We start from the raw sequence: 72,089 nt of genomic DNA on the forward strand, positions 1-72,089 counted from the left end.
GTACACAAAATTACCTAGTGATGGAACCTTCACATGTCCAAACACGTCACTGTGCACACGTACTAATATCTTTTTAGCCCTCTTACCACCAATGGGGAAACTCACCCGATTCTGCTTCCCATATACACAATTTTTACATAAATAAAAATCCAGAGAGTTATTACTCATACCTTCTACCATACCTTTACCATGAAGTATTCGAAGGCCCTTCTCTCCAATATGTCCAAGACTTTGATGCCACAACATGGTCTTCTCTCCAGAGACCACTAGATTTTCTGCTCCACTTTCAGGAACCACAGAGCTGTTGCACCTATCAACAACAGTGCTATCTTGCATCTTGTATAGAGTTACAATCCGAACTCCCCACATCAATACCAGTGCTCCCCGAACCATCTTGCAGGTATCCTTCTCGAACACTGTTTTTACACCTGGATCATCCAACTTGCTTACAGAAATCAGATTTCTAGCTAATGCAGGAATATGCAGAACACCCGAAAGTGTTCTGACCCTTCCACCTTGCAACTTCAACTTTACTTTTCGACGACCAATGATTCTAGCATTCCTGTCATCCCCTAAGAAGACATCACCACCATCATATTTCTCATACTCGCCGAACCACTCTCTATGGGGAGTTAAGTGAAAGGATGCACATGAGTCAATCAACCATGCCTCATGATCTACATGTGTACTTGAAGAAGCCAAGTACGCATCCCCACCTTCATCTGAGGTGGTTTTCGCCTCTGCAAAAGGAGCATCATCAGATCCCTTTCCTTTGTCAGGAGCTTTAGATTTATAGTCCCTTTTGTAGTTCCCTTCCTTTCCGCATTTCCAGCAAACCACCTTTACAGGTTTTCCTGGAAATTTAGATCTCCCTCTGCATTTAGATATCCCACTCGATGACTTATTTTTGTTTCTGTTCTGAGACTGTCCTTGTACAGAAATAGCATCACCATTATGGCTCTCCATATTTTTCCGTCTCATCTCCTCCATCAGCAAGGATGAGACTGTCTCATCAAACTGCAAGGCAATGGAATTGCTACCTATTGCACTAATCAGACTATCCCACAAATCTGGTAGAGAACACAACAAACTGATGCAATTATCTTCATCATAAATTTTAATATCAACAGATAATAACTGGCTTACCACATTATTAAATTCATTCATATGTTCTGTCACCGAGTCTCCATCTTTCATCCTTAGGTTATAAAACTTTTTCCGTAAGAATAATTTATTCACCAGAGACTTAGATTGGTACAAAGTCCCTAACTTGTCCCACAAAACCTTCATCATAGCTTCCCCCGATACATTGAACAATACTAAATCCGAGACACACAATCGTATTGTGCTCTTAGCCTTCCGATCCAACTTCTTCCATTCTTCATTGGACACTCCCGTTGGTTTAGTACCCGGATCTACTACGATCCACTGATATTTATTCACCAACAGATCCTCCATCTTGAGTTTCCACAACTCAAAACTCTGACCATTAAATCTATCGATCTCTACCTTTCCACTGCTCACCATCTTGTTTTACCACTAGAATTGATCTCGCAGATCTCCCACTGAACAGGGTCTACCACAGGCACGAGTGAAACCCCTCAGCAAAAAAGGCATCCCCTTGAAGCCAAAACAACTCTAACACCAAATGTAGGTTTAACCCTGTACAAAAATTACCTGCATACGAATTCTAAAACACAAAACATAAACAATGCGAGAGCATAACACATAAAACACATATACATAGAGATTTTTCCCTGGATCTCAAAACCAGGACTACCAACTTGATTTTTCATTATATTCCTTTCATTGTTACATACATGCCGAAGCATCCAATACCATGGTCTGAAAACCATCGCGTCCACGAAAACCATCGCGTCCAAAACCATGTGCAAAAAATCATGCACAAAACCATAGGTAGGTCCACCCAACCTAATATAGGGTCCAAAAACAAAATTTTCCGGGGTGCTACCCAGACCCCATAGAGTGGGGTTACCTACACCCCTCAAACCCTATGTGACTCCCCCACTATGCAATCGGCGCAACGAAGGGGGGGCTCTTCCCCCCCTCTAACCCCCCAGTTCACTACGTGAGCTAGTCGTGGAAAGAAAATAACACAACCCAACAAGAGTTAAAATCCCATTTCTCCCAGCCTTCCACCACATTCTCATCCTAATTCATCCACTTCCCTACATCCCTCCATAATATAGCAAGAAACTGAACTACATTTTTCCTCCTTCTTGCATTGCTACCTTAATTTCTACAAGAGGAACATGAAATGCTACAGGAGCGACATGAAATGCTATAAGAGGGTGATTCAATTCGAAGAAGGAGAAAAAAGGTCATGTTTTCCTTGGGAAATGTTGGGATAGGCCCACCAAAATTCCTTCATCACTCATCCACCCCATTCAACCAAATTCCTCCTCTCAATTCCAATTTTTCCATATATAAGAAAAAAACACACAGCAAAAGGACTCTGCCTTCATGCTTTTCACCACCTTCACCACCCTCTGATGATTATAATGCTATCCCTAGAACTACTATGATTTTTCATAATCCCTAAATGCAATATGATGTCTTGAGGGGGAACTAAGTGACTAGTACAGGAAGGATTTCGACCATGTAGCAGATTACATAGTTCCATCAAGATATTAAACCATTTTTTTTTTCATAGCTCCAAAGTAGAAGATCCAACCACCCAGAGGAATTGTGAGGCCATTATTGAAGCTTATAAAGGGCACAAAATCATTGAAGAGAATATGTAAGTTCATCTATCAACTCCAACAACAACAGATCAAACACGGGAAGGAGGCTTGCATGGAAGAAATATTTCACCAGTCGACTACATCATCATGTTGTGAAGACATGTGCATAAGTGAACAAGGAAAGGTAGCACCTCTAGGGGTTACTTAATCAATCATTAGCTTAGCAGCATCCTTCATGCATCTACAACAGTTTGACATCACAAGTAGGCTTAGGTATCACACCCCTCAACTCTTCCCTATGCACATAATGGTAAACAATGTGTTTAAAGACCAAGAATGGAGTTTTTATGGGATGGAGGTGGCCAGTAAACTTGGCCACGTTATATTAGTAAACTATAGTTCACTCAGCCACCCATGAAATGTGGAAAATTCAAATTAAGTGGGGTGATTATTACAAGGAGTGGGGGAAATGGTTGAAAAAGTAAATTCGTGCAAGATCCAAGTTACCAAAGTGCTCCGAGCCATTACCACATAAGGGAATACAAGTAAGAGGCTTGATTCCACTTACACAATTTCTCATTTCTAGAAAATAGTTGGAGATACCCACCAAGGTATTAAAGGACGAGTTATATTCTATTAGAGTTTGCGTAGGGTGCCACCGATCTGCTACAAGATGAGTTTGTAGGTGGTACAGGAGGATATGAATTGTTACAGGAGCACCTAAAATAAGCTACATGGATGAATTAAGGGGAGAACAAGAGTCAAAACCACACAGAGTTTTCCTCAAACCCCCATGCACATGAGAGATTCATCTTGGAAAGGGTAAGCGGCCTACTCGCTGTCTAATTTCCATGCACTTGCATGAAGAATTATGCTCAAATCGGGTACCGTGGAACAACCATTGTGCAATAATTTCCTTTGAAAAATTATCATATAAGAAGGCAAGATATGGATACATAAAAGTTGTTTCATTCTCCTCCTTTGTCAAAAAGAAAACTAGCCACTATATTTTCACCTAAGAGTACTCCGAGGAAAATATTGAAAATACAGCTAAGATGACTTAGAGAAGGAGTAGTAGGAAAAATGGGAGGAGGTTTCAATAGAAGAGAATCCATAGACACCAAAAGAATGCATCAGCATCCCCCTATTATGGAAATTTTTATGATACATTAGTGGATGGGATTCTTTGAGCAATTAAAGGGATATGATGATAAGATAACTCAAGAATTTGTCGTGGCCCTCAATTCTCAGGGAGAAAATAGTGCCACTATTGTTGTTAAAGGACTTGCAATCCATTTGAGCACAAAAATTATAAGCAGTGTAAACACCATACCCTTAAGAGTTCGATGGAGCAAGGAGGAAAAATAAATATGTGTTACATCCGAGAAAAAATTCTTCCTCCGTATAGAGAAGCCTGTGGAAGACAAAAATGGAGTACGAAGAGAGAGCCTCCCTTACCCTGGGGATGAAGTGGCCTATCACATCCTAAAGTACATATTCTGTGAGGGTAGGTTGAACATTGTGTATTCTTATCAATTTAGGCTTCTCTATAAGCTAAGGTTCTAGACAGAGCTTCCGATTTCAAACAGAATCAATGTCCCACATTTCTTATTACAATCCATCATTGAAATGATGCAGAAAGTGAGGGAAAGGAAGCACCAACAGATTTTCCATCATGGCCTCATCAAGCTAATTTTCATGGATGCCTTGAGCACCTAGGTAACCCTGTGTTGTATATTGACTTTGTAGACATGGAAAAGGAGGTTTTCATTAAAACATAAGCCCTCACCTCAACACATCAAGAAGAAACACCAACCTCTAGTATTGGGGGTAGGGAAGAGAAAGAATAAGAGGAGACAGAATAAATAAAGGAAAGAGAGGGAGAGAAACAAATAGCATAGGAAGAGAACCCCTCCAAACCTCAAGGGATAGAAATACAGGGGAAACAAATAAGCCTCTCACCAAGAAACATTGAGAAAGAGGTGGTTTCCACATTGGCCACACTTGGCACACAAGTCAAGCCCAAAAGGAGGCAGCCAAGGAAAATCCCCTTGTACTTTAAAACAAGGTAGAGAACTAGGATAAGGAAAGGGAAGCCTCAGCCTTCTTTCAAAAGTCCCAATCACCATTGATGAATCAACCAAGGAAAAGGGAATAAGTGGGACCTAGTGATGGGATGATTGAAGAAGTTACCTCTCCCAAGGCCAAGAATAGATAACATGTGGGAGGCCCACCACTAGGTATGTCACATCTAATAGGCTCAAAGCACAAGCTACCTTGGTACAAGAAAAAACAAAGGAACTATAGGAGAAAATAGATGAGTTATAGGAGAAACATGGACTCTTACAGGAGAAACAAGGGCTACTAGAGGAGCAATAGGTGATGCTACAGGAAGATGAAACCACATCAAAAGGAAATGAAGTAGGTCTCCAAGAACTTCAAGAGCTTGATCCAAAACCTAATCTCGAATCTTATTACAAATTTGTTGAAGGAGGTAGGATTATACCTGAGAAATTTGCTATACCACTCTTCTTTCAATTGGAAATGGAAAGTGGCAAGCCTCATAGGTGGATGCAATTGTAAAATCTAATAGTGTGGAATATGTTGGCCTCATGGAGGAGAAATTTATTGAAATGAGACAAGAATTGAACAATTTAAGGCTAAGGGAGCCAGTCATGGGGTAGAAATTATACACAGAAAATAGAAGGCTAAGAGAGCAGCTGCAAGAAAAACAAGTACAACTTGCCACTATGGAAAGTTTATCCATGGAGTCCATATAATTTAGGAAACTATCCAAATAATATTCCATATTCCTCAAGGAGCAGTGGCTACAATTCTAGATAAATAAATTAGCACATTATGGCTCTTTACCTTTCCAAGACTACAGGAAGTTCATTAACTTTTGCAAAAGGGAAAGTATTGAGGATAGAGCCAAACTCGTTGAGTTTTACATGCAAAATATGATCCTCACAGACATGAACTTTTGGAACCCCAACCCAAGATTGGGGAACATGAAACTAATCGCATTAGCCTCTTGGTTGACCCATAAGGAAACAAGAGTTGAAAAACTAAAGAGGCTGATGAAAAAATAAGAGAGGGAGCCCTTATAAATCAAAGTAAAATTAGTGAACCCCAAGGTTGTCATCAATAACCACAGCCTCATCTCCATTGATCCTGAATTGGCACCTCGATATATGGCAACCCAAGAACAAACTTTTCTCCATTTTGAGGACACCTTTAGGATGTTTCAGACATAAATTTTGCAGGATTACAAAAGAATATGGCAAGCCCTATTGCACAATTCTTACAAAAGAAGATGGCAAGCCCTATTGCACAATTTGCAAATTAGAGAGTATAACTCTTCCAAAAGACTAAGGAATGCCTTGGAGAGAACCCTACTATACAAAAGAATTATGCAAAGGTTTAAGATCAAGTGCATAGGAGTCAAACTCAGTCCTACCTTACAGTTGGGCCTAAAAGGAGAGAAGAAACAAGGTAGAAGAATGAAAGGAATAGATAGTCATAGAAGAAAATTCAAGTTTCTATCCACATGAAGGTAGTCCATTTGAGATGCCTTGTGATGTCAGAGAGGCCATCAGGGACATGAATAAATTCACATCAGTGACTTAGTTTCTTAGAGGGTGAGAAACACCTTTAGCAATGGGGTGATGGTGGGTCCCATCAATAGGTATATTTTGAGTCCCATTGTTCTATCCTCTAGCCCTTAAAAATCTCCTTTTCTCACATTAATTTGCAGTTTTTAATCATAATATGATTATTAGGAATACTAAAGGGTGCTTGTCATATGTCATGGCCTAATGTGATTAATATGCAGGAAAACTAAGAATTTTTAGAGATATTTACTATGCAGGCTGATTGGAGACATGTGCAGAGAATATAGGGGGACATTTCCACTGCATTAACTCCCCAACTCATCTTGATATCAAATATTCCTCACCAAAAACCCAAATTCTCTAGAAGCTAAGGAACTAAAGTGTATATGAACATCCAAGGGAACTAGATCCACCAATGTCAATATTTTGGAGGGAATCACTCCTCTTTTCAAGGGAGCTTCCCTCAACTACTTTTCATATAAATAAGCAAGCCTAAAGGCTCATTAGGATTCAAATTTTTGTTGGAGATAGGAGTAGCTACTGAGAGCCTCATGCTTGATAATGTCATTTTCATCTTTCATATGATGTTTGTGACTCTTCTTTTTTGTTAATGAGAAGTTCGTTGTTGGCATGCATCTGAGTTAGTTATGGACGGCTGAAAGCATCGGGATTGGGCCTAGCCTAGAGGCTTTAGCCCGTCTCTTGTATTCTTTCCTTGTTTTGGTTTAATTCATTGCAATTCATTTCTTGTTTAAGTAGGCATTACATCACAAAACTTGTAGTTGCGGGTTTTCCTATCACCTCTCTTGTGGGAAGAGTGGTTGGAACATCTACAACAACAACGCGAAAACGTTTGTTTATTATTTCTTGGAAATTGTTAAGTGTTGGATTGTAATCATTTTGCATGCTTGGTTTCTGCAACTTATAAGTTAGTAGCATTGATTTGGAAATTAGATTTATGTCATAGGGTAGAGTTTATTTTAATAAAATTCAACCCATCCTTTCCATGTTAATTTATTTTGTTGTAATATTTATCATTTGATGCATGTGATTGATTAGTCTGCAGGGATTGTTGTTGACTTTTAGGGGTGGGCACAATATTCCACATCCACCTAGACGATCCCATCCCTCTCTTGGGCACTTCAAATTTCTTCCAGACTCTGCCACCGAGATCACTCTTCGAAGGCAAATGAAGGACATTGTGGGCATACACGTTGGTGCAAGATAGGCCTTTGAGGGGCAAAAATCTTGGCTAAGGTGCTCCCACACCCTTCATTCACCTTCATTCACCATCATCCACCTTCCTTCACCTTCAACATACCATTCTTGTCCTAAAAGTCTCTCAGATCCCCTCCTATAGAAAAACAAGGCCTCCTATAGCAAAATAGGGCTTCCTGTAGCATTTCTTACTTCAACCAGATTTGATACATACTTTGACCCTTGCACTTTGAATTTGAATAATGACCACCAAGATAAAAAGTATAATTAGACTTAGCATTTTTTTATATAGTTGTTTTGAAGATTGAATTCCTCATATTTAAGCAAGTTGCAAATAGATAAATGATTCATGCAAGTAGGATATTGATTTGATTAAGTGTGCAAATAGATTAGCATGGTTTACTTCTAAGCTAGAATAACCTCTCGCTTTTATGCAATTTCAATTAGAATTCATTTAATGAATGACATTTTCATTTCTATAGTTAGAATCATGTTCATCTCCTTCAGATCATGATATGCTTTCATAAGAAATTCTCCTTGTAGTTAGTTGAAGGAGTGGTCTCTGAATACCTTGATCTTTTCTAATGGCTAAGGGTGACATGAGTAGAACCTAACCTATTGTTCATATATCACAATCACCTCTAAGTTTGTATGAACCCCAGGTTGATAATTTAAGTTTAGAAGTCTTAGGAGTTGAAACATCCTCAGTGCAATACCAGGGCTCATGAAACTCATTGTTCATATTTACTTATAGGATGAGATTTGTTTGGGAAGAAGAGAACACAGACCATTGGGAAATGAGTTTGGTGGAAAAGGCTACTAACCACATGACACATAGACAATTCTTAACAGAGGCAAGGTAGGACACAAATTTTAGACAGATAACCATCAAGATGTGGAGACATAAAACATAAAATAAATATCATAACAAAGCAATAAGAATTCTGTTATAAATATTTAAGTAGAAAACATACTAAGGGTATTCAGATAACTTGAATCAGAGCATACATAAATAATTCTATTTCGTAATGCTTTATCCAAAATACTGAAGACTTAATGATCCAAAGATGTAGTATAAGGAGAAATTAAAAAACCATGAGAAAATATAGATAGGGAGTTATACATTCATGAATCTATGCAAATTGTATATGTAACACTGCATATAGCATATTGATAATAGAGCTAAACACACAATCTTTCTTCTTCAAAAATTTCCCAACCCTTCCTTCTTACAAAATCAGAATATTTATAGATTACTTACAAAACTATAACCAAGTTTTTAGAAAAATGTTAATTACAAAGTCTTAAAATAAATGACCAAATATCTAATTTAAACCAAATACATTACATCATTCCATCATAAAACAAAAAAAAATATTTTGTATCTGAAGATCATGTTGTTGCTGGAGTAATGGCTCAAGCTAAAGATCCCCAAGTCAAATTTGATGAGGTGACTCTCCAACTGAAAGTTGATTAGGTTTTTTTCTAAAAATAGAAAAAAATTATTCTGGCAAATTCCTAAAAAATAGGGTTCAAAGATCCATTCGATTCTTTCAAATCATGAAACCTGTGTAAAGATGAGAGATGTTTTTGTTAATGGGTTTGTTCTCAACAAAAATTTCTCTTGATTTTTAGAAATTTGTTTCCAATTGTTCGGAAACCACACCCAAATTTTCTGCCTTTTACACGGAAAAATATTGTAAAACAGAGTTTTTGGTGACATTTGATTTGTCAGCGCCACCATTTCAAAATTTCTGAACTAGGGCTGACAAATTAATTATCAACATTCCTCAATATTTTGTAAAAAGTTAAGACCAATGAACCCTTTACTCTAAAACTAGATTGTGACAACACCCCACAATGGTTTATAATGCCGCCCTCTGCATGATGGGTTTTCGACATATAAGTACTAGGATATATATACTTCATAGTTAAAATGTGGCTCCATAGTCTTAGTTTATTAGGCACTGCTATGTTCTCCCATTTAGGCCTTGACTCTGTTTCCGGTTTGAATTATGTACAATGTTACAGTACTGTGGTCATTTTGTAAACCCTCGTCAATTTCTTAAGGTTTCTTATCATAAAAAACGTATTAATTTGAACCTTCTTAATTAATTCTTTTGAAAGCGTTTCCACAGTTGTATTACGCTGAATTTGAATACTTACAGAATATTTTATTTAATATTGCAAGAAATGGTTTGCCATAAAGTTTATATCATTCACAAGTTACAACATGAAAGTGTTTATAGTATATGCTTGCTGTTTACAATACAATTGTAGTGGATTAATAGTGAAATGTTAACACTTCAATAGGTTTATTTCTTACTTGAGTTCTCTCATTTGTTAATGCAGTCGATACTTTCAAAGGCTTTACCTTCAGTAATAACTTTATTCTTTTTTTGGGGTTTTATTCCTTTATTTTAGAGATAATATTGCATTACATTGAGTTTCTACTTAGCACTGGAATTGCATAGATTACTTGTTGGCTCTGTATTATTCCCCATACTTTATCTATTCAAAAAGTTATAACTCTTCACATGGTAATTAGGTATAGTTATACTATAACTATTATAGTATGTCCTCATTATAACCAGGGACTGTTTTTGGGTTGTTATTCATTTAGCTTGGCCTAGAGACTAACCGATCCAAACACCTTTCAAATTTGCATTCACCCACTACTGTATTTTAATTTCTTAAGACTGTATGCGATGTATATTACCAGTCTAGAGATGAAGTCACACCATGTATCTATACATAGTAGTTTTAACAGTACTTTCAACATGAAATAAATTTCCATTCGAACAATGTAAACATAGTTCGTTCCATTACCAATGTCAAATTAAACAACAAAATATGAGTACGACCTATCACAGAAATATACATGAGATTTTACATCTACAAATAATGGTTTATCAGAATAATAGATTTAATCAATACTTATCTATTTCTATTACTAACCTGTAACAAACATACAAGGGAAGAAATTCTTCTCCCAACTAGCGATACCGGTATCTCTTCTATGCCTCCCTCAAGCCAGCTTCACATTCAGGTTAGATTATAACAAAGTTCTGCACAATTCCCTAAGACTATCTGATCCTAACTAGATGCAGTCTAGGATTCTTAGATGGAGCACGAGGCTCTAATTGAAATTCCACTAGCTCCACTAGCTCAAGAATTCTTCAAAGCAACGATGTCTTCTCAATTTTATTCGCAGTCTCCCCATTCTTTTTGAGAAATCTTCATTTCCCAAGAGGATTTTGGGCTGGTAATCACCTTACCCATAACAATTTTTAACCACCTAAAATTTGATCTCTCTTAGCATTGTTTCCCAATGTAAATTTGTAGTTGGCAAAATATAAAACATATATTTTAAATAAGTTAAGTAAAAAAATATATACATACATATTCAACCATCAAATGGCCTACAAGCCAAAAGTTCCTTTTTTCTAACAGTAATTAAATATTTACAGGTTTTTATGAGGGGATATTACATTTTCCATCTATATGGAAGACGTTGTAAGTTGTCCACATTCACAATAGAAGAACGAAAATGAATAGAAAACCTTTTCCCTCAGTTTATGCACCTTTCCTTAGTTATTCACTCATGTCTGGATGACAGGGTGGAAGGGAAGGCCGCCATGTTATAATGAGTTAGTGTTATACTGAATGATAGAGAGCAACAAATAGGAAACATGAATTCCATGAGAAACATAAACAACTTCGAAAGAAGGCATGTGGAACCCCAAATGTGATGGTCCCATCATAAGTGTGCGACCATGGACTGCTTTTCTAAGAGGAAGTACACAATGCTTCCATTTATTTTCGAAGTCCACGACAGAGGTATTATATCCCTTGCATAAGGGAGATGGGTTACAAACTACATGTCATTTAATCTCTAGTAGGCTTCCTCTAAAAACAACGATTCTTCTTTGTAACGAAAGGAAGTTTTTTTCTTGATACCCTAGGTTCATCTGTAATAAGTTCGCCATGGCCACAAATATGTTTCACATAGTTTGGTTTTCATGCTTATAAGGTTTTTTGTTTTCAACCCTTTCATATGCCCCCCACTTCTACTACCTTATAATCACGTGCCCCTTAAAAGAATTCATTCAATTTTGTGTCCTCGTTTTCCTCAATAATAATTTTTTTTTCCTCTTATACCGTTAAAAAGGATTTCCTTCCACAATTTTAGTTGTTCACAAGCACTTTTCTGTTTATAAACTTTTATGTAATAAGACACCCAAAACATATCTATTGGTCTCTTTTACTTAGATTTGACACTACAAGCACACTAATTTGTTTAGAAATTGAGGTTTCTACTTGCAAAACCTCACGTTGAATTATTCGGGAATCAAAAGCTATATTAATAGCTTGATGTGCAATAGTAGTAGAATAAAAAGAAACACCATTTAATATTATGATATCTATAAACATAAGTTAAAATTTAAACTATTAAACTCATTCATAATAGCCTACATGCTTAAAAATTATTACACGGATGATTTTGTATAGTTTATAGAATTCTATTGTGAAATGAACTTATGGATTATTACACTTATTAAAAGACATTGACATTTAGCAGTAAAGAGAGTAGATACTAAGTCCTCACGATTAATTGTTTTCTTAATTATAGATTCTAAATTGTACGATTAAAAATAAAAGACGCTAACATTCTATTTTTCACCTCTAAATCAATAAAGGAACTTTCAAATGCTAACTTCCTAAACTATGTTTAAATTTAAGATTTATTATGCCACTTGTAATTAATACGTGTTGTTAAAGAAATTGTTTACTGTCATTTTCACGTGGATCACTATGTTTAGTGGATCATCTTTGTACAAATGTGATCACCACATAGTGGATAGATTTTAACAATATTATATATATTCTTAATAATATTAAGTTTTAACAAAATTACAGTTTATTATTTTTAGGTTTATAATAATATTATGTTTTTGTTTCAAAGTGGTATAATACTTTTATTTTTATATTGGTTTTAATTTTTATATTAAAATAATGTCTTATAATATTATTAATATTATTTATTATTAATATTAATTTAATTTATTTACGATAAAAAAATAAATTTACAAATGAATATATATTGTTATTTAATTTTAAGTTTGCAGTTAAGCGAGACACGAAATTAGTGTATGAGATCTCTTTATTTGTGGGACAAGGGACCCATATTTGAGCAATGATAAGTTTATGAAGGCATACATACTCTATCCCTAGTTTTGAACCTGTGACTTCCTAGGAAGAAACACATGCTCTTAACCATTAGGCATAATTTTGTTGTATTGTAAATACATTTTGTAATAACTTTAACATTTATATTTAAATAATAATTAATAACATTTTAAGGCTAAATATCGCTAATATTTATATTAATATTTTTATAACATTAATAACCATTCCATAACACTAATATTAATTATTAGTAATATTTTCAATTAAAAAAATTAATAAACTTAATATTAATATGAATAATATTATTAATAATAATATTAACTGTAATAATAATGTTTCATTGATATTTTATCACATTAACAATAATACATTAATTATAATACAAATATATTTTGAACCTAATAATAATTTTCTTTGTAACAATTCATTTTTGTATTAACATTGATGTTAATAATAATGTTAGTAATATTAATAGAATTAATATGAATGTGTAATAATAATAATAATAATAATCATAATAATAATGAGACAACAACATTCATATTAATATTAAAATTATATTGATAATAATGTTTTTCCAATATAATTTTTAATTAAGTCATAAAATATATATATATATATATATTTATTTTTTTTTTTTTTTTTTTTTGTGAAAAACCCCTTAGTTTCCATTTTATAATTCTATGCACCATCAAATCCAATATTAGACTATCGAAAATTATTCCATCATATCTCACTGCTTTAAGTGTCAACTAAATCTTGATTGGTGCAACCGTTGAACTATGAACATATTGGAAGTACCTTCGCACTTATTGGAGTTACACGTTATATTCTTCCGAAATCCATAGGAAATTTGAACCAACTGGAATGGATCGTGGTCCATGGCACTACGAGGTATAAAACCGTCATTGTTGAAAGAACCACCAAAAAAATTTGGTAACCTGGGGTCGTTTGATCAGATCCGTGGCTCAACAAGGTTTTCTGCCTTGTGATCGATCATCTTTAATGGTAATCTAATGATATTATTTTTGACATGGAGGGTGGGTATTGACGTAATGGAGTATGGGTATGCCGTTAATTAAGTTTATAAAAAGGGTCGAGGCACACAATAATTCCACATAAGTCGGTGAAGAGGAAGCTCAACACATTCACCTCGCTGTGCTTCGTGTCACCTTCTTGTGTTCCATGCCCACTGCCTCTCATCCTCCATTGATTCTCTTGTCTCTCCATTTTTTTCAGAGATTCATTGTATTATGCCCCCTTTTCATCATGGCGAGGTAACTTCTATCTACGCACACGTTATCTTCTCTGCTGACTAACATCTAAATTTCTCATGCTCAGCGTGCACTTCCATATTCTTTCTAGGAATTACCAAAAATTGAATTATTTTTTTGATAGAATCTTTGTTTGGTGAGATTAGGGTGGTAGCTCTAGGGTTTTGTACTGTACACGGCCATAGAAAAGTGAGCCTTAGATGTTGTTTGTTCTTTTTGTTCTGCAGCCAATATATGGAAGCAGCAACGGAAGCGATGAGATCAAGTGGTGTGGCGGCATGGGAGTTTCCAAAGGTTATCAAGGCAGGTAGAGGCAACGGAAATAACAAGTGACCGAGGTTCTGTATGAGGGATCTAACCATGGGGAACTCGATTCTGTGGGATCACTTCGATGAAACTGACACTGCAAAACTGGGGCATAAGCTCCTGTCCTCCAGAAAGTAGATGAATAGATATTAGAAGAATAGTTTAGTATTAACTTCAGGGATACCACTGTCAAAACAAAACGGGTGAAAGATGAGGCAAGGGACATCTTCTGAGATTTCTTGCAATGTTGTTCACCATTCATGCGACTATAAACAATTTCGAGATTAATTAAAATACATATTATATTTTCTTATCTGAAATTGTCCTCCACTACCTTGTGAGTGCTTCTTCGCCTCCAATGACGTAGATCCATCATACGGAAATTGCCCTGCTTTATTTAGAAACGAAAAGGGGAAAAAGTCAGATTTTAAGATGATGCTTTTAACCTATGAGGTCGGGATCTTTGAATTTGTGATACTTCTTTATTTGAGTTTAATTTTTTTAATTTAATAATTTTAATTAATTATTTAATAACTTTTTTAATATCTTTTAGAAATTAAAGTGGCTTAATTTTTTTATTTTATGATTTTATCCTTTACGTTAATAAATAGCTAAATAATGAGTTGGCTAATCATATTATAAAACAATTTATTTTTTCCCAACCATGTTTTATTTGAGGTTCTTGTGAAAATTCTATGATGGTATTTGTAAAGGTATTATTTGATTTTAAATAATTCTATGATTTAAAAAAAAAAACTCAAATAGCTCATTATTTTGACATATTGGATTCATACTCAATATTTAAACAAGAAAGGAACCAACAAGTAAAATTCTGCATCAAAAACTTGTTTGTAAACACTGTGGGTCAAAACGTTGTGGAAAAACATTCTTTTAACAAAGTTAGTTCAGATTGAATTCCATTGTCATCATCTCCAATCTTACGGCGATTTAATCTCCAACTTGTTTGTAGACACTGTGGGTCAAAACGTTGCGGAAAAACTTTCTTTTAACAAAGTTCGTTCAGATTGAATTCCATTGTCATCATCTCCAATCTTACGGCGATTTAATCTCCTTGAAACAGGAAATCAAAGATCTCATAACTTTCTTAGGACGTCAATTAACACTATAAGTTGTAAATACTTCGATGATACCTTCGCTCACTATTAATATACACTACCATATGCACCGAGAGGTGCAAAGGAACGAAGATAGGAGAAGTGAGGAATATGGAAGTAAGTAAAATCAACATTTAAGTAAAATGCCATCAAATAAATTTAATTTTCATTTCCAACTGCAATATTTAAAAAGTGTCAACCAATTGCTTGAAACTTAGATCCATCTCTTTTCACATTCTACATATGCTTGAAATCCATGAATGTGGTACAAACTTGAAATATCTTTATGAAAGAATACCCATGACTTCATGTAACCACCGAAGCCATAAATCCATTCCTTGGACCTAGATCAAACAATCTTCATCCAACAAAGCTTGAATAGGTCTCAAATATGCAAAGTATGGCATGCTCTTGCCTAAAAGACCTAAAAACTATATATAGCTGAAATATTACTAGGTTCATGGACTTTCAATATATGTGGTAAAGTTCAAAGCTTCGCATATAAGAAATTCAGAGATTTGATCCATAAGTAATTCTTGTATAGGGGATGGTTTCACATGAAAATAGTCCATATCATCTTCTTTTGGTGGAAATATTATAAGAAAAGGGTCTACCCTAAAAGATATCCTATGCAGCATAGGCAAAGCCATGTCTTTTAAGGAACTGGAAGCCATTGAAAGATAAGGATCTCATCAGTAGAAAATCTCAACAGTACAACCAAACCATAAAATACCCAACTCAAAGCTTAACATTGTATGCCTCAATACATCCAAGCATAAAATACTTAACTCAAAGCTTAACATTATATGCCTCTTAATGTGACACATGGGACTCAAAAACTTCCCAAAAGGAACTTCCATTTTAGGGTGTGCATCTTTTCAGATAGCATACCATACCATGTCAATCTGGAGCACAAGAGAATAAACCAAGTGTTTTGGGCAATCCATGGAATTGTATTGAATTTCAAGGTGAAAAGCAACACCAAAATTGTTTTAGAAGTTCTCCATGGAAAGTTTTCACGCAAAAACTAAATAAATAGCCTAAAAATCATTAATATTAACGACAAACTAAAAATTTCAATCCTAATGAAAACAATAAACATTTCCCCCTTATATTTTCTCAAATTCCCAATTAATTTTGTGCATTTTATAAAGATTAATGACATGTTCAAAGCCATTGATGATGAAAACACATTCCCAATTAATGGAACTTTCAAGCCCATGGGTAGTGAAACACATTCCATGAAAGATTTCTTTAGTAGCACAGACCAAAAAATACAACATTTTGAATATACTATCTAGATTATTTTTAAAAAAACACTTATAAACTAGATTATAAACTATCCATATGCCCTTTAAAATACCAGTTTTCAATAAGATCTAGAAACATCGAGTGTTAAATGTTTAAATACGTTAAACATTCGTACAATAACGACATTAACAATCTTGAAGAAACAAGCTATAAGAAGTTACCATTTTAAAGATGTTTCAACTTCCCACTTCATTGAAATGAAGAAACATAGTTATCGATCAAACAGAAAAATGACCTAGTACACATTTTTTTGAGGTAGCAAAAAATCACTTGAATTTGAAAAATGGTGATTTGAGAATACACCTTTTTTTAGCATATTTTTGGCAGTTTAAATTTTTTTGTATATCAAGTATGAACATTTTTTTTTTAAATGTTAGTGATTTCATGCTGATTTTGAAAAGTGTTGATGCAGCATCAACACATTTTTTTAGAAGACTTATTTTTGACACTTTAAATTTTTTTATATATCTTGTGAACATTTTTTTTTTGTTAGTGATTTTCATCTTGATTTTGAAAGGTTCTTCTAAGCATCAACCCTTTTTGTTTAGAGGGCCTTTTTTTACACTTTAAATTCTCTAATAAATTAAATGTAGATATTTTTTTTAAATGTTGGTGATTTTTATGTTGATAATAAAACATAAAAATAAAAATAAAAGTGCATAATAAAAAAAAATCAAATACAATATATATATATATATATAAAATTAAAAAGAAAATACAAAAAACCTATAAAATGTAAAAAAAAAAACAAAAAAAAAACAAAAAACAAACAAAATTAAGTTTTAAAAATAAAAAACTTGAATAAAAGATTAATGGAAAAGAACAAAAAAAATAAATTAAAAAAAATATCGAAAAATAAAAATAATGAAAATTTTTCATATATATATATATATATATATAATTTAAATAAAAACAAATTAAACTAAAAAAAATCTAAAACCCTTTTTTTGAGTTAAAAAACAAATAAAAAATAAAAAGCTCATTAGAAAAAAACATTACAATAATTACCAAAAAAAAAAAAAAAATTAAACTATTTAAATTAAATAATTTAAATCAACAAAATTAAAAATTAAATAAAATAAAAATTTAAGATTATATATATCTATCTATCTATATATATATATATAATAAAAAAAATCAAAACAATTTGAAAAATAAATTAGAGTTAGAAAAATATATATTTAAATTAAAAAAATATATATTTTTATTATATATATAAGATTTTAATTTTAATTTTTTTTTATAATTTAAAATTTATAATATATTTTTGATAATTTAAATATTTATAATTTTTTTAATTTAAATGATGTTTTCCATTTCTTTTCTATTATTTTATTATTTAAGTTTTTTTTTTTTTTTTAAGTTAATTTTCATTTTTTTTCTTTATTTTTTTTGTTTTTTTAATTATTTTTTATGGTTTTTTTCTTTTTGATATTTGAATTTTTTTTTTTCATGAATCGACCCCTTGCCACCCTTGGCTTGTTGGGCTTTGAGGTGAACGAGGAATTTTTTTTTTTAGTCTTTTTTATTTTTTTTTATGTTATATTTTGTTTTTGTAACCTCCTTTTTTCTTTAATTTTATATTGTATGGTTAATTTTTTTTTTTCATTTTATAGTTTCTTTTTAAGTCATTTCTATATATCTTTTATATTTGATTTCTTTTTCTCAATATTTGAATTTTTGTTTTCTTATGTATCTTTCATATATATTGTAGGGCCCATGTCATTGCTTGTCTAGCAACCCGATCCCATTATGTGTAATTTGATAGTTTATTTTTAATTTTTTGTTATAATGAATCAAATTTGCCCCACAATGTATTAATTTCATGATTGGTCATTAAGTTTTCATTACAATGGGTTCAACTCACCTACACTTCATGTCAATTTGATAGTTGATTTTTAATTTTTTTTTTGCAATGTATCAAGTTGTCTCAGGCTAAGATTTTAAAATCGCTATTTATTTAGCATTTTAAAAAAATTACTCTTAGTATAATAACTCTTTCATTTAGGTGTTCATTTTTAAATTTTTTTTAGTCATAATTTTTTTCCAAAATGTCATGCTTGAAATATTTTGAAAACTTAAGATTGTTTTATAGTCATAACCTTTGGTTTTAATTCCATGGTTGAAAATTTGTCAAGATTGTAATGTTTTTATAAGTCGTGATATATTATCTTTAATGCTATGGTTGAAAACAATTATAAGTATTTTTTCTTAGCACTATGCTTGAAAATTGTTGGAATTTTAAGGTTCTTCAAAGAAATGATATTTTAAATTTAGTGTCATGCTTAAAATGTTGACACATAATCATAGGGATTGGGTGAACAACTTTGAATAATGTAAAAAAATAATATAGAAAATGGAGAGTCATCGGGAGATGAAACTCAACAATCACTCTCTCATGTATATAATAATGAACAACCTAAATGAATAACACAATCTCATTTGAGGAGTTACCTCCTAGCCTGACATGGTATCAGAGCCAATTCTAATTTTAGCTTTCCTCCCTTTGTAACTCCCTCATGTTCTGCCTATTTTTGCAAAACTGTCACCTTCTTTGCATCCTGTACACTCGCGCTAGTGATTTCTCTATCTTATCCTTGCAAGATTATGTGCATTATTGAATTCACTAATCTAAATGTAGTGGGAGTGCTGAAGGGTTGATTTTCTACATTAAGGCATTTCTTTTCCTATTATGAAGACTAGACAAAGTTGTTACGTGGAATGGTCATGTGATGCCAGGAAGTGTTGCGACTATGTACTGGAAGGGTGGCGCAACTGGAAGTGTGGTGTTATGGCCAACACTGTGACTGCAACTGCATTTCAGTATATTATTCCCTAGAGCGTGGTGTTGGACTAAGTATGCTCTGAGTTTGGTAGAAGACCAAACCTCCATTATATCAATATTTGGAGACTGCTAGAAAATGTTGTATACTGCTGGTATGATATCAAAACGCTGCATATGCTGGTCTAATATCAAAACATTGTATACGTTGATATTTCAATATGAATATTTTGAAAGTCTGCATATAAATCCATATCATATATAAATCGTTATTCCTCAGCTCCACTCCCATAGTTTTGGTTGTCAGAGCATCGAAGACTCTTGGGGTATTTTCAAGCTGGTTACAAATTCATTGCTATAGTTCCGTAGACAAAAGTTCGAGGTATGGTGAATGTATATGGTGTGAGGGGCATTCAACACCTTTGAAAATGGTGGTAATATTAAAGTTCGTTGATATTTTTGAATGGTGATAATAGAATGAGAATTTTGGATGGTATTTTTATTGGATATATATTATATGGTTTATATGTTGAAACCATCATATAATATATTTGTGAGTGGAGAAATATATGCTACATTAAAAGTATTAATATAGTGAATCCTTTTCCACCTAAACAAAAGATATCCATAAAGGTTGTGTTTGTTTTGGAAATCAAAAGAAGATATTTTTTTTGGGAATGCATTCACTAATATCTATTGTTGCAGTAGTTCTATCTGGGAAAGAGAACTATATAGAATGGTCAAGGAAAATTAAACACACTCTCATTTTTAATGAGCTGTGGATAGGAGTGTGTGTTGGAGATGGAGACAAAGAACTAGAACAACCTACCTTAGCCAAGGAATTAACCATTTGGGAAAATAAGAACAGCAAGGCTTATGCATTGATTACAACATCAGTAAATGAAGGAACTCTATGACTCACACTCTGCATTTGAAGTTGTTCAACTCATGATTAAGTTGCTCAGCCTTGAATTACAAAATGATGATCGTCTTGCTCTTGCATCATAAGTAAAATATATTATGCATGATATTACCTTTGACTCCCATGTGAAAAAATTTGCGAAAAGAGAGAAATCTTTTGGGAAGAAGACAACTCCTCAATCTTCTAAACAGGCTGTGTGTCTTGCACATAGAGAGAAAAGTGTTGCTCAAGATTCTTTCGGAGGAAGAGGTGGTTAGGAAGAGGAAGAAGAAATTTCAAAGGCAAACAGGGTAGACACTCTCAAGGAGAAAAGTCAGATTTATATTGCATATGTTGCAAAAGAGATGGATCACATGATGCATCAACATGAAAGTTTCATTGGGACAGAATTGAGCAGGAAAGAAACCAACCGAAAGGTAAAATTAATGACAAACAGAAAGGTAAAGCACCTGAATCCACTCACTATTTTGTGGCACACTATAATATTGGAGTAAATGAAGACTTATTTAATGCTTCACTTGCTTCTTGGAAAAATGATTGGTTGCTTGATTCAGGAGCAACCTGCCACATGACTTTTAGAAGATATTTTTTTGAAGAATTTACTGACAATGTTGATGGAGCAGTATACATTCTAGACAAAGAAAAACTGAAGCCATTAGGTCTTGGCACAATCAGGCTTAAATTGCGTGGTCTTCCAAACTTTATTTTGCATCATGTTTTATACCTACCATAGCTAAGGAGAAACTTATTGTCCTTGGTCCACATCCACTAGCATGTACACTCCATTCACATGTTTGATGGCGAGGTTGATTGACACAATTAGAGGACTCAATCTTGATTCAGTCCCAACTCAATCAACTGAGAAGCCTGGACCATCTCAGAAAGGTCCCCCAAAGTGGCTCATAAAGACACTTGAAAGTGTTCATTCTAATCAAGTTGGAAAGACAGGAACTAGAAATTCAACCCAACAAAATGGAGGTGATGTAGATGACTCTGATTCACCTGTTGATATGGATGTTTCTTATGATTGTGAATTGAATTTGTCGACAAATTTTGGACCAAATTCCTTCAAAGAAGTTGCTTCTCATGATGAACGGAAAGAATTGCAAAAGGAGTATGATCCCTTTATAAAGAATGGCACTTGGAAGCTGGTTGATCCTTCGTTGGGAACCAAATCAATTGGCTGCAAGTGGGTCTACAAGAACAAGTATAAAGGTGATGGCTCACTTGACAAGCACAAAGTCAGGCTTGTGGCAAAAGGTTTTGCACAGAAGGAAGGGGTTGATTATGAGGAGGCTTTCCCCCCCACAGAAAAATGGGCTAGCATCTGGACACTCTTTTCCCTAGCAGCTCAGAATGGTTGGAAAGTCCATCAAATGGATGTAAAAACTGCTTTCTTGAATGGAGATCTAGAAGATAATGTTTTTATGTCCTAGCTTGAAGGATTTGTTGTGAAAGGACGTGAACATAAAGTATGCAAACTTGTGAAATCCTTGTATGGCCTGAAACAAGCACTGCAAGCCTGGTATGAAAAACTATTTGAGCATCTTCTGAAACTCAATTTCAAACATTATGATCTTGATGATGCAACTTTGTTTGTCAAGAAAGTTGGAAAAATAGTTGTATATGTTGTGGTATATGTAGTGATCTTTTTATGACAGGGAACAATGAGAGCTACATTGCATCCATCAAGAAGGAATTGAGGAAAGGTTTTGAAATGACTGATTTGGGCTATGTTCATTACTATCATGGTATTGAAGTAACTCAACGTCCGAAGTCCATATTCCTTTCTCAGAAGAAGTACATTGGAGATCTCTTGAACTGGTTTGGCATGGCTGAATGCAATCTTCTGAGTACTCCAATGGAACAAAACTTAAAGCTCACATCGAGGGAAGGAAAAGAATTTGATGATGCAACAAAGTATAAACAACTCGTAGGAAGTCTCAACTACCTAACTACTACTAGACCAGACATTTCGTTTACTATTGGAAGCCTCTCCAGGTTTATGCAAAAGCCTTGTAAGGGACATTGGTCTATTGCAAAAAGAGTTCTAAAGTACTTGAAGGGAACTCAAGACTTTGGACTCAAGTATACACAAGTGGGCGACTTCAGCTTGATTGGATACTCTGATTCAGACTTCGATGGAGACAAAGAAACTGGGGTATCTACTTTGGGTTATGCTATGAGTCTTGGATCAGGAGATGTCTCCTCGAGATCATGCAAACGATCACTTCCAGCAAATTCTACAATAGAGGCAGAATATGTGGCAGCAGCTGAGGCAACAAAAGAAATTTTGTAGCTCAAGAAAATTCTAGAAGATTTGTAGGTAAAACAAGTACATTCGACTTCCCTCATGATTGACAATACCTCGCCAATAAATTTGGCCAAGAACCCAAAGTTCCATGATCGAACGAAGAACATCAATACAAAATATCATCTGCTTCGACATCATGTTGAGGCCAAAACAATCCATCTTCACCATTGTTCCACTAATGAGCAGATTGCATACATCTTCACCAAAGTGCTTGGAAGAGAAAAGCTTGAAAGATTCAAAACAATGCTTGGACTCACCAACATCCCTTTAGATTAAGGGGGGGAATGTTGACACCTAATCATAGGGATTGGGTTAACAACTTCAAATAGTGTAAATAAATAATAGAGAAAATGGAGAGTCATCGGGAGATGAAACTCAATAGTCACTCCCTCATGTATATAATAATGAATAGCCTAAATGATTAACACAATTTCATTTGAGGAGTTACCTCCTCGCCTGACAGAATCATTGGAATTTTAAGACTTTTCAAAGACGTGATATTTTCTCTTTAATATCATGCATGGAAATCGTTGGAAATTTAAAAATTTTCAGAGTCATGATATTTTATTTTTAACGTCATTGTTAAAAAATATTGAAAATGTACCATGAATAAGAAAGACGTTATTTTGGAATCAACACTTTTCGATTTCAAGGTGTTTTTTGCACCAAACAAAATGGTTTTTATTGTTTTTTACTACTAATTTTTAAAAGTATTGAAAATTTACTCTGAAAAAAATGGTGATGCAGAACCAACACATTTTAGTTTTGGGTTGTTTTTTCATGTGTTTTTGGGATTTTTGGGCTCGATACTCATTTTGAGGTAATAGTTCATGTTTGATATGTTACTATGTTAAGAATGATTTTCAGGATTAGCCATCTCCCACCTTTAAAATAACATTTCATTGGCTTTTCAAACTATCCAAGTTATTTTGCTAGGTGTTTAAGGTTTTTTTGCCCTTGATGTTCAAACACAAAAAACATAAAAAGGAACATTTATAGGTCTCCGCAATACAAAAATATGCTTCAACGAAATAGTAGTATCAGGCATCTGCATGCACAAAGATTTGAGAAGGAAAATAATAACTACTGGTAATATTTGCGATATGGTCTCTTGACACTCTTGCTTTTCATAAGCTAGAAAACCCTTTTGCATTAAATCCTGCTACTCACCATCTTGTTTTCTAATGAAATGATTTTATGTTCCAAGAATTTTGAGGATGTGTGCAATTAATTGGTAATGGTTGAAAATAATATTAGATGAAAAGAGATGGAAATGAGTGAAAGCATGTAACAAACACTGATACCAAACCTAGTGACATGGAATGTCATGAGAGGAACACTTGTGGTTTTCATAGCATTGTCATGCTAACAACTAATTATGATATTTATGTGCCTCGAAAAGAAATATTTTTAAAATAACGAGTTTACATATTACATGGTGGATGACAAATCTATGAACAATACCATGAAGAACAACGTCATAATAGAGCTCAACGAGAAATAATATTAATAACTCAAAAGTTGTATTATATAAGATAGTCTTAGATGATTAGATATCGTACTTGAGAAACCTTCTTTTGACCTTGAGCCAGAACGCCACTAGAGGCACTACCTTGCCCTATCCTTAACAAATCGTGTGCTAGAGTTTTGACATTTTCTTCGTAGTTGTTCCTGATATTCTCCCTACCCTTCTTAGATGAAAATAACGAAAAACAATTTACAATGTCTTTTCAAAAGGGCTATAACTTTTAAAATATTAAAAACATTGAGAATCAATGGAAAACCTCAAACCTTTTAAGGTGAAAACCTCAGACCTTTAAAGGTAAAGCAATGCAATTTTTTGACTGCTCTCTTTGTGGGCTCAATACCAAGGATTTAACTAAATATGCATCAGTCAGCTTTAAAAGCTAAAACTATATTTCAACACTGAGAAATTGGGAAGACATATATGTTACTGAATTCCAATTTTATACTAGTACAACCATAATCAGAATAGTAAAATTCGAGAACGTCGTACTTAATTTCTTTGCAGACCTCTTACCAGCGAAACCATATGAACATGATGACAAATATAATGGTATTTACTATGTTAATTATTATGTATATAAACCCTACCATAATCTATTTGGTAACTTGTCAAATGAATTCATCTTATTTCACATCTTAAATATTGAGAAAGGAATCATAACAAAGATATTTACCTTCACATGTAAATATTTGTGTTGGCCCCGAGACGATGTTTGGATAGAAAGCATGCTTAGTCAAAGTGGGCAACAACATGCATGTGGCTTATCACTAGCATTGCTTCATGAGAAGCATCACTGCCTTCCGACAACTGCGTGTAATTCTCCTATAAACTTATAAAGGAAAAGTTGTCGGAAGGAGGAGGAATAGCCCCGAGCTCTCCTAAGCCTGGAGTGTGCTTGTTTCATCTTATGTAACCTCATTCGATTTCGAATTCGAGTTCAATGACCTTGAAGTTCGAGAAACATATATTATATATTTCACACTAACTGAATAAAAAAGAAGAAGAAGCTAAAACCACTTTTCTTTTGTGTTACATTATTTATTAAATCACTCCCTGTCATTAAAATCAAAGTAAGGAAAAAATTAAAAGAGAAGCTACATTATTTCCCAACCATTCCCTTTTTTTTGCACAATCTCTTTTTATATAGTTTTTCACTTAAAATTAAAATTAAAATTAATTATATGTAAAAGAGATGGGAAGCAAAGAAAAAGGTACAATTTTCTAATTAAAACAAAGATACTAAGATTTTCAAGTGAACTACAAAGTGATATCAAAATGTCATTAAATCAATTTAAGAAATTTTAAATATCAAAATGTCATTAAATCAATTTAAAAAATTTTAAATAAAATTATCATTGAAATAGGGTAAATACTTTATCAATACAAAATTAAAATCTCGGTGAATATTTTCATGATGTTACACTCATTAAAATCATGAATATATTCATTAAATAAATAAACATCATGGATAATGTTAAATGACAATGGCTAATTATATTTTATTGGCTTGTTTGAGCTAAGGGATGGAAATATTCCAAACAATGGTGTTGCAATGCATTTGTCCTAAGAAAGGGTGTTGCAATGCATTCAGCCTACTCAGGTAGGCATGGAAGATAGCTTTCTTACGAATGCAATGAGGACATTGAGACAGGTTTTGGACTCATCCAGAACAAGCATTGTACATGCCTTTTTTGTTCAATTTCTTTTTCGATCGAAGACCGCAAGGTTATACCTTCAGCCAAAACTCGTATTGGTGTGTCACACTGAAAATCATATTCGTTTTAGGCCAAAAAAACAATACCATATTGAAGAACTTTATAATAAAAAGCCTACCAGCTTAATAAACGTCTAACATTTGTGTATATGTTTTCCACAATAAATCATCATATTGACCATCAATCTTTTAGAATTCAATTTTGTATATTTTTAATTTTTCACGAAATTAAATTCCAAAAGATTGATAATCAACCTGAACCTCAACCAACAACGTGTAACTTCCAAATCTTATTAGTTAATCTAAACATTATTATTTATTATTTTATATTAAATGTTTATTTATTATTTTATATTAAAAAAACCTCTTGTTATTTTTCTGAAAATAATAATAATAAAACCTATTCTGAGATGGAATGGTTATCAACCTTAAAATTTAAAAAAAAAATGTTTCTATGTTCAAGTAAAACAACTCATCTTCTGCATAAGACTCCACATATTAAATGAAAATAATAATAATATTAATATTAATATCCACACTCATTCTTATATTAAATAAACAAAAAAAAAAAATATTAATATCCACATTCATTTTTTATCAAAGCTATCAAACCGTTTAATGATATTATTAATAATATATTTCCCACCTCATATACTAATAAAGGCTATATAGTAGCTAATACGTGTCGGTTAACTTAAATATGGTTTAATTAAACAAAAAAATTCATCAAAAAAATAAAACAACTAATAAAATGTTGTATTGTTGAATGGGATCACCAAAAATTAAAAAATATAATTAAATAATACTGTTTATATATATATATATGAAATTTATTACAATTTTTTCTAATATAATAATAAGTTATCTTAAATTGAAAATATGGAAAAAAACTAAAATTCATGAAAATAGGAATAAAATAAAATGAAAGAAAAAAAAGTTAAATAAAATGGAAATAAATCTAAAAAACAAAAAATTAGTAATTAATATATATGAAAATTACTAAAAAACCCCATAATAAAACTTCAACCAATCACTTTACAAATAAATAAATTTAAATAATAATAAAAAAATAACAAAAATTAAATTGCTATAGATAAATAGCAAATTTTTTGGATAAAAAACCTAATATATAAATAAATAAATAAAAACTTAAATAAATAACAAATATAATAATAATAAAAAAAATCATTCGATTAAGATGGCGACTTACGTGAACAGTAAAATTTAATGCTGGTGTCTTCGGGCCTAAATATAAAAACTCTTCATTCTTCAATTCTAATTTTGACGTGCACCCGGTGCCACTTAACATATTAGTCACGTGGGCATGATGCCACATAACTTATTTATCTGAACCTAACTTGGAAAAATATTAAAAATATGCAATTTTTTTTTTCGCATTGATGAAGGAAGGTGCTAGCTGTAACGAGTCCACCTTGAATTGCCAGATCACGAGAATATCTGACACGTGTTTGAAATTCATATGATCAGTCATACAGGAAAGCATATTCGTTTTAGGTTGACGAATTTACTATAGCGTTGTCAGGAAGAACCTTATAATAAAAAACCAATCGACTTAATTAATTATCCAGGCCATAAAAAAGTTGAGTTACCTTATAGTAATATCCTCGGCCACTTTATCTCAAAATATATTTACCTATTTTTACTTTTAATTTTTTTTTGATGTTATAGTATAATATGTAATTATTTATTCAATAAACATAAATTTGTGTCTTACCACAAATCACTAATAGATGATCACCACGAGGTCCATTGTCACACCCAACATATATATACATACATAAATAAATAAAAAATTAAATGATACAAACGGTAACTATGTTATAAACATAACGACCCCCCCTATAACCTTACTGCGCGTTAATTTATATGCTCCACGGTTATATGTTGATTATGGTTTTGGACCTATGTTGAATGTTATTCGTCCATCGGCTCTTTGACTTGACTGCACAATGACGTGTATTGAATTGGAAAACAAAAATGTTTTGGTCCGACCCGCAACCTCTACTGGCGTTGAGTTGTTAGCTGCATTTATATCCTTCGTCCGCATTTCGGCAGGTGGCATGGCTCACCTGCTTGGCCATGTGACACATCGGGTTCCGCCCTCTCGGCCTTCCCGCTCCGGCTTCCCGCGCTGCATCAACGGCGGTGATCTATTCTTCAGATCGGAGGGCTGGAGTAAGTTTAAGGGTTTTGGGTTTATACTTAAGCCCATGGGAACGAGCCTGGGGTTCATTTGTTTCAAGAGGGCCGCTCGACTCCTCTCTGGTTACTCAGGCACCGGTTCGATTCCACCAACGCCGCCCCTGAACTCTGTTGACAGCACTGAGGCCGTGGGTTCGCCCCATCGAAAGCTTGCACAGGTAAATCATTTCCCGCTTGCTTGTATGTTCTTCCGCCTTTCATCTCTGTTGTTCGCGCTCAGAGTTATGGATGCTTACTGTCTGAATGCTCATACTGATTATGGGTTTTCTTTTTGCTGTGGAAGTGTATGCAGATGGAGTTTGCTACGAGCCCCTTTACCGACGACGGAATGTTAGCACTGGCGCCTCGGCTCTCTCGGCACCTCCCAGGTAAGAGGTCGACCCTTATTACCGGGTGCGAGGGTTCTATGGCTCCTCCGACCATGATGTATCAATAACTTGTGAATATTACCGTCTATTTCCTAATGTTTGGTTTCTTCTCGTTACGAACCAGTTGAGGTATTTCCTGAGGGGATCCTCACGGCTTGTATGTATTTCTTATTCTTAGGGTTTACGTCCTCGACCTACTCTGTTGAGATATGAAATACGGGCAGATCTTCTGCGTTTAAGTCTCGTTCGGCTGTTGATTTGGTTCGGGCAGTCTTGCCTTCTTGGGATTTTGGGCTTTAATGCCTCTGTGTATATATATATATATATGTGCAGACTGTAGTTAGGCTGGCCGCTATGCCGAACTTGTTGGTTAACGTTATACAATCTGGACAAGTATACATATTTTGTTTTCGATTATATAAATATGTTTCCCAAAGTTTATATTTAAATAATAAATCCTGACGATGAACCACACTAGTTGGTTCGAAACGCGTCGACAAATGATCAATTATGTGATTTCGCCAAAAAAAATTTCTAAACAAAGTTTATATTATCAGAACTTCATTCTAATCTTTGCATTATGTGTTGTTATTTTACCCGAGCCCCTTCTGGGTCGGTTGCGTTTTGTTCATTAATGTTATTGTTCGTCCTCCGGATATGGTTAAGAGCTTTGTCCGTCCCTGTGACGGCATGGTTCTTTTCGAATTCACTTATATATGTTAACAGATTTGTTTAAATGATGTTATCGGCTCTGTTTAACTATGCCATAGAACATATTTGTTTTAATGATGTTACCGGCTCTGTTTAACTATGCCTTAGTTGATTCCCGACATGCAGTAGCGCAATGTTTCTTTTTCAGCTGTAGAGTTGGGTTATAACCAGTTTAGGAAGTTACTTTGGGGCATGCTCATGCACATTGTTGTTGTTGTGCGGTTACTCCGGAGGGTTTCCACGCAGCTGTGTTCACAGTCACGGTTGCATACCTTCCGAGATTGTAAAAACCTTAAAATGTTACTTATTGATGCTGTTTTCGGTTATCTGCGTTTGTTTTGTTTCCTCCGTTGGTTATAAGCTTGAGCAATACTCTTAACGGTGGAAGTTTGTATATGGTCTGACGTATGGTTTCACTATTTCTTTTGCAATCACAGTTTTTTTTAATTAATGTGTTGAACTCTGAGATTCGACAGTCACATGTTTTTCTATGATTCGATTAGCGTACTTCTATCGGAGTTCAATGGAAAGATTTTACAGTTTGGCATTCCTTGCACAGGAACTTGAAATGTCTCCGCCGCTTGTTCTCGGCATATTAATAGCTTGTTTACACACTACGGTGTTCTGGACTGCTTATCCTATTATGTGCTTTCTTTATTTTGGGGGCTACCCCTGTTGCTCTGGTTATTCCTTTATAATGTCTATCAAATAAATATTCTGTCATTTAAAGTAGGTCTATTCGCCTGATTTAACTATATTAAACAGCATGACAATAATGAAAGATATGGGTTACAAAGTCTATTTCTCAACTACTGTAAAACCCACTGTGTAGTCAACATTCACTATTGAATTAATTTCTCTGCAATATGAACTCGTACCTGGTTCGCCAATGTTGTAAATAGGCACTTCAGTAAGTTCACCTGCATTCCAAATTTGCTCTTACCACCCAACCTTGAGATCCATCTCTAAGACTGGATTCTCCCCCCGAGCTATCTTGCAGGCCTACAGCCCTCAACAAGATATATGCACCTTGTGCCTGGTTATCTGGTCCTTACCAGACTTAACTAGTTTCTTGTGTTTTTCTTTTTTTTCCTTTCTTGGAAAATCCTTCTGTCTGTCCCAACAGCACAGAATTCCCTCCCCACTCCCCAGGACTTTTCCCTGTTTGGGAGGGTGGTTTCAATCAGTTTTCCTAACTGATTTTCTTTCTTTAAAATCCTCCTTTAAGAGGCTGCCAGCATTCCAAGAAATATATTTAAATTTCTCAATAAAGTAATATATTAGAGTTTTGTTTTTTTTTTGTAAAATAAAGACAACAAACTACCACTCTATCTTTTACCATAGTAAAATTCCACATTTACATTTTCTGGGGTCATCACATCTCCCCCTCCTGTGATTGGACATCGTCCCGATGTCTGTTTCCCCTAAACAAGTTCGGGTAAGCTTCTTTAAGGAGTTCCTCATCCTCCCAAGTGGCCTCATCAGGCCCATAGTGCTGCCACTGCACTTTAGCTTGGGTAATAACCCGCTTCCGCAGCCGCACTTCTCTCCGGTCGAGGATGCTCAGTGGTTCGACCAGAACCTCGCCTTCCGGCTCGACCTGCAACCAACAACAATTCTAGTTACTTTTCTGTCTGAGGTCAAAGCTTAGCTAGAACAACCAGATTAATTCTTACCCGAACATCCTGCCATTTGATCACATGTTTAGGATCGTAGACGTATTTTTTTAGTATAGAAACGTGGAAAACATTGTGGATCTTAATATGACTTGGCAGGGCGAGTTGGTAAGCTACCGGCCCCACTCTTGCCAAGATTTGAAAAGGTCCAAAATAGCGAGGAGCAAGTTTGGCACACCCACTCCACTGCAAGGTACTCCTTCTGGCTTGAATTCTTACAAAAACATGGTCTCCGACCTGAAATTCTTTGAATCTTCTTTTCCGGTCTGCAAAACTTTTTTGTCTGTCCTGGGCAGCCTTTAAATTGGTACGCACCTTTTTCACCATGTCTTCCATTTCCTTGAGCATTTCTGGGCCAAATCTTAATCTATCCTCAGGTCCACCCCAGCTTGAGGGTGTGCGGCATTTCCGCCCATACAAGACCTCAAAGGGACTCAGCTGTGTTGACGTGTGATACCCATTATTATATGCGAATTCAACCAGGTGGAGATATTCCTCCCATTGAGTTGGTTTCAGCATTACACATGCTCTCAACATGTCCTCCACCACCTGGTTCACTCGTTCCGTTTGGCCATCGGTCTGGGGATGATAGGTTGTGCTGAAGTTCAGCTGTGTTCCCAGTTCAGCAAACAATGTTCTCCAAAAAGTTGATGTGAACTTTACATCACGATCAGATATTATTATCTTCGGAAGTCCATGCAGTTTGAACACATTTTGCATGAAAATATGAGCAATTTGTACAACCTTATACGTGGACTGCACAGGTATGAAGTGTGCTGCCTTACTCAGCTTATCTACCACTACCATAATGGAATCATTGTTTTTCTTTGTCCGAGGTAACCCGGTTATAAAATCCATGGAAATAGTTTCCCATTTCCATTCTGGAATGGGTAGGGGTTGTAGCAGCCCTGCTGGATGTAAATGCTCTGCCTTAATCTGTTGACACTCCAAGCACCGTGCCAGGTATTCAGCTACATTCTTTTTCATTCCTGGCCAATAGTATTCTTTTCGAAGTGCAGTGACCATTTTTTGGTATCATGGGTGCCCGGTATAGTGGCTGATGTGAAATTCATCCAGAATCAGATTTCTAAGACCATCTTTGTTAGGTACATACAGCCTCTTATTAAAGTACAGCATTCTGGCATCATCTAATTCATATCCCTGCTGTGTTTCCCTACTAGAAAGTTGTTGTACCTGCTGTTTAATTTGCTGATAATCAGTATCTTGATCAGCTGCTATTTTTATCTTTTCAAATAAGGTATTCTGCCATTTACTGACCGAAATTTTGCACAAGCACTACACCTTTCGACTCAACGCATCAGCTACATGGTTCTCCTTCCCTTTTAAGTGTTTAATTTCAAAATCGAAACCACTTAGAAAATCCACCCAACGGGCTTGCCTCGTATTTAAGGTGGGTTGGCTGAAATAGTTTGTTAGGCTATGATGGTCTGTTAACAACAAAAATTTCCTTCCCAAGAGGTAATGTCGCCACATCTTCAGTGCGTGTATAACGGCTGCCAACTCCAAGTCGTAGACAGAGTATTTCTGCTCATGTTCCTTTAGTTTTCTTGATTCATATGCAATTACTCTTCCTTCCTGCATCAATACTTCGCCCACACCCTCCTTACTTGCATCAGTACATACCACGTAATCCTTATTAGGATCAGCTATACTCAAAATGGGTGCGGTGGTGAGTAAATGTTTAAGCTGCTCAAAGCTCCACTGACACTCCGGGGTCCATTTGAATACCTTCCCTTTCTTTTGTAAGGAGGTGATAGGGTATGCTACCCTTGAAAAACCCTCCACGAACCTTCTATAATAGCCAGCTAGCCCCATAAAGGACCTAATATCTGCCACATCCTTTGGTATGGGCCATTCCATTATAGTCCTTATTTTTTCAGGGTCTACTGCAATCCCCTCCTTTGTGATTATATGGCCTAAGTATTGTATTTCTTCCTTGAAGAAATCACACTTACTAAACTTAGCATATAACTGATGTTCTCGCAGAGTTTGTAGTACCACTCTAAGATGTTCCTCATGCTCCTCCCTCGATCGGGAATAGATCAGAATATCATCAATAAATATCAACACAAATTTATCCAAGAACCTGTGAAACACACTGTTCATCAAACACATAAAGGTAGCAGGTGCATTGGTCAAACCAAAAGGTAGCACCACAAACTCGTAATGCCCATACCGTGTTCTGAAAGCTGTCTTAGCGATATCTTCCTCTTTGATTCTAATCTGGTGATAACCAGATCACAAATCGATCTTAGAGAACACCGTTGCCCCCTTCACTTGATCGAAAAGTTCATCAATCCGAGGCAAAGGATATTTATTTTTGATCGTGAGCTTATTCAGCTGACGATAGTCGATACACATCCGAAGAGTTCCATCTTTCTTTTTGACAAATAACACTGGGGCTCCCCATGGTGACACGCTAGGGCGAATGTAATTTTTGTCTAGCAGCTCTTGCAGTTGCATTTTTAATTCTGTTAATTCTGGTACGCTCATTCGGTAAGGTGCCCGCGACACTGGTGCTGCCCCCGGGGTCAATTCGATGGTAAAGTCTACATCTCTTTTAGGTGGCAACCCCGGTATCTCTTCTGGAAAAACATCTGCGAATTCTTGTACTACTGGAATATTGTCCAGCGTAGCTGTTTTATCCTTCTGATTTGCATAGCCCACCTGAATGGCATAAATCTGACATTTCTTTTTGATGCATTTAGCTAGCTGGGATGCTGTAATGGGTCGGATCTGCACGGGGTGCTTGATCCCTTGCAGTTCTTGCTGCTCCCCAAGGTCATCTTTATAGTAGATGGTTTTAGTCTTGCAGTTTACTAATGACCAGTGTTTCTCTAGCCAATCCATCCCAATCAGGATGTCATATGAACCCAACGGTAGTACATTCAGATCTACTACTATTGGCTGTCCTGCTACGGTTAAAGAGAAATTATTTATTTTTTCCAAGACCCATCTCTTGGCTCCCGTAGCTAATTGTACCAGCCATGGATTTCTGAATTTTTCAGATTGTAACTTACACTGTTCTACTATCTTTGGGCTAATATAACTTAAAGTAGCTCCTGGATCAATGAGAACAGCTATAGAAAGATTTGAAATTTTACCTTCAAATTCCACCATAGTCGGCTGGTATTCCGCTTGACGATCATCCAGGGCTGCGTTAATCCTTGGTACACTACGTGCCACATCCCCAACGGTCGATGCTTCGTGAATCTGGGATATCTGGTCCGTACCCTTCTGCTGTGGGCAGTTCTTGACATAGTGGGGTCCTCCACAGCCCCAGCATTGAACTAGAGGTCTGGCCATTCCTTCACCCTCCAACCTAACAAGGTGTTCGCTTACTCTGGTCTCACTTGTTGGCCTAGCCCGGGGTGCACCTCTTGCTATAGTTCTGCTGTTCAATCCTTTGCCAGCTCCCTTACCACCATTGCTGCGACTTCCTTTGCTATTTCCGACAATCCGACTACCCCTTCTTTCATTCCATCTTTTATTTGGAGCATCCCCCTTCTGTTTATTCTACTAGTAATAGATTCTAGCTTTGCGGATAGCTTCATCCATTGTCCTAGGATTGTCAAACTCGATCCTTTCTCTTATATATAGAGGTAAGCTACTCACAAACCTTTGCACCTTGGCTTTTTCCTCCTTAATATAAGGTACATAACGAAGCAGAGAAGTAAAACAGTTTATAAATTCGTCCATAGACTGCTGTCCCAGCCGTAAATCATGGAATTCTCTTGCTTTTTCATCGTAAAAGCGCTCGGTCAGATATCTCTCTTTGAAGTATTTCTGAAACTTCTCCCATGTGATGGTCCGTTCACTTACCCCCTTGACAATCTTGATTTCCTCCCACCACAGGGTTGCTTTACCTTGTAGCTGGAAAATAGCCAGTCGCGCCTTCAAGTTATGGTCATACTCGTACAACTGGAAATATTTGTTCATGTTAATTAACCATGCTTCAGCCACTTCTTCCTGTTCCCCATCGAAATGTGGGGGTTTAATTTTCCGAAATTCTCCCTGCAGCTCCATCCTCTGACGTTTTGAAGTTTGTTGTTCAAGTACATTATCAGAATGGTCCTCCTTACCCTCTGAATTTTTAGGTCCAGTTTGATAGTTTTGTTCTTCTGTCATCCTCTGCTGTTCCGCACTGGGATTAGCTAAGGGTGGGTTCTGCCTATCCGACAAACTCTTCAGAATTCTCTCTTGTTCCACCGTCAAGCACGCGTTGTCCTCTCGTAACCGCGCCATCTCATTCCTCAACTCCTGAACAGTTTCCAGTATTGCGAGATTTGTACTACGTGTCTCCTCGCTAAGCTGTACCCATAGCTCTGGGTTTTCCCGAGGGGCGCTACCGGCTCCCTGCATTTCACTGTTTTTTTTTTTTAGTTGGCTATCAGCTATTGTGTTCCTGTATCTCACCCCTAAAATAGGCAGAAACAACAGTTAGTTGGTTTATCATCTCTCTTTACATATGTATGGATTAACTTTCTGCATAGTAGAACATGTCGTTCCAGAGGCCACAGTGTTGAAACTGGGCTCTGATACCAATTTGTCACACCCAACATATATATACATACATAAATAAAAAAATAAATAAATGATACAAACAGTAACTATGTCATAAACATAACGACCCCCCCTATAACCTTACTGCGCGTTAATTTATATGCTCCACAGTTATATGTTGATTATGGTTTTGGACCTATGTTGAATGTTATTCGTCCATACGGCTCTTTGACTTGACTGCATAATGACGTGTATTGAATTGGCAAATGGAAATGTTTTGGTCCGACCCACAGCCTTTGCCGGCGTTGAGTTGTTAGCTGCATTTATATCCTTCGTCCGCATTTCGGCAGGTGGAATGGCTCACCTGCTTGGCCATGTGACACATCGGGTTCCACCCTCTCGGCCTTCCCGCTCCGGCTTCCTGCGCTGCATCAACGGCGGTGATCTATTCTTCAGATCGGAGGGCTCGAGTAAGTTTAAGGGCTTTGGGTTTATTCTTAAGCCCATGGGAACGAGCCTAGGGTTCATTTGTTTCAAGAGGGCTGCTCGACTCCTCTCTAGTTACTCAGGCACCGGTTCGATTCCACCAGCGCCGCCCCTGAACTCTGTTGACAGCACCGAGGCCGTGGGTTCGCCCCATCGAAAGCTTGCACAGGTAAATCATTTCCCGCTTGCTTGTATGTTCTTCCGCCTTTCATCTCTGTTGTTCACGCTCAGAGTTATGGATGCTTACTGTCTGAATGCTCATACTGATTATGGGTTTTCTTTTTGCTGTGGAAGTGTATGCAGATGGAGCTTGCTACGAGCCCCTTTACCGACGGCGGAATGTTAGCACCGGCGCCTTGGCTCTCTCGGCACCTCCCAGGTAAGAGGTCGACCCTTATTACTGGGTGCGAGGATTCTATGGCTCCTCCGACCATGATGTATCCATAACTTGTGAATATTACCGTTTATTTCCTAATGTTTGGTTTCTTCTCGTTACGAACCAGTTGAGGTATTTCCTAAGGGGATCCTCACGGCTTGTATGTATTTCTTATTCTTAGGGTTTACGTCCTCGACCTGCTCTGTTGAGATATGAAATACGGGCAGATCTTCTGCGTTTAAGTCTCGTTCGGCTGTTGATTTGGTTCGGGCAGTCTTGCCTTCTTGGGATTTTGGGCTTTAATGCCTCTGTGTATATATATATATGTGCAGACTGTAGTTAGGCTGGCCGCTATGCCGGACTTGTTGGTTAACGTTATACAATCTGGACAAGTATACATATTTTGTTTTCGAATATATAAATATGTTTCCCAAAGTTTATATTATCAGAACTTCATTCTAATCTTTGCGTTCTGTGTTGTTATTTTACCCGAGCCCCTTCTGGGTCGGTTGCGTTTTGTTCATTAATGTTATTGTTCATCCTCCGGATATGGTTAAGGGCTTTGTCCGTCCCTGTGACGGCATGGTTCTTTTCGAATTCACTTATATATGTTAACAGATTTGTTTAAATGATGTTATCGGCTCTGTTTAACTATGCCATAGAACAGATTTGTTTTAATGATGTTACCGGCTCTGTTTAACTATGCCTTAGTTGATTCCCGACATGCAGTAGCGCAATGTTTCTTTTTCAGCTGTAGAGTTGGGTTATAACCAGTTTAGGAAGTTACTTTGGGGCATGCTCATGCACATTGTTGTTGTTGTGCGGTTACTCCGGAGGGTTTCCACACAGCCGTGTTCACAGTCACGGTTGCATACCTTCCGAGATTGTAATAACCTTAACATGTTACTTATTGATGCTGTTTTCGGTTATCTGCGTTTGTTTTGTTTCCTCCGTTGGTTATAAGCTTGAGCAATACTCTTAACGGTGGCAGTTTGTATATGGTCTGTCGTATGGTTTCACTATTTCTTTTGCAATCACAGTTTTTTTTTAATTAATGTGCTGAACTCTGAGATTCGACAGTCACATGTTTTTCTATGATTCGCTTAGCGTACTTCTGTCGGAGTTCAATGGAAAGATTTTACAGTCTGGCATTCCTTGCACAGGAACTTGAAATGTCTCCGTCGCTTGTTCTCGGCATATTAACAGCTTGTTTACACACTACGGTGTTCTGGACCGCTTATCCTATTATGTGCTTTCTTTATTTTGGGGGCTACCCCTGTCACTCTGGTTATTCCTTTATAATGTCTATCAAATAAATATTCTGTCATTTAAAGTAGGTCTATTCGCCTGATTTAACTATATTAAACAACATGACAATAATGAAAGATATGGGTTACAAAGTCTATTTCTCAACTACTGTAAAACCCACTGTGTAGTCAGCATTCACTACTGAATTAATTTCTCTGCAATATGAACTCGTACCTGGTTCGCCAATGTTGTAAATAGGCACTTCAGTAAGTTCACCTGCATTCCGAATTCGCTCTTACCACCCAACCTTGAGATCCATCTCTAAGACTGGATTCTCCCCCCGAGCTATCTTGCAGGCCTACAACCCTCAACAAGATATATGCACCTTGTGCCTGGTTATCTGGTCCTTACCAGACTTAACCAGTTTCTTGTGTTTTTCTTTTTTTTCCTTTCCTGGAAAATCCTTCTGTCTGTCCCAACAGCACAGAATTCCCTCCCCACTCCCCAGGACTTTTCCCTGTTTGGGAGGGTGGTTTCAATCAGTTTTCATAACTGATTTTCTTTCTTTAAAATCCTCCTTTAAGAGGCTGCCAACATTCCAAGAAATATATTTAAATTTCTCAATAAAGTAATATATTAGAGTTTTGTTTTTTTTTGTAAAATAAAGACAACAAACTACCACTCTATCTTTTACCATAGTAAAATTCCACATTTACATTTTCCGAGGTCATCACATCCATGACGATTACTATGAGGTGAATCCTGAATCATCTGACTTGGTTCCCTCTTCTATCAAAAAAGAGATAGCTTTTCTCTTATATGGAAAATAAGAATAGTATAAGAATTAATCTTCAATTCTTATAATGAGATAGCTTTTCTCTTCCATGGAAAATAAGAATAATTTTCAATTTTTATAATAGTTTTAGCTATTGTATAAAGTGATTATTAGAATGGTGGGGAGAAAAATGTCTAAAAAAATAGATTGGTTTATTCGTTTTTTAGGAAAATTAAAAGAAACGAAGAGAAAATCTAAAATCTTGAAGTGTTATTCATATAATTTTTCAAGTTGAAATGAATATATTATTTGCGGATATACTAGTGGTGATTTATTTGATTCTTGTATATGGTTGCATATTTATCTCATTGAATCCCACTGTTTTCACCCTCTCATTAAGTTATACTTGAAACCAACAAAATATCCCAAGGTGTAAGAACACATCATTCTGTCTTAATCATTTCTTTTGTTGGTTATTCACAAACACTAAAAAAACCATACCTTTTATTTGAACAAGATAACCATTTCAAATTGGTTTCTAAATTTATCTTTAAAAGAAAATGTTTTAAACCTATAAAAACAAAAACATAACTAATAAGTTGATGGCAAAACAAATCTTCAAAATATAAAAAAATTGTCTTAAACATATAAAAAAAAATAACCAATAAGTTCATGAAAAAACAAGTGTTCAAAATAAAAATTAAAAAACAAAGTTCACACCTTATTACTATATTTTATTATTTTAAATCCAATGGCTTGGATAATTAGTTGATTAAAAGGCTCTATATTATTATAGAACTAGTAACAAATTCATGTGAGAACCTAGTAAAACCCTCTCAATATGCCCATAAAAAAAAACCTATCACATTAATATTTATGAGAATTAATTAATAATTAATATCATATAAATTATTAATTTTTTTTTTTTTTTTTGAAGAGAAAAATCGTAATCTTTCATTAGATGAGAAAAATTACATGTAGTAGATGCCTATAGGCATATGCGCTATCTGGTTTTGTCCACCAGAGCTATATACATATTTTGCATTTGCAAAACTTGACCTTGCTGGTCATTTTCAAAAACTGTCTGTGATGCAATTAGAAAAAAATAAATATTCAAGTTCAGTTCTATATATGCACGTTAAATACAAGGAAAATAACAAATAAAACATCGTCCAGGTCTGAAATGTCTATGGCCAATCCACCCTGTGATATTCCTCATCTATGTATGGTCTATGGTGGTATTGATAGACTTCTGCATCCTTCTGCTCTGTAATTATCCACAAGCCTCTAGGAAGTAACAAGCCCTCCTTGGAAAGCCCGTCAGCATCCTCATTGTATTCCCTGTGAATGTGTTGACAAGATATCATATTAAAAGTTAATTTGAGATTTAGCATGTCAGTAAGAATGTTTTGTAGAGTAATGGCATGACATTGGTTAACAACATTGAACTAGTTTATGATGATTTGTGAATCTCCATAAATCTATACAGATAAGCAATTATGAGCCAGGGAAAAATGCAGCAGGTGTCTAAGTGTAAGGAGCTCAGCATAATTATTAGATCCATCTCCCAGACCCAATTGACTTTGTAATCATGTGTTTCAGAGATATATAGGCAGAACTCCCCCCCCCCCCCCCAACATCCATGAGGTTGTGCTACTCCATTAGAAAAGGCCCATGGCCGAGACTTATCAATGTTCCCGAGGCCTGATATAGAGTGGGTGCAAGGAGGCAAATCCTCTGGGATATCATGGAAAGCTGTCAAGGCTTGTACAAAGAGGAGCTACCAATTGACAGGCTTGTTTTTGAAAATGAAACGATTTTGCCCAAGCCAGATAGACCATCAGAGAATGAGAGGAAGGCATTTCTCTTTATGCTTTTGATGGGTAGATGTCCGGCATTTCCACTCATGAATAATAGAAGGTCCCTGCCATGTGTTCCTGATAGCAAGCTGTTGGGTGATTTCTTGCCAGAGGTGGGAGACTTGTGTACAGTGTAGGAATAAATGGTCATTAGACTCAGATGCCTGTTGGCATAGCACACATTTTCTTGGCCCATAGATAGATCGATGCATGAGCGCCTCTCCTATGGGGGTCTTGTTGTTTACAATAGACCACATGAATAGCCGGGTTCGTGGGGGTGCTTTTAACCTCCATAGTTGCTGCCACTAGTTCTATGGATGGAGAGGTTTTCGATCCTGTATAAGATGTAGGTATCCTAGCTTAGGGTTGTATATCCCGTGTGTAGCAGGGGTCCAAACAAGGGCATTGGGTTCCTGATTGAGTAGAATATGAGCCTCTTGAAGAGCCCTTATGAAAAAATCCCATGCTTGTTGCCAATGTTCAGGGATATCCAAATCATGAGCTGATCTCCACTATTGTCTGAGAAAAATGCGGGGGTCTAGATCTGTAATATGTGCTAATGTCTTGACCTCTCTACGATTTAGGAAGAGTATGAGCTCCAGAGGAAGAATATATAGGTTGCCGCCCCCTATCCACGGGTCAATGCCAATTCTTACTGACTGTCCATTGTTTATGCGCCATGCCAGGTCACCTCTGATGAAAGGCATTGTTTGTAGAATGGATTTCCAAACAATAGAGATGCCTCCTCTAGGCCAGGTTTGTTGTCTCACCCAATCCAAGATCTGTAGCGGCCAAATGTACTTGTGAAATGTTACTATAGTCCAGAGATTGTTTGCAGTGAGGAGAGTCCAGCTCATCTTAGCAGCTAGGGCTTTTGCAAAGGTGGGCAGCTCCTTTATCCCCCAGCCCCCCCACTTCTTGGGTAGGGCAATGGATTTCCAAGACACCCAAGCAAAAATTTTACCTTCCTTATGCCCCTTCCAAAGGTATCGGCTGCAAAGTTGTTGTAGTCTGCTGAGAATTCCCCGAGGAATCCATGCAAGGGACATCCAGTATACAGGAGTGGCTTCCAGGACTGATTTGATCAGGACCAGCCGCCCTGCTCTGGAGAGCAATCTGTGGTTCCAGCTTTTTAATATTTTTTCCAACTTAACTATTAGCTAGATCCAGTCTACTATCCTATAGTAATTTGGTTTTATCCGGAACCTCGGGTATTTGAGACCTTCGGAGAGATTGTGAGGAGTGTATTGAAAATGTAGATTGGCCATTTGAGCTTCAAGAAGGATGGTGCAAGACTGGGTTAAAGTAGATATTGATTGATTGACATACATGCTAGTAGCTAATTCAAAGAGGTTGAGGATCTCATGGAAAGAGACTGAGTCCCTCGTACTTCCATTTAAGAAAATCAGGACATCATCAACAAAAAGCAGGTGGGTGAGGTATAGAAGATCAGTCATTTTGAGGCCCTGTAGTTGACCTTCCCTCTTTGCAGAGGTGATGAGTCTACTGAGGCCCTCCATCACCAAGAGGAATAACAAGGGGGACAGGGGACAACCTTGTCTTAATCCACGTTCGGCATGAAAGAAAGGTGTGGTGGACCCATTGATTAGAATGCTGTAGGAGACAGAGTTTATGAAGCAAATGATCCAGTTTAGAATTCAATAGGGAAACCTAAATGAATGAGGATCATCTTAATTTAGAGCCATGATACATGGTCAAAGGCTTTTGCAAGGTCGATCTTGAGGATGATGCACCTTAGAGCTTTTGAATTTATGGAATAGATGGCTTCCTGGGCAGTTCCAATTGCTTCGTGGATCTGTCTCTTGTGGAGGAAAAAAAACTGTTCAGGGGAGATGTGATGAGATAGGATGGGGCGAAGCCTATTAGCTATGATTTTGTATAGAGTATTGCAAAGGGATATTGGCCGAAAGTCATTGAAAGTATTCAGGGAGTCTGATTTCGGAATGAGTGCTATGAAAGTGGAGCTTATAGCCTCATACATTCTTTCTGACATCCTGCATTATTCTACTACACTGAGGAGGTCATTGCCAATGATGTCAAACAAGGCTAGATAGAATTCAATAGGCCATCCATCTGGTCCAGGGCTCTTGTCCTTTTGGAACCACTTGAGAGTTTGCTCCAATTCTTCAATAGTGACAGGGCCAGAGAGCTCATCTGCAGATTCTTGATCCAAAAAATGAGGGAAATGCCCTGCAACATGAATGATCTCAGCCAGATTGCATTTAGGAAGTTCTTTGAACAGGTGTTGAAAATGTGTAATGCCCAACAGTGAAAGCTGATGAAATGTATGTGCAGAGCCTCCTTCCTGACTGGGCAATTCCCAGATAGTGTTAACAACTTTCCTACCTTTGACAAAATTTTGAAAATACTTGGAGTTTTCACCTCTTGCCTTGACCCAGATGGCCCGACTCTTTAGTCTCCAAGTTTCCTCTTGATCCTTTAGTATCTTTGCTCGTTTGTTCTCCAGGTAAATCAAGTGGGCTTTGTCCTCTGGACTAATATAACCCCTACTATTTTCATTATTAAGGTCCACAAGGTCAACTTCCACTGAAGTGAGGGTTTGGTTATCCTTCAAGTTTTTTTCTTTGGCCCACTTAATGGTGAGATTTTTTAACTGAAGGAGCTATTGACAGAAGCCCGCCACCTTGGAGTGATGCAGGGGGGATGAGTTTTGTGCCCATTGAGTCTTGACCATCTTAGTGTAGCCCAGATCTTGTAACCATATAGAATTAAACTTGAAGGGAGCCCAGGGCTTAATGGGAGGTCCGATAATTTCCAAATAGATGGGGGAGTGATCAGATATGCCCCCAGATCCAACCCATTGCCTATAATGTGGTAGAAGTTGGAGTAAATGGGCATTTATGATGAACCTGTCAAGTCTCCTGGCTAAGGCTCCTCCCCAACCCTTCTGTTCCTCTAAGTAGGTAGGGGATTTATCATGGGCACATCGATAAGTTGTGCTTGGTCGAGGAGAGATTCCATGACTTCTGAGAGAGGGTCAATCTGAGCGGTTGTACCCCACGACTCACTGTAACCAATGGAGAAATTGAGATCCCCTCCTAATATGAGATTGTCGACCAAGGTCAGAGATAGTTTAGAGAGGTGATACCAGAAGGCCTCTCTTCCTTGGCAAGGCCCATATACATTTAAGACCCTTAGCTCCTTACCTAATTCAGCAAAATAGAATCCATTCCCAAAAAACCCTTTCCTCCCCAGGCTCTGATGGGTTTTATAGAGCGAGGGTTGTATCCAATGGCCAACCCCGCAGAACGTCTCGTGGCATCAATGGTAATGAAAATCCATCCAGGGCAGATGGACTGTAGCGAATTGGAGACAAGTAGAGCTTCCCCTAGGGTTTCTTCAAGAAGAATAATGTCAATCGACTCCATGGAAAATAGCCTGCGAAGGGCTAGATTTTTGGGGGAGCTAGCCATTCCCCTGTAGTTGAGAGAGAGGCGTTTCATGGGGGAACCAATGTAGGGGTTGTCTTTTCTCTAAGGACCCAATCGATAGATGATTGTCGACCCGAGAGGACTTCAGCCCCTGCACGGAGGATAGCATGGGAGAGGTATGATTTGTGACCGCGAGATGGTCTGGTCAAGGAATTGGATGGGGCGAGACCCAGACCCGAAGGGGGGAGGGAGATCCCAGATGGAGTTCTCGATCTGAGATTGTAGGGGAATGAGGGTTCCACAGGGGATGAGGGGCGCGAAGGGTGAGTTACAGGTTGAATGGAAGGGGGGGTCGTGGAATCAACCATATGGTGGGGTGGGGGGATGCAAAAGACATATGCCGAGGTGGAGATGTTATGAGATTGTATTGCAGATTTATGCAGACCAATTGATAAATTAACATTAGAAAGAGATGGAGATAGGGGAAGAGGAGTACCCGCTGATCGAGCCGCTTCCGCTGCTGCTCATGCAAGAGTTAGTGGTGGGGGTGGGGGACCAGTGGATGTACTCGTTGCTTGATTCACAGGCTTGGACGGTGTCTCCATGCAAGATGTGTTTGGAGCTGGCTCTGTGGTCTTCTTGCGATGCACCAGGGTTCCTTGTTCATTTGCCAGACCATGTACTACTAGTGCCTCCTGTGGTTTATTTAGCAGAGGACATTCTTTGTAAATATGCTCGATCTTATGGCACTGCGACAATGAAATGGCATACCCTCATAGTCCAGGATCTGAGCTCTGGTAAAATTCCTCCATTGTAGTGTGATCCTTTCCTCCAATCCTTCCCTGGTGTCCAGATGAATCAAAATGAGTGCCAAGGATCAATTTTTAGATTGCAAAATGGTTTTGTCATAGTCTAGATAGGTGCTTAGGGTGTTCCAATTTTTATGAAGACCTCCTCTGACAAGTACTGCAAGGGTAGCCCTGGTAACCTTACCCAGAGCGGCCTTGCTCCATTTTTCTCTCTCTCAGGATTGAAAAGAGGGCTCCAACACTTGAGTAACATTGGTGCCATTTCTATTTGCCAGAATCGAGCAAGGGCTAAGTTTGTGTATTCTTCATTTGCAAAATGGAGGACAAACCAGCCGTGGGCCAGGGTTTGTACCATTGGCAGTTGTTGGAACATCTGACCCCAAATCTCCTTTACCCAGAGCCCTAATCGCTCCGCTGTATAGGTCCGGCCTCAAACCCTGCCCACCAAAACCTTGCTGGCATTGTCATCTATATCACCCATGGCGAGGCCTTCACTGAACTTGATGGCGTAGTCTTTGTCGGAGACCTTGATACACTTTGATTTCTTCTTCCCTATGCACGGAGCAGTTGGATGTGATTGCAGATGGTCAACTGGGGTATTTGTCTCTGCGGATGGGTCCTCAGGTTGTACCCTAACCACCAGAGTGATGAAACATCCAGAGGGTGTCTCTGATTCTAAAGGTGTGTTACCAGCGCCTGTGGTATCTACAGCTAGCTTTGAGGGAAAGTCCGAAACTGTCTCAGGAATAGGGTTAGGGTTAGGGTTTTGCTAATAGCAAAAGTCGAAGGGGGGCGAGATCGAAAAGTGGGGATGAGCAAGAGGCAAGAAGATTAAGGGTAGTGGGGGACAGGGGTGGGCATTCCAGACCAGGCGAGTCTATGGAGAGGGATCCGAGGTGGGGGGAGTTGTCAACATACCGAGGCAAAGGTGACAAACGGCGCTAGATGCAAACAAGATGGGGCAGAGGATGCGACAACCGACTTCTGAACAGGGTTTTGAAAAATGACCTGATCGCAAAATGGATTCGGAGAATAATCAACAGCATCGAGGTCCATCCTATCCATGATTAACCGCGAAAAATGACAGGTGCAAGCAGGGACCGGGTTTGTACCATTGGCAGTTGTTGGAATGTCTGACCCCAAATCTCCTTTACCCAGATCCCTAATCGCTCCACTGTATAGGTCCGGCCTCAAACCCTACCCACCAAAACCTTGCTGGCATTGTCATCTATATCACCCATGGCGAGGCCTTCACTGAACTTGATGGTGTAGTCTTTGTCGGAGACCTTGATACACTTTGATTTCTTCTTCCCTATGCACGGAGCAGTTGGATGTGATTGCAGATGGTCAACTAGGGTATTTGTCTCTGCGGATGGGTCCTCAGGTTGTACCCTAACCACCAGAGTAATGAAACATCCAGAGGGTGTCTCTGATTCTAAAGGTGCGCTACCAGTGCCTGTGGTATCTACAGCTAGCTTTGAGGGAAATTCTAAAACCGTCTCAGGAATAGGGTTAGGGTTAGGGTTTTGCTAATAGCAGAAGTCGAAGGGGGGGCGAGATCAAAAAGCGGGGATGAGCAGGAGACAAGAAGCTTAAGGGTAGTGGGGGACAGGGGTGGGTAGTCCAGACCAGGCGAGTCTATGGAGAGGGATCCGAGGTGAGGGGAGTTGTCAACATACCTAGGCAAAGGTGACAAACAACGCTGGATGCGAACAAGATGGGGTAGAGGAAGCCACAACCGACTTCTGAACAGGGTTTTAAAAAATGACCTGATCGCAAAACAGATTCGGAGAATAATCAACAACATCGAGGTCCATTCTATCCATGATTAACAGTGAAAAATGACAAGTACAGGCAGGGACCGGAGCTGAGGGTTGTCGGGTTGACCATAATGGTTGAGCTTCAGGATTAACCCGGGTTCATGGTGAAAACAAGGCTAGGGCTGCAGAGTTCAATCCTTTAATTTATGTTATTTCAAATAAGATAAACATATTTTATCTATCCACTGTATATAGCTTAATGTAAACTTGGCCTATCACAAATGGCATTTTTTTATATGTTTGGCAGACTACATCTTCATCATCTCCAATATATCATCCCAATTAGGGTGGGGAATTGAACCAGTGATTTGACGTCAAGGAGTGTCTTAACAAATTACTCAATCACCATCTATCCAAGGCACCGTGGACCACAAATGACAATTACTATTATGATATATTTAATCAATATTATATTAAATATTACTATTTGGTATTTATTTTTTACCATTATTATTAAGCATGAGCACATTAGTATAAATTTAGGAATGTGTCAGAGCACATTGATGTTGGATTTATCTTTTAATCTCTCCAAATTTTGAAACATTAATATAATTTCTAGTGTGTGTGAACACATTTTCCCATTGATTCTAGCTTTAGCAATGAAGACACAATTGCTCAACTTGTTGATCTTTACTACAACCACGAACATATTGCAAGTACCTTCATGGTACCTTCATGGTGCTGTAGTTACATGTTTTTCCCTACTCTCAAATATTCTGAAGTACATAGAAACATTGAAGAAACTTGAATAGATTATGGTCCATGGCGCTAGGATGCAAGGTGCAGAACCATCGTTGTTGAAAGAACTGCTGAAATAATTTGGCAACATGGGGTATTATGATCAAATCTGTGGCTCAACAAGGCTTTCTGGCTTATAATTCTCGCGCATCGGTATTATTCCAACACCCTCCAAATAACTTTTCGTCTCAGGTAAAACGCATGCCTTGAAATTTTGATTCTTGTTATTCATCTTCGATATTTACGTTCATTTCATGAAATTTGACTTATTTGAGATTTCATGATCTTTCTGCCTTTACTTGTTTTAGGGATCTCTTTCATTTATGAAATATATTTTGACGCCTCATTGTTTATGTTCGTGTCCTGGATATATTATTTAACATCATTTTAACCGGATTGTATCTATGATTTGTTTACATGTAGGATTATTAATTAAGCCTTACATGCAAATTTTTATTTTTTAAATTTATTTTATTTTACAACTTTCTTTAGGTATATGTGATTTTTTTAGGAAAATCAAATAGATCATGAAATATCAAATAAGTCAAATTTAGATCAAATCTTAACAATGGTCTTCTTTTCCTCTCCATAATGCAGTTATGTTGCGGAAATATCTTGTGTCTTGCAATACTTTGAAAGTAATTAGGGTTTATTTTCCAAAACTCTAATTTTTGAGAATCTTAATCTTCTTATCAATGGGTAGTCAGGGATATGATATTATTATATGTTAACAAAATTTCACAAATCGACATTTTCTACCTTACGTTTATACCGATTTACTCAAGTGCAAAGTCTCTTTCCTTCCATGTTAATAAACAATTCCAGGAAAGGACCACAAACCATCAAAATGGAGACCATCTATCACACAGATAATAACCTTATACAACTCTTACCTGGTTTATCATGGATCCTCTCCCGTTCCAAGAAAGCTCCCTCCTTGGTATACAAAAAAGTATACAAAGAAATACCCAATCCAACTTGAACCAACTTTCCTCCATACCTAGTTGTCTTACCTAACTGAGCATAGCCAAGAGTTGGTTAGGATTAACCATCTCAATGGTAATAAGTAAATGGATAGGAAAGAACATGTTGAAAATTAATGAGTGATGAATCGATTGGTATTAATCGAGTGAGTCAGAGGTTTAGTAGTACCCAATGGGTTTACATCTTTCCTTGTTCGAGAGGAGTAACCCCCTTGATTCGATATGGTAGTACTAGGAGGTTTGAAACATTTCCCCATTAAACAGAATTTTTGGTAGTCATTTTTCAAAAAACGATTTCATTTGGTACACTACAACAAAACAGGCAATTTGCGCCAGATTTAGCACCAGATTCTAGTGCATTTTTTTCTCAATTGGGATGAGCAACCTGGCGCTAAATCTGGCTCTATTGTACAATTTTTAAAGCGTCCTTTTTTGCACCAAATTTTGCATCTTTTTTACGCCAAATTTTCCATCATTTTTTGCATCATATTTTGCACCAAGATTTTCATTTGGTTTTACAACAGGTTTTGCTTCTAGTTTTGTGCCTTTTTTTGCATCTATTTTTGCATCATTTTTTGCTTCCTCTTTTGTGGAATTCTTTGCTTCTATTTTTGTGTCATAATTTGCATCGATTTTTACACCATCTTTGACATCTTATTTAGCGCCTTTTTTTACATCCAATTTGTGCCAATTTTTGCATCTGGTCTTATGCCATCTTTTGCTTCTAATTTTGTACTTATTTTTACATCTATTTTTGTGCCAATTTTTCTGCCTTTTTTTACACCATCTTTTCCATCCAATTTTGCACTATATGTTGAATCTGATTTAGTGCCAAATTTCGCATGCATTTTTGCACCATTTTTTGCATCCACTTTTGCATTTTATTTATCTCCCTTTTTTGCATCCTATTTTGCACCATATTTTGCATTTAATTTTGCATCATTTGTTGCATCCAATTTAGCATCATTTTTAACACCATTTCTTGCATCTAATTTTTCATCCTTTTGAGCATCTAAATTTGCATCCTATGTTGAACCATATATTGCATCCACCTTTGCATCCCATTTTGTGTCTATTGTTACGTTCACTTTTGAGCCATTTTTTCGTCTACTTTTGCATTTGTTTTTGCACCAAGTTTTGAATGATTTGTTGCATCATTTTACATCCAATGTTGCATCTTAATTTGCATCCAAAATTGAGCCATTTTTATGCCCATTTTTGCACCATTTTTTCTTCTTTTGTGTCCAATTTTGCACCATTTTTTATGTCCAAATTTGCATCCTTTTTGGTATCTAGTTTTTCATCCTTTTTGGCTTCCAAATTTGCATCCTTTTTTCTGCCACATTTTGTGTCCACATTTGCATCTCATTTTGCACCTAGATTTTAGTTGGAATTTTCATCTAGTTATGCATCATCTTTGACATCCTTGGTTTCACCATTTTTTAGTCCCATTTTGCATCTTGTTTTGTGTCTTTTCTTACATCCTTTTTGCATCCTAATTTTACACCATTCTTTGCATCCTCATTTTGGTGTCCATTTTTGCATCCTTGTTTGCACCCAATTCGGTATCCTTTCATATGCCCTATTTTGTTCCCTTCTTTGTGTCTAGTGTTGCACCATTTTTTAATTTTACTTTAAAAAACTTTTTGTTTCATTGTTTGCATATTGCTTTGATGGCTAGTTTAACATCCAATTCTACTCCCAATTTTTCATCCATGGTTAAATCCACTTTTGGCTTCTTGTTTAGAGTTTTACTTTTATTTCCATTTATGACCACCTCTATGGGTTCATTTTACTAAGTTCATTTACATAGTGAAATATATTAAATTTTCTAAATATCATTTTGCTGTAGGATTTAATGCATGGTTAGATGAAAACAAAACCCTCTCAGTTTATCTCAGAAACCTAGCACAAACCAATTAAGAGAAAGGTTGTTCTAAGGCTTAGGATTCTTAGTAGATCAAGATGTAGAGTATAGATTAAGAAAAAGAGAATGAATTCTTGTGAGTCCTCGCATGCAAGTCTTCTTGGAGTTTTTCGTATAGCCAAGAAGCGCTCCTAGCTAGCTCCAAAACTTGGTCCTACACATAAGAGAGAGAATAAAGCAACCTTCACATAATAATATCTTAATAATAAAAACTATAAAAAACATATAAATATTATTAAATAAATAAATATAAACCAAAAGCCCATGCATACATTAGTTAAATAGAAGAAGTAAAGAATGAATAGAAACATATGGAAGGAAGAACAACTGATCTATATGAATAAAGGAGTTGGAGGAAAGTTACAACAATCAGATATAGTTGCAACATCACCTCCCCCAACTCATAGCTCCAAAACTCTCCCTCTCAAGACAGATCTCAAGAGCGTGACAATACAAAATTCCCATCATTTTTTCAATAGCCAAGCCTCTAATATATAGGAAAGTGGAGGCTATGAAGATTTCCAAAATTCCTCATTAGTTCAATTTGGGAAAAATCTTTTGGGTGAATAATGTTTCCTCATATAAAAAAGGAATTTTCCACTTTTTAGATGCTTTTGTGCTTAGGAAAAAGCTTCCCCATGCTTTATGGATCTTTCCCACTTTTGTATGCTTTTATTTTTTAGGAAAAAGCTAAAGATGAGGATAAAGAGATTACATTCCACCATATGTTTCCGAAAGTGACCAAGAATGTCAAATTCAAATTCTAGTTTGCTTATGTTTTAGTTTTTTTTTAAATATATATTTAGTTTTAGTATTTTTTTTTTCTAGAAAAATATATTTAGTTTTTTGTATATTTTTCTATAAGAAAAATTATATTTTGTTTTTATAAAAATGGATTTTAAACATTCCATTCATGCTAAATTTGTGATTTTATGATAGGAGTTTAAATTATATATAGTAAAGTAACTTAATGTCATGTGTCGTGTTGCTGAGATGGGTGTTATACATCTCTTTCTTGCTAAGTTATAGAATGTGCTTGGGTTTTCTTAATGCGATAAAACTAATTATGTTCTTCATGATATCTTGAAATGTTCATCTTGAACCAGGCTAATAAAACAATAAATTTAAAATAGGTTTTCCTTTGTCCTTTATAGATCTTTGTCCCCATTAATCTTGGTCTTAATAGATTAATTGTCTTGTGGTGGCCTTGAGTGGTCACTTCCATTAGTTGCATGCTTTGTAGTTTTCAGTTAGTGACATTTTTTAGGCTTGATAATATGTTATTTAATTTATCAAAATGTGTTATTGTCCATATTATTGTTAAATATTAATATTAAATATGCTGATTTTTAAGCATGTTTTAGCAAAACTTTCCCAAAATGTTTATAGATTGTATTTTATAATGCAATGATTCTTTGCTTGATGAAATTGTTTTGGATAATTTTTTTAATGATTCATTGATTGATGAAATTGTTATGGATATTTTTTTTAGTATATTAAATTGTATGTGATAAAGTCAAAAATCACCTCTTTTTTAGATTTTCATTGATCAATTTCCCTTAAGGCCATCAAGTTCACCATTTGGTCCCAGGTTAAGGAAATATAGGAGTCATGAAGTGGAATTATCCAAGCACTTAAATCTTGAGACATGTTTCTTTTTAGTCACTTTATACTTTCTTTCTATGTAAATTTTTGATGAAAATAGTCTTGGAACATGAGGGGCGTCAATAGTAAGCGAAAACAAACTCCTAAAAGAAAAATGGTATGCAAAGCACCCATAAATAATGTTGATATAAGAAGCAAAAATATTAAGTGAGGTTCAACCTCATATAATTAGAAAATGGGGGAGGAATTTCCAAGTAGTAGTGATTGATGCTTAGAGATACTTGGGTGGAATGGTTATTATTTGAAATGATTAAGACATCAAGGTTACCAATATGTTTACCTCTTTTCACATTATGACAATACAATTTTAGTTAATTGACATTGAGGACTACTACCATGTATCCAATGTCTATGACTCCAATATCGCAAATGGAAAACCTCTATTTCTCAATTCTATTTCTAGCACAAGTAATTTATACTCCCCATCTCCATGGATTGTTGGGAGTGACTTCAATATTATAAGTGTCTCGAGGAAAAGAAAGAATGAATCGAAATGTTTAACAAGATATTTTGTAAGCTATACCATTAAAGCCACAAAGTAGTCTCCATTAAAGTTGTCAAGAAATGAGTCTCCAACCCACACATGTGGATCAATGAGATGTAATACATGTGTGTGTGGTTACGAACTCAATACACCTCTATAATAACTCCACAAACTTATGTATTTCACTCTGTCACATAAATTGACAGTAGTGTGACATAACTAAACCAAGAGTAGACATGAAAGCCTTCGGAAACAAACATTCCTTAGATCCTCAATTAGGTGCTTAAATGATGAAGTGAAAATGCAAGGAGAAAAGAAGAATTCATGATTTAACCATCACATACATGTGATCAAGTGTGACTAGGAGTGTATATATTCATATATTTTCCAAAGAGGGAGTGAATACATGAGTTACCATTTATTGGCCCTTATTTTTCTTTCTTTTTCATTTTCTTATATATAGGACTTAGGGAATAAGGTTTTCATAAGTTTGGCACAACTCATAGATATAAGATTTACATGAATTTTCACTTCAACCTTAGAGTTTAGACTTAGATAAATCAATATAGTGTATGTTTAATGATTTTGGCTTTCACTTTTTTATTGTATTTCATCACAAATACAAAAGGGGAAATATTTTGCCACAAATCTATGAATGCTTAATCATAAAGTTGTCATGTGATGAAAACAAATTAATGATGTTATTCTCTATGAAAATGATGGGTATTCTTGAGAAAATCTTATGCTTGTGGATGTTTCCTCCCTGGTTGAGAGGGAGTGAGGGTAGACACCATGTTATCCATGTGTCATGTACTATGGCTAGGATTAACAATCGTAAGCCTAGTAAAGGCACTAGTAGGGATAATGGTGGATTGGATAAACATCTGGGACCAATATTCTTTGAGAATTTGGACATTGACTAGGACTAATCGCCATAATTCAAGTACATTAATCCAAGATAAGAATAGTCATGAGGATTGACATTTTCTGGTGTCAAATATTATGATAGTGGATTAGGAAATGATCATGTGAGGACATACCTGGTAAACATCTTGGTGGGGTAAGTGCCTTGAAAGGCAGTGGTGTCCAAATTTATGCCTCCCAACATTGTGCTCTGATCTAATGGAGAGATAAACTTGTTAGTCAAGGCCTTACTATTTTGAAAATTTTGGCTATGATGATGTAAATCGTCATTGATGCTTATCAATCTAGATCCCTTCTTATATGAATATTTCAACTTGAGAGTACTTTTTTGTCTCATTATGAGTACCTCGCTAGTTTAGAGGGAGGGTCATCATCTTCATTATTGCCATCATCACCACCATCAATGTGATCATTATTGTCATCATTTCATTATCATCATAATCACCATTCATGTCTTCTTCATGATCATGATCATCATCATGATTTTGTATATTGTCGTCAATTGTTCATAATTATAGGTATCATAAGAAATATCACCAACCTTAGGACACATGATATATGAAAGAAAAATAACCACTTTATTTTTTAGAAATGATTGATGATCATCAACATCACTACCATTATCATCGTCATTATAATTGTCATCATCCCCATCATCATAGCTAATATAAGTTTTATCATAATTTTTGTCATCTTCATCATGAACATCATAATCATCATTATACCATTATTGTTCTTGATTATGACCAAGATGAAAATAATGATAATGATGATTAGATGATGATGACTTGGAAGATGACGCCAAAGATAATTATTATGATTTTTACCATGATAACATTTAAAAATTGGGAGGAATGGCCAAGGTCATTAGCATCATCATCATTGTCATTGTAAATCCCATCGTCTTTATCATCATTGTGATTATCATAACAATCACAATTCATGTCATCGTCATCATCTTCATTATCATCATCGTTATAATTATTGACATTGTCATCAGTTGTTCATAATTTTCAATGTCATAAGAAATATAATCAATGCAAAAGATATGATGTGTGTTGGAAAATGGATGCAAAAGTAAACAAAAAGATGGGGCTAAAAATAGACGTAAATTTGGATGAAGAGTGGACACAACATAAGTAGATGTAGAACAAGACAGAAAAATTGAACAAAAGTGGATGAAAAAGCAGATGCAATAGTTCATACAAACTTGAACACAAAATAGGACTCAAACATGGATGAAAAAGTGGAAGAAAACATGGGCACAATAGCAGGCATAAAACTTAGCATGAATTGTGGTGAAACAAATGTGGATACTCCAATGAATGTGAAAAAACAGGGACACAAACTTGAATGCAAAAAGGAGGAAAACCTGGATGAAAAAGGGGATGTAAACATGGGCCAAAACATGGGTGCAATAGTGAACACAAAATTAGTTGCAAAACTAGACAAATCAAAAGTGGATGTAAAAGTAAATTCGAAATGGGATGAAAAAAACATAAACAATATTTGATGCAAACTTGGACACAAAAGAGGATGCAAATATGGATGCAATAGTGGAAGAAAATGTGGGTTGTAATGATAGGCATAAGATATGGCACAAATAATAGCACAAAAAAGGTGGATGTAATAATAGACACAAAAAAATATGCAAACTTAGATGCAAGACAAGATGCTATAAGGGATGTAAAAGTGGATGCAAACACGGGTGCCACATGAGAAACAAAATTGGATGCAAAATATGGATGAAATGGAAGTACATGCAAAAGAAGATACAAAATGAGATGCAAAACCCAACACAAAAGTGGATGCAAAAATAGATGAAATATTTTATGCAAAAGAGGATGTGAAGATGGATGCAAAATTGGAAGCAAACGTGGGTACAACAGTATGTGCAAAACATGGAACAAATTTTGTCACAACAAAAGTAGATGTAATGATAGATGCAAAAAAAGAAGCAAATGAAGATGAAAAATAGGATGAAAAAAGGGATGTAAAAGTGGGTGTAAACATGGGTGCAACAATGGATGTAAAATAGCTTTTGCAACTTATTTGAAAGAGCAATTTTGTCCCAACAATTAGACTTGTAGCATAAATAACATGGTTAATACATATGATTCGACCAAAAACTAGTTACTACCAAAATTCAACCAAAAAAAATATTACTGCATAAAAATAGAATTAAAAACAAAAAAAATAAAAACAAAAATTTCCCAAATTAAAAATAAATAAATGATAAACTTTTTTTTACCAAAATTTAGTGATTTTTTTAGTGCTAATACTAACATCACCATTACAACAAGATATTTTTTTAGTGCTAATACTACCATTACAACAAGATATAAGAGGGATATAATGCAAAAAGTTTAATAATAATATGTATGTAGAAGATGGTCTTCAGACTGGTGAATTCATGATAATCAATGGGACTACAGTCAAAATAATTGGATGTTATTTACTTTTTTACATAGATTGTCAAAATAATTGCATAAATCGATTTTTTTTAACCAAAATTTAACAAAAACTTTGCTAGTGCTAACATTAGAACCACCATTACAACAAGATATCTTTCTAGTGTTGACAACACCATTATAGTAAGATACCTCAAGAGAGACAGAAAATTTAAAAAGTATGATAGTAATATGTATCCAGAAGATGGTAGTGAAACTAGTAATTGTTCATTCTCATTATCATAATCATTGTCATCATCATCACCATCATCCTTGTCATCGTTATTGCCATCATTACATTATCATCATAATCACCATTCATGCCATCATCATCAGCTCCATCATCATCATCATTATGGACATTGTTTGCAATTGTTTATAATTATAGACGTTGTAAGAAATATCATCAACCCAAAAAATGTGATCAGTGTTAGAAAAGGGTTGTTTAGGACACATTGATATACGTAAGAGAAATAACAACTCTATTTTTGAGAGATGATCAATGATCATCATCATCACCACCATTATCATCGTCATTGTCATTTTTATCATCCCCATCATCATCATTAATGTAATTTCTATCAACATTGTTGTAATCATCATCATCATTCATGCCATTATTGTTTTTGATGATGACCTAGATGAAAATGATGATGATGACACCAAAGATAATGCTTATGATTATGACAATGACAACATCTAAAATTGGGAAGATTCGCCAAGGTCATTAGCGTCGTCATCATCATAATCATTGCCATCATCATCATTAATGTCATTGTAACCACTATCGTCTTTATCATCATAATCACAATTCATGTCATCGCCATCATCTTCATTTTCATCATTGTCAATATTATTGACATTGTCATCAATTGTTCATAATTGTCAATGCCATAAGGAATATCATCAATGCAGAAAATATGATGAGTGTTGGAAAAGGGATGCAAAAGCGAACATAGAAATGGGGGCAACAATAGAAGTAAAATTGGATGAAAAGTGGATACAACATAAGTAGATGCACAACAACATGAAAAACCTAACACAAAAGTGGATGCAAAAGTAGATGCAGTTGTCAATGCAAACTTGGATGCAAACATGAAGGAAAAAGTGGAAGCAAACATGGGTCCAATGGTAGGTGTAAAACTTGGCACAAACTGTGGTGAAACAAATGTGGATGCAACAACGGACACAAAAGTAGATGCAAAAATGGATGAAACAAAAGTGGATACAATAGGGGATGCAAAAACATACACAATATCTGATGCAAACTTGAACACAAAAGAGGATGCAAACGTGGAAGCAAATGTGGTTGCAATGGTAGGCGCAAGATATGGTGCAACAAAAGTGGATGTAACAATAGAAAAAAAATATGCAAAATAAGATGCAAAAATGGATGTAAAAGTGGAAGCAAACATTGATGCAACAGGCAAAACAAAATTGGATGAAAAAAATGGATACAATGGAAGTAGATGCAAAAGTAGATACAAAACGAGATGTAAAACCCAATGCATAAACCTGACACAAAAGTGGATGCAAAAATAGATGCAATATTTGATGCAAAAGAGGATGTGAACATGGATGCAAAATTGGAAGCAAATGTGGATACAATAGTGAGTGCAAAACATGGTGCAAATTATGGCATAACAAAAGTGGATGTAATGATAGATGAAAAAAAAGAATCAAAGTATGATGCAAATGAAGATGTAAAAAGGGATGCAAAAAGTGAAATTTAAAATGGGTGTAACAGTGGATGCAAAATTGTATGCAAAAGTGGATGCAATAGAAGTCGATGCAAAAGTAGATGCAAAACGAGACACAAAACCCGACGCAAATCCTGGTCCAAAATTGGATACAAAAAGGGATGCAAAAATAGATGTAGTAGTTGATGAAAACCTAGATGCAAATGAGGATGCAAATGTGGATGCAAAATTATAATCAAAAGTGGGTGCAAAAGGAGGTGCCAAACTAGGCGCCAATTGTGGCACAAAAATATTAGATGCAATAGTGGGTACAATAATAGATGCAAAAGAGGATGTAAATATGGATGCCAAACAAGATGGAAAAGTGGATGCAACAAAAGTAGATGCAAAATTATATGCAAAACTAGACACAAAACTCGATGTAAAACGTGGCGCAAAAGTGATGCACAAATGGATGAAAAAATGGATGCAAAAAATGATTTAAAAAAGGATGCAAAAGTTGATGCAACTGTAGGTGCAAAAAGTGGATGCAAATGAGGATGCAAAAGTATGTCAAACAGAAATAGATGCCAAAATTGATGCAAAACCTGGAACAAAACCTGGTGCAAAGGATGACATAAAACTTGGCATAAAATTTGGTGCAAAACGTGGTGCAAAACCTATTGCAATACCTGGTGCTAAATTTGGTGTAAGATTTGGTGCAAAACTTGATGCAAATTTTGTGTCAAGTTTTGCACCATATTTGATAAATGGATGCAAATAGCACCAAAAATGGGCTCTAGATGCAAAAAAAGAAGTAAAAAGGGACGCTAATCGCTGGTTTTGTTGTAGTGGTAGCACCGAAAAGGTCGAGTCATTATATCCCCCTATGAATTTGGTTGCAGTTGTTGTATCTACCCACCTACGATGGCACGGCTGCACTTCATTCATTCATTTATGTGAATATTTCTCTTGGTGGAGCCTACTACTAAACCCTACTCTAATGGATAAAAGCAACATTGGTCCAGAGTTGGAATCCATAACACTTGAAAACCTCAATAACATCCCGAGAGGGAGGAGCCCTATAGAATGAGATCAGGTGAAAATAAGACCTTCAATATTTGAGGTCTCGCTCTTCCATGAATGAAATATTTTTATACTATCAAGATAATATGGAATGGATCTTACTATCAATATACAACATGGAATATAGAAGAAATATGGATCAATTGCTTGTTACTCCTAGTGATATGCTTTTTTTCGATCTCGGAGTGATAGGATGAAACAATTTCAATAAGTACAACTGAAATAATTTCACCAAAAGAGGCCTCGTTGCAACAAAGGATAGCTTATTTTGTTCAAAATGAAGACTTTACACCCACCAATCATGATAGTGTACACCTAACCTCCGAGAGTGAGGTTGAGACTCCTATGGTAGAGCATAAGTCCAACAAGAAGACACGATTCATTTGGATCTGTTAAAACTAAGCATAATGAACATGCTTCTCAAGGCATTCCATCGATTCTAAGTTACATGAATACTACTGAGATTACAAAAGAAAAGCTTCGTTTTAATTCTCGAATGTCGAGTCCATATGTTTAGGAGAAGAGAACTCATGTAATAAGGAGACATTCTCTTCTAGCAGCTAATGTTATCATTGCCTTGGATTTTCATGTTGTTGTAAATATGGTCAGTATGTGGAATTATCTTTTCGTCTGTTCTGTTGTGGATATTGAATGGAATATACAATTTATGCTTTCTTAACCAAGTTTTTTTTGTATTCTTATTGTTGAATCTTGATGCCAATATATAGCTTCAATTTCTAAACTTGTCTTATTTATATTGAGCATTTTTATTTGGATTGTTTGAGATTTCTTTTGATCTTCCAAATATTCTCTAAATTTTCAATTGACATAAATTTATGTTATAGTTTAGTAAAATAAATTTATGTTATAGTTTATAACATCTCTTGTTGAGTTCACAAAATCTTTTTTATCAAATTTAATATACATACTCAATAGCAAAAACGTTTTATATATGTTTGTCAGAATTTTGTCATATGTCATATACGTCTCATCTCATAATAATGATATTTTTATTCAAATTGCATGGTTTTCCATTTGTATTTTTCCATCTCTATGCAATGGATTATAATTATGGTTCAACAAACTTTGCACTACTGTGTAGAATGTTGTGAAAAATGAAAATTTTCAATGATTAAAAATATTTCACCTACCGTACTTATGTTTGAGTGAGAGATGCATTTATCTAAATCAACTAGTAATGAACATAAATTTTTGGAGAGACCTTTTATATATTATGAGGTTATATTAAATGTTCTTGACTTGATATTCACTCTAAATGTCTTGTGAGCCCTTAAATGCACCAAATTATGATGTATATATGAAGAATATAACACATTGCATATTCATGACGTGATGTTGCATAACCCTTTCATGTTTTAACAAGTTAGATAGATATTAGGTTATATAAATTTTAGGGAAATTATTTTAAAACCAATGTGAGGTGTGGTATTTTAATGTAAAAAAGTAGTATTTTCGTTGTGGTGCTTATGGATCACACTTGCTTGATTTTCAAGATAAAATGGTTTAATTGTTGTTGAGTGATCTCTACATTATTCTCAACTGTGTGACATAGGTTAGATTTTCTTAAGTGAAACTTGTTAGATGAAAACAAGAACATGGTAGACACCAAGGATATTAGTAGTAAAGAGAAATGTGATCTTTTGAATAGTTTCAAGGACCATGAAGGAAATAATACAAAGGAAAGTCAACAATCATAACAAAAACACATAAGAAATTTTTGTAGCATGGTCCTTGCCTTTTGTTGATATTTTTCTATATTTCAACAATTATCAAAGAAGCAATAACTATTTATATATGGTATTTCTTTACATAGTTTCCTTTGCAGCATCTGGTGCAATTGGTAGTTATTTCCAATATGGACTTAAATGGTCTCCAATTTTCCCGAACTGACACCATTTTCTAGGTGTTAGTCATGGAGACCTATTGCAAAGTGTTAACCATGTAAGTATATAGTGTATGGCTAGGTTATGGTTAACCATAGCTAAACCATGGTTAAACATCAACAACAACCATTACGATGGTAACCACATTCAAATCATGGTCAACAATAGAAAAATCATAAACAAAATACAGTCATCCATAGTCAAGCCGTATTGAAACCATGGTCAATGATAGTCGATGGTATTCAAGTATGGTTGAACATAGTCAAACCATGGTCGCACAATGGTCAATTATAGTCAACCCATGTTAAATCATAGTCAATCACGATCAACTATAGTCAAACTGTGGTCAGTAATAGTCATGCAATTGTTAACCATACTTATTCAAATTGAAAACATAGTCTACAATGTCTAAACATAGTGAACATGGACAACTATAACCAATTGTGCTAAAAAAAAGTCAAACAATTGTTAAACATAGCAATGTTCATCCATGTTTAAACAGGGCATTTTCACCTAAGGTTAAACCATGTTGAACCATAGTTAACATTTAATTAAAATGTTTATAATATTACTATTAATATGGTTTAAAACACATCAAGTCCCACTAGCACAACTGGTTGAGGATGGGCCTCATCAGCAAGGAAAACCAGGACCAAATCTCACAGGGGGTGGTTGTGCCTTGTGCTAGGGGGGAGGAGACATGCTAAAAATTCAGTCAGCTAAGGGCTGGTGTGGCCCAAGCAGGGTGCGATCCCCAGGTCGCTTTGACAACTTAGATGCCCCTGGGTCATAGCTCCTCAAGCCACAGGTCAAGCCTAGAAGATCACAGACAACTTGACAAACAAACAAAAAAATATGGTTTAAAACACATTGGTTTACTAATATGGTTGACTATGTTTCACTATGTTCGACTATGTTTGACAGTCAACACTCTTCAACTATTATCAAACATAATCATGTATTATTATTATTTATTAATATTAAGAGTCAAACATATTCAACCACCTTAGTCAAACATAGCCAATCAAAGTAAATCTCTATAGTCAATGGTTAAATAGTTGGCCATAATCAAACTTAGTCAATGCTATGCTTACCATATTTGACAATAGTCACACTTAGTCAGCAAAACTCAACCATATTCAATTACGTTTAACAATGGTTGACCAAAGTCAAACATTGTGAACTGTAGTCATCTAAGGTCATCCTTTGTTAGCCACATCAACCAACATAATTTGACCATATTCAATGATAGTCAACTATGGTTGACCAAAGTCAAACATTATTAACCTTAGTCAAGTAAAGTTGTCCTTAGTCAGTCACAATCAACCATGAGCAACCATAATGGCCAATAAATATCCCTATGGTTAGAATGGTTGAACATGGTCAACCAATGTATCGATGGTTGAATATGGTTAAGCATAATAGTTAACCATTGTCTCTACGGTCAACTATGATCAACGATAGTGAGAGATTGTAAACCATGTTCAATCATGATCAGTCATGGTCGTGTATGGTTAAACAAGTTGAATATGGTCAACCACGGTAATCCTTGGTTGGTCATAATGAATTATTATCAACCATAATGGTCAATCAAGATCTCTATAGTTATAATGGTCGAACATGGTCAACTAAGATCTCTATGGTTGAATATGGTCAATGATAATGGTCAATCAATGTCTCTATGGTCAACCATGATCAACTAGGGCCAACCATGATCAACCAAGGTAAACCATCATCAAGCATGATCAACCATGGTTGAATATGGTCAACCACGATCAACCATCATAGAATATCATCAACCATGATAAAGGTCTCTATGGTTGAATATGGTCAACCATGATCAACGTCTCTATGTTTGAATTTAGCCAACCATCACAAACCGTGGTTAAATATGGTCAACCGTGGTTGGTCACAATCAACCATAAACAACCATAGTGGTCAATCAAAATATCTTTGGTTGGAATAGTCAAACATGGTCAACCAAGGTCTTTATGGTTGAATATGGTTACACATAATGGTCAATCAATCTCTATAGTCAATCATGATCAACCATGATCAATGTCTCAATGGTTAAATATAGTCAACAGTGATTAAACATGGTCAACCATTCTATAACATAAAAAAATACATTGCTTGTTATAACCATGTCGACCATGGTAATAAGCACATTACCATTAAATCAATAGCAAGATTGTGCCATAGTATGGACTAAATGTTATCTAAAACTAATACCATGAAGGATACTATGAAAATATATAATCTAACACTCATAACAGAAAAGAAATATTACATAATGTAACTAAAATTTAATTTTAATGAAGTAATGTCATATTATTTCACTTGGAAAGAAAGAAGAATGATGATACCTGTTAACCTAAGAAATTAATAGAAAATATAGAACAATGTTTCGAGAAGAGAACATATAAGGCCATAACTTTTTTTAAACGTTGTATCTTTTTCATCGGTTGACAAAAATTATTTTATAGATATCAAATTAAAATATAGACTCATTTCATAGACTGGAGGGAATAATAAGATAGATTGATAAAAATATTTAAATTGATTAATACTGTGTTGTAAATTGGAACAACAAATAACCCTCCCAACGATGAGGCTAAGGAACCATTTTTCTGGCCAAAGAAATTACACATCATTGGATTATAATATTAATAAAATTTGTAAATTCATATTTTAAATTTGAATTAAAAAGATTAAAAATCATAGAAACTCCAATTTTTCTCTATGTATCATGTCCTCAATATAGAGTGACATACCCTATGTTTTAACTCTCACCTCCACCTCTACACCTCCATACATTCTCACAAACCTTACCAAATATTTACGTGAAATACAAACATTTGTCAAAATACTTGAAAAAAATGTTTTATCACAACATATTTAAATCTAAATATTAGTTCACTTAATTCTAAAGATGCTAAATTTTTCACACATTAAAATACATAGGTACCACTGTGCCTGCCTAGGTATATATACCTAAAGTTTCTCCATTAAACTTAAAGTTACTACTCCTTCAATATCTTGTAGGTTGCCGCATAAAACTATAGTTAACATTTTTTTTTTCTTTTGATAATAAGCTATGTGTGACAATGTATTTTCCTTCCCCATCTTAAGTTCTTACTACACCTCCATACATTCTCACAAACCTTCCCAAATATTTACGTGAAATACGAACATTTGTCAAAATACTAAAAAAAAAACGCTTTATGACAAAATATTTAAATCTAAATATTAGTTCACTTAATTCTAAAGACGCTATTTTTCACACAATAAATTCCTAGTACCATTGTGCCTAGGTTTATATACCCAAAGTTTCGCCATTAAAGTTAAAGTTACTACTTCAATATCTTGTAGGTTGCTGCATAAAACTATAGTTAACATTTTTTTCCTTTTAATAATAAGCTAGTAACTTACATGTGTGAGAATGTATTTTCCTTCCCATCTATAAGTTTTCATATAAATGAATTTATTTAATTTTATACAATACTTTTTTAATCATGGCTTCGAGGAAATATGTTAGAAAGCCAAGAAATATGCTACAAAGACATTGATGTTGGTCAATTTACTCATTTTTTATCGTTGGGATTACATGTTAATTATCTTAATTTTTAAATATAAAGTAATCCATACTAAACTATAACAAATATTGGACATAAATTTTTTTTAGTACTTATGCCAAAACTTTAATAAGCTTAGTTGTAATAAAATACAATGAGAGGCCAATGCTTTTAGGAAGCCTCCATAAAAAAAGCCATATGTAAACAACCTAAGAAGATGAGAGGTGTTAAAATCTTCTATGTAGACTTTTAGTTAATGTGATATTTCAATAAATAGTTTTTTTTTTCATATTGATTCATAACTAATTTACCTAAAAACAATTTTACTTGAGGCAAGAAAATATAGATGTAAATATATCTTTCATATTTAGAAGGATAATAAAAAAATGCTAATTCACAAATGTTGTAGTATGAACTCTCATTCACATTATTTCAAAAACTAAATCTAGCATTGATTCTCTCCCTAGATAGATAAAAAGACACATCCATTATTTTATGTTTATTATCGCTAAATATTTAACCATTAATAATTATCTATAAAATAAAAATAATAGTAACCATGGTCTGGATGCAAAATTATTGATCATACCATTGAACTTCCTTCTCCAATTCCCTACCTCCCCACATGCCCATTAAGGCCCGAGTATTTCTCAACCCAATTAATTTCATAAAAGGTGTAATTTTGGTGTTAAAACATATATAAATAATAATTCACATAATGTGGAATGTAGTGAAATTTTCCACTTACTATTTTGCGAAGAGTACTATTGTACTAAAGTATACGGATTTAAAGTTTTCCATTAACGTTGTAGTTAGTACCCATTTCATAATATATATGGGTTGCGGCTTAAAACTATAAACAAAAAATTTATTTGCATTAATAATGTGTCTAGATATAATAATATCGTCATATTGTTTCTTGGGCTCACATTGAATTTTTATGATTAATATATCCTTTTTTTCTATCTATGCATTTGACATAGCCTTTTGGGTGGTAGACTAAGTTTATAAAACGAATATGATGTTTAAATAGTACAATATAAATTGATTTTAGGCCATATATTCGAGTTATATTAATTACCATGTTCGACTTATATTAATTACCATGTTAAATAGAGGTGGAGATGATTTTCCATATATCATTTAATAGCACTATGTAAAATAATTTAATTTTTCAACCTAAGCAAAGTTGTAATCTTAACTTGTTAATATTTATAATATTTTCTATATTACAATCTGTTTTATAATAATCTATAATCTTATTTCTTATCATTTACAATTTTTTACAAATCATATATATATATTAAAGAAATAGATAGCATTTTTATATTATAATAAAGCATTTTTATATTATAATAAAAGATGGATTAAATGAGCTTGTTATGATGATGCAATGTATATATATGTTCAAAATATTTCTTTCCTATACCTAAGATCTCTTTTATTCATTATCTTATACAAATTTATACCATATATCTTGAAACGAATTTGCATTACCTCAACAAAGGAGAGAGTAGTTCAAACTATCAAGGCACCAAAGGTCTAGCTTTTATTGGAAGTAATGATTCCATTACTTCCAAGAATTTGTGAGTTATAATTGTATGAGTTAGGAAGAGTTAATCTAATTTGTATACTATGAGTTGGAGTCATAATCTAGATGTGTAGAAGTAAGTGTGTTATGTCCTATATATGTAATATCTATGAGATAAATAAATCATAATGTGTTTGGTGTTTTGTATTTAATCACTCTCTCAGCTCTCTCTTTTTTTTAACATGGTATCAAAAATGATACCAACGTAACTCCTTCGCCAGAAGACGAGAAAGACGTGAGGGAGCTTTGAATGTGATTGCTTTGTAAATAAATTAGGATAGTGTGTGTGATTTAATACCTATGAGAAGAATTTTTATTAGGTTAATATAGCCTAGTGTGTGAAATTTGTTTGGTGCCCGTGTCTATAGAGCTGCCCGTTGTGTAGATTTGAATACTTTCGTGGTGTTGAGGACTTGGATGGAATGATCCTTCTTCCATATTAGGCTGGGCAATTTCATTGTTGTTGCAATGCTCACACGTTCTGAGAAGGGCACAGAATAAGCTAGACGATATCCAACTAGAACGTGACTCCCTTAGTGTGTCTGGGTCTCAAGCAGAATGCGCTCTCCAACTACATATGTTCTTTGCCGTCATCATTTGAATATCTTGATCTTTCCAAGAACCAATTGAGCAGTGGAATGTAGAATACAGGGGGTGTTCTACAGTTAACGTATGTTGATCTCATCTTTTGTATACAGAATACAGGGGGTATGCTACTGTTAACGTATGTTGATCTCAATTTCTGTAAATTGAGCAGAAGTGTCCCTAGTTCTTTGTTTGGATTTCACATCAATATGCTTCAGTTGCAAAGGATTTTTTTTTATCCGGGTCAATTAAACTCCAACATTTTGTTGAAAATGTAATTTCAACCGCGTTCGTTCGTTTGTACAATGCCAAAACGGCTCCTCCAAACCACCTAAACTTGTCGGACCGCTTTTGGTCACAAAGTAGTTTCCGTATAATCGAGCCCGATACAATTATACTCTGCCACGTGGTCCTCTATATATGTCAGCAGGACTGACATTTCGAAGCCTAAAGTTCAGCGTGAAGTGGGCTCCTGATATTCATTCCAGCCATCCGATCGCCTTCGTCGTTCTCCGCCGTCCATCAACCAAAGTAGCATACGAGCCTGCATTAAAAATTATGCGTGGAGTAAAATTCAAGTTTCGTTGACCGCCGGTGAAATAATTTAATGAATTAAATGTGCCCGTAGGAGTATTGGTAAGAGTTTTAAATTTTAATGTTTTTTTATATATCGGAGGTATGGGCGCATATGCATGTTACGTAATTTTTGTATGGCATATGTGTACTATGTAAGTAATGTTTCATGTTTTTATGCGTTGACCATTTTTGGTAATGAAGTGTAGAACACAGGCACGGGTTAAAAAAAAAATATAACGAGCCAAATGAAAAATGTGCTCTGTGTTGTTGTAATTTTGCACATGGGATGAACCTGAAGCTCGCGGCAGCGAAAGAACAAGGGAGCAGCAGATAAATTTTTATGTATTTCCTGTGGTAAGAAAAGATATGAATGCACAGCAGTGCCAATAGAGAAAACGAGGAGGAAGCATGAAAAATTGTATGGTGTGAGTTAATTTTTTTTTTTGTGAATGTAATGTAAGATTTACTGCACATGTAAAAATTTATTTTACAGTAGTAAATGTAAAAGGGTTTTACAGCAGTAAAAGAAAATGAGAATTTTTCCAGCAGTGTAAATTCTCAGGAGGAGACAGAGTAAATATTTTGTTGGATGAATGTTGTTTTTGGTGAATCCCTCTCAGCAAAGAGGATGAATATGTATCAGGCATTTTGTTTTAATGAATAGAAATATTTTCTGGGTATGTAATACTCTGTTCTCAGACAAATTTTTTTAAAAGCTTCCCTGTGCAAAGGATCCTGTGGAGAGAAGGAAACAGAGCATTGCCTCTATGTGTTCAGTTTTTATTTGTTTTTGGGATTTTACCAGAAAAATCCCCAACAGTGGTATCAGAGCAGGCTTAGGCTCTTTGAAGGTGTTCAAGAAGCTGAAGGGAGGAGTCTTTTGTTGCAGTAGTAAATCTTCTCCAGCAAAGTGAAGTCTCAGGCAAAAGATTCAGGTATTCCTCAAAGTTTTCTTTTTGTTATTGCTGAAACAGTCAGTGCTTTAAACACACAGTCAAGAAATTTAAAGCATAGTTGAGGATGCAAGGAATGGCTAGCACCAGCACTAGTATGGGTATGTTTAATACCCAGCTCCCATAGTTTAATGGGAAAAACTATGACTATTGGGCAATAACCATGAGATGTTTGTCTCACAAGATCTATGCGAGCTTGTTGAATCTGGGTTTGAAGAACCAGCAGATGAAAATCAATTTAACAACTTAACTCAGGCAGAGAGAGATATGCTGAAGAGCAATAGGAAGAAGGATGCAAAAGCCATTGTATTGTTGTATCAAGCAGTGGACCAGAGTGTGTTTCCAAGGATAGCAGCAGCTAAGACATGCAATGAAGCATGGAAAACCCTCAAAACAGCCTATCAAGGCATGGAGAAAGTAAAGACAGCAAAACTACAATTGCTGAGGAGAGATTTTGAGAATCTGAGCATGAAGGAGTCAGACACCATTGACTCATTCTTCACACATGTGATTGGTCTGGTCACACAGATAAGTACTCATGGAGAAACCCTTGAAGAAAGTAGGATTGTGGAGAAACTGTTGAGGGTCCTACCCTCAAATTTTGATGTGATTGTCACCACCATAGAAGAGACAAAGGATCTCTCAAACTTTTCAGTTGATGAGCTTCATGCATCACTGATAACACATGAGCAGAGGTTGAGTAGAAATGAAAACTCATCTCTAGAGCAAGCCTTTAAAACCTAGATGTCCTTTGGAAGAGGAAGAGGTCAAGGCAGAGGAAACAAGAGAGGAAGAGGCAGAAGCTAGAATAGAGGTGGAAGGAACAGCCCAACAAATGCTCAAGGAAGAGGTAACAATCCAAATCAGAACCAAGGCCAAGGCAGCAACCAACAAAAAGGACAACATCATGCTCAAGGACAAAGGTATGAAAAATCCAATGTCCAATGCTATTATTGTAAAAAATATGGGAATTATGCCAGTGAATGTAGGAAGAAGCAACATGATATGAGTAATAGACAAAATGCAAATGTCACTAGAGAAAACATCAGCCAAGATAATGTGTTGTTAGCTTGTAACATGGCTGAAACAAACATTGAGGACATATGGTTTTTAGACTCAGGTTGCAGCAACCATATGACAGGAAACATAGCTCTCTTTTCTGCCCTAGATAAAAATGTGAAATCAGAAGTCACACTAGGAACTGATAGCAAAATTTCTGTTATGGGAAAAGGAGAGGTAAAAATATCTACAAAGAAGGGTGAGAAGAAAACCATAGTAGATGTCTACTATGTCCCTGGAATGAGATGTAACCTCTTGAGTATTGGACAACTTGTTCAAAAAGGTTACAATGTTTTCTTTGTAAATGATGTATGCACCATCATGGATATAGCACCCAGCAAACGATGCATTGCTGAAGTGAAGATGACAAGGAACAAGATGTTCCCTCTTAGAATAAGGGCAGATTTGAAAAACAAAGGAGAAATTGCAGCAGTCACCCAAGAGGCTTTCCAAAGCATGCCAAAGGATGAAAATTGGTTGTGGCACTTGAGATTTGGACATCTCAACTTTGGAGGTCTAAACTTGTTAAGAAGAAAAGGAATGGTAAGAGGATTACCATTGATAGAGAAACCAGACAGCCTTTGTGAAGGTTGCATATTGGGGAAACAACATAGAGAAAGTTTTCCATCAGGGAAAAGCATAAGGGCAAAGGCACCCTTAGATATTGTCCACTCAGACTTATGTGGACCAATGCAAAATCCATCATTAGTAGGCAGCCAATATTTCCTAACATTTATTGATGACTTTACAAGACAAACTTGGGTATATTTTCTTAAAAACAAAAGTGAAGTGTTTGAAAAATTCCAAAATTTCAAAGCACTTGTGGAGAACCAAAGCGGGCTGCATATAAAAGTTTTGAGAACTGACAGAGGAGGTATGTATATCTCCAAGGAATTCCTACGATTTTGTAGAGAAAATGGAATTCACAAACAATTTACAGCTAGGTACACCCCACAACAAAATGGAGTTGCTGAAAGGAAGAATAGGACCATCATGGATATGGCTAGGAGCATGCTGAAGGCAAAGCATTTGCCAAATGATTATTGGGTTGAAGCTGTAAATTGTGCAGTGTATATTTTGAACAGGTGTCCTACAAAAGCAGTGTTGAACAAAGTGCTGGAAGAAGCATGGAGTGGGAGAAAGCAAGGTGTCACCCACTTGAAAGTTTTTGGATGTGTGGCCTATGCACACATTCCAGATCAGCTAAGGAGGAAGTTGGACAGCAAAGGGGAGAAATGTCTTTTCATTGGATACAGTGAGGAATCCAAAGCTTACAGGTTGTATATCCCATCTACCAAGAAGCTTTTTGTCAGCAGAGATGTTCAATTCATTGAAGAGGAAGCTTGGGATGGAAGCATAGAGAAAACAGTGAATGTTAAAAACTGTTTGTCTCATGATGAAGATGATGAGGAGGTGGTTGAAATGCATCCCCAAACAGCAGTGCCAACACAAGGACAGCAAGGGACACCATTGAGGATAAATGAAAGTGCTTCTCCAAGCACACCACAAGGAGGAAATTCAAGCGCATCTTCAAGCACTTGCACACCAAATGAAAGAGGTAAGAAGTTTAGAAATCTAAGTGACATTTATGATGAAGGAATGAATTCCTTATTTGCCTTGTATTGTCATGTTGATGATCCTATTCATTTCGAAGATGCAATTAAAGATAAGAAATGGATAAAAGCTATGGATGAGGAGATGAATGCCATAGAGAGAAACAAAACATGGGATTTGGTTGAGCTACCAAAAGGCAAAGAAGTTATTGGAGTGAAATGGGTTTACAAGACCAAGAGCAATGCTGAAGGTAAAATAGAAAGACACAAGGCAAGGCTGGTTGTCAAAGGGTACAAGCAGCAATATGGAAGAGATTATGAGGAAACTTTCGCACCGGTTGCAAGAATGGAAACCGTGAGAGCAGTGCTATCCATAGCAGCTCAAAACAAATGGAAAGTTTACCAAATGGACGTGAAGTCAGCATTCCTAAATGGAGTGTTAATGGAAGAGGTTTACATTGAACAACCTCTAGGCTATGAGAAGAAAGGTGAAGAGCACAAAGTGTGCAAATTGAAGAAAGCTCTTTATGGGCTGAAGCAAGCGCCAAGAGCATGGTACAGCAGGATAGATTCATATCTATTGGATAATGAATTTGACAAATGTGAGGGAGAACCCACAGTCTACATCAAAGAAAAAGATGGTAAAATTTTAATTGTTGTCTTATATGTTGATGATGTTATTTTCACAGGTAATGATGATCAGCTCATTGAGAATTTTAAATCAGTCATGAAAGAGGAATTTGAAATGACTGGCATGGGTTTCTTGAGATACTTCTTAGGCATAGAAGTAGATCAAAATGAAAAAGGAATTTTTATCTCACAAGCTAGATATGTAAATCAAGTGTTGGGCAGATTTAACATGCAAGAATGCAAAGTAGCGATCACTCCCACAGTAATGGGATTAAAACTCAGCAGAGAGGACAACAACAAGGATTTTGATCCTAGTTTGTACAAGAGTATTGTTGGAAGCCTTATGTATTTAACAGCAACTAGGCCTGACATTATGTTTGTTGTTAGTTTAATTTCCAGATTCATGGAGAGGCCAAAGGAGGCACATTGGCAGGCAGCAAAAAGAATTTTGAGGTATGTTAAAGGTACCAAAAGGTTTGGAATTTTATATACTACTTCAGAATGTTCAAATTTAGTTGGATACACTGATAGTGATTGGGTTGGAAGTGTAGATGATCGGAAAAGCACTTCCGGTTATGTTTTTCATATGGGTTCAGGAGCCATTTCATGAGCTTCTAAGAAGCAGTCCATTGTAGCATTTTCTACAGCAGAGGCTGAATATGTGGCAGCTACAGCAGCAGCATGTCAAGCAGTTTGGATGAGAAGAATGTTGAGGAGCTTAGGCCAAGAGCAGGCAAAAGCGACAGTGATCTTTTCTGACAATAGCTCAGCTATTGCATTGTCAAAGAATTCAGTGTTTCATAAGAGAACGAAACACATTGATACAAGGTTTCACTACATCAGAGAATTGGTGAACAATGGAGAAATTGTCCTAGAACATTGCAGGACTCAAGAACAGGTAGCAGACATTTTGACAAAGCCATTGGATCAGAAAATCTTTGAATTTTTGAGAAAGTGTTTGGGTATGACTGAATGCCCAACAGTTGAAATTAAAGGGGAGTGTTGAAAATGTAATTTCAACCGCGTTCGTTCGTTTGTACAATGCCAAAACCGCTCCTCCAAACCACCTAAACTTATCAGACCGCTTTTGGTCACAAAGTAGTTTCCGTATAATCGAGCCCAATACAATTATACTCTGCCACGTGGTCCTCTATATACGTCAGTAGGACTGACATTTCAGAGCTTAAAGTTCAGCGTGAAGTGGGCTCCCGATATTCATTCCAGCCGTCCGATCGCCTTCGTCGTTCTCTGTCGTCCATCAACCAAAGTAGCATACAAGCCTGCATTAAAAATTATGCGTGGAGTAAAATTCAAGTTTCGTTGACCGCCGGTAAAATAATTTAATGAATTAAATGTGCCCGTAGGAGTATTGGTAAGAGTTTTAAATTTTAATGTTTTTTTATATATCGGAGGTATGGGCTCATATGCATGTTACGTAATTTTTGT

This window comes from Pinus tabuliformis, chromosome 3_1, assembly GCF_031772625.1.
Source record: "Pinus tabuliformis cultivar Carrire ecotype Pingquan chromosome 3_1, CPIR1, whole genome shotgun sequence".
NCBI classification, from domain to species: Eukaryota; Viridiplantae; Streptophyta; class Pinopsida; order Pinales; family Pinaceae; genus Pinus; species Pinus tabuliformis.